The sequence below is a fragment of the Phyllobates terribilis genome, unplaced genomic scaffold (assembly GCF_046119375.1).
Source record: "Phyllobates terribilis strain yellow unplaced genomic scaffold, ASM4611937v1 Scaffold_1__5_contigs__length_1240528914, whole genome shotgun sequence".
NCBI lineage: Eukaryota > Metazoa > Chordata > Amphibia > Anura > Dendrobatidae > Phyllobates > Phyllobates terribilis.
In genome coordinates this window covers 342,916,602-342,988,690 of record NW_027362761.1, presented here as the reverse complement: position 1 = coordinate 342,988,690, position 72,089 = coordinate 342,916,602, and the positions used below count along the sequence as shown (strand labels likewise).

Below are 72,089 nucleotides of genomic sequence, written 5' to 3'. Positions count from 1 at the left end.
GCCACAAGTACTTGTCCACGTGTCCGTTGTCAGGTGGACTCTCCCAGTAACTGAGTTGTTGAGGGCACGGCAGATGTTTTGGGACACGTGCTTGTGTAGTTCGGGGATGGCACACCGGGCAAAATAGTGTCGGCTGGGGACTGAGTACCGAGGGACGGCCACCGCCATAAGGTTGCAGAAGGATTCCGTCTCCACCAGCCTAAAAGGCAGCATTTCCAACGCAAGCAGTCGTGAAATGTGCGAATTTAGCATTGTGGCCTGTGGGGAGTTGGCTGCGAATTTCCGCTTTCGTTCAAAAGTCTGGGATATGGACAATTGAACGCTGAGGTGGGACGTGGACGTGGACGTTGATGCTGTTTCTTGAGAAACTGCCATAACAAGTGAAGACTGAGAGGAGGGGGCATCTTTGCATGCAGTATGGACAGGGCATTGCCTTGCACACACAACAGGGGGTTCTATTGCATGCACAACAGAGGAAGAAGCAGTGTTGACACCCGCTGACACTGGTCATGGACCCTGGGGTTCGCCCCACAAAGTCGGGTGCTTTGCTGCCATTTGCCTGATCATGCTGGTGGTGGTCAGGCTGGTAGTTTTGTCACCCCTGCTGATACTGGCATGGCAGGTGGTACAAATGGCCTTTTTGGGGTTATCAGCAGAGTTTTTAAAAAAATTCCAGACTCTGGAAGACCTACAGGTTGTACTGGCAACGTCCCTCGTGTTGGTGTTAAGTGGAACTGTTGCCTGCCTTCTGTGTGCGACCACCACACTGCTTCTTCCTGCCTGTTGGGGTACTCTGCCTCCCTCACCCTGTGTGCTGCTGGCCTCGCTCTGCATGTCCTCCTGCCACGTTGGTTCAGTTACTAGACCATCCACCACCTCCTCCTCTTCCACTTGCGCACCACGATCCTCCTCCTTACTTTGTGGCAATTCTGTCTCGTCATCGTCCACCTCTTATGACAAATTGCCAGCGTCGACTTCCTGTGGCCGTGGCTGTTCAAATATTTGGGCATTGCTACATGGGATCTCCTCTTCCACCACTTCAAGCGGAGCAGGCGAGGGGCACAAATCTGGAAATGGACCAGTGAACAGCTCTTCAGAGTGTCCAAGTGTGGGATCAGTTGCTGTCTGACGACACACGGCATGGTGGGGGGAAGGAGCATCAGGGTGAGGAGGAGCATGCTTTCGAGACTCACGGCTACTAAGATATGACCGTGTGGAAGACAGACCGGAGGTGGTGGTGCCCTGGTAACTGGAAGTATTATCTGCTATCCAATTAATAACCTGTTCACACTGATCAGTTCTCAATACTGGTGTTGTTCTGTGCTTCCCTAATAATTCGGTCAAGAAGTGGGAGCGAGAAGATGTGTCTGTTGGTTGTGGCACATTTTCACCTTGGCCACGGCCCCGTCCTCTGCACGCACCATCACCAGAACGTCCAGTTCCACGTCCCATGCCACGCGCCTTGCCCATTGTAAAGGAAGTAAAATAGCTTACACTCGCACTATCAATGGAAAAAGGGTAATAAAAAGTAGATTAGAACCGTGGAAGAGGAAAACCACAGTTCTATTTTTCTGGACTACACCCGACTCTTTTAAACAATCTGAACAATCAGGGAGAAACTATTACTGTTTTTCTTTCTGGAAAAAATACCAAAAGCTGAATAATAGAGATTTTTTACCGTGGAATGGCAAAACCACAGTTATTGTTTACTGGGGTATACCAGACAATTTTAAATAGATATATTTGCGGCTGAACAGTGAGCGACACACTCAAACTGTTTTTTTTAGGTACAAATGGCCCAAAAGTGGATAATACAGAGGTTTGAACTTAGGAACTGCAAAACCACACTTCTATTTCTCTGGCCTACACCAGACTATTTTCAACAAATATATTTGTGTCTGAACAATCAGGGAGACACTATTAATTTTTTTTTTTTTAAGTCAAAAATGCCAAAAGCAGGATAATAGAGATTTTTTACCGTGGAATGGCAAAACCACAGTTATAATTTACTGGTGTAAACCAGACTCTTTTAAACAGATATATTGGTGTCTGAACAATCAGTAGACACTATTACTGTTTTTCTTTACGGAAAAAATACCAAAAGCTGGATAATACAGAGATTTGACCCGTGGAACTGCAAAACCACAGTTCTATTTCTCGGGCCTACACCAGACTATTTTCAACAGATATATTTGTGTCTGAACAATCAGTAGACACTATTACTCTTTTTCTTTATGGCAAAAAATGACAAAAGCTGGATAATACAGAGATTTGACCCGTGGAACTGCAAAACCACAGTTCTATTTCTCGGGCCTACACCAGACTATTTTAAACAGATATATTAGTGTCTGGACAATCAGGAGACACTATTACTGTTTTTCTTTATGGCAAAAAATGCCAAAAGCAGGATAATACAGAGATTTGACCCGTGGAACTGCAAAACCACAGTTCCATTTCTCGGGCCTACACCAGACTATTTTCAACAGATATATTTGTGTCTGAACAATCAGGAGACACTATTACTGTTTTACTTTATGGCAAAAAATGCCAAAAGCAGGATAACAGAGATTTTTCACCATGGAACTGCAAAACCACAGTTATAATTTACTGTTGTATACTAGACTTTTTTAAATAGATATATTTGCGGCTGAACAGTGAGCGACACACTCAAACTGTTTTTTTTTAGGTAAAAATGGCCCAAAAGTGGATAATACAAAGGTTTGAACCGTGGAACTGGAAAACCACACTTCTATTTCTTTGCCCTTCACCAGACTATTTTCAATGGATATATTTGTGTCTGAACAATCAGGAGACACTATTACTGTTTTTCTTTACGGCAAAACATGCCAAAAGCAGGAAAATAGAGATTTTTCACCGTGGAATGGCAAAACCACAGTTATAATTTACTGGTGTATGCCAGACTCTTTTAAACAGATATATTTGTGTCTGAACAATCAGGAGACACTATTACTGTTTTTCTTTATGGCAAAAAATGCCAAAAGCAAGATAATACAGAGATTTGACCAGTGGAACTGCAAAACCACAGTTCTATTTCTCGGGGCTACACCAGACTATTTTCAACAGATATATTTGTGTCTGAACAATCAGGAGACACTATTACTGTTTTTCTTTACGGCAAAAAATGCCAAAAGCAGGAAAATAGAGATTTTTCACCGTGGAACTGCAAAACCACAGTTATGATTTACTGGTGTATACCAGAATCTTTTAAACAGATATATTTGTGTCTGAACAATCAGGACACGCTATTACTGTTTTTCTTTACGGAAAAATATACCAAAAGCTGGATAATAGAGATTTTTTACCGTGGAACTGCAAAACCACAGTTCTATTTCTCGGGACTACACCAGACTATTTTAAACAGATATATTGGTGTCTGAACAATCAGGAGACACTATTACTGTTTTTCTTTACGGAAAAAATACCAAAAGCTGGATAATAGAGATTTTTTACCGTGGGACGGCAAAACCACAATTATAATTTACTGGTGTATACCAGACTCTTTTAAACAGATATATTTGTGTCTGAACAATCAGGAGACACTATTGCTGTTTTTCTTTATGGCAAAAAATGCCCAAAGCAGGATAATACAGAGATTTGACCCGTGGAACTGCAAAACCACGGTTCTATTTCTAGGGCCTATACCAGACTATTTTCAACAGATATATTTGTGTCTGAACAATCAGGAGACACTATTACTGTTTTTCTTTATGGCAAAAAATGCCAAAAGCAGGATAATAGAGATTTTTTGTCGTGGGACGGCAAAACCACAGTTATAATTTACTGGTGTATACCAGACTCTTTTAAACAGATATATTTGTGTCTGAACAATCAGGAGACACTATTACTGTTTTTCTTTACCGAAAAAATACCAAAAGCTGGATAATAGAGATTTTTTACCGTGGAACTGCAAAACCACAGTTCTATTTCTCGGGCCTTCACCAGACTATTTTAAACAGATATATTGGTGTCTGAACAATCAGGAGACACTATTACTGTTTTTCTTTACGGAAAAAATACCAAAAGCTGGATAATAGAGTTTTTTTTTACCATGGGACGGCAAAACCACAGTTATAATTTACTGGTGTATACCAGACTTTTTTTAAATAGATATATTTGTGGCTGAACAGTGAGCGACACACTCAAATTGTTTTTTTTTAGGTAAAAATGGCCCAAAAGTGGATAATACAGAGGTTTGAACAGTGGAACTGCAATACGACACTTCTATTTCTCTGGCCTACACCAGACTATTTTCAACAAATATATTTGTGTCTGAACATGTTTACTTCACAGCAAAACCTTCCAAATGCAAGCACCACACCCCAAATCAACTCCAGGCCTTTTATCTGCTTTTTTTCAGAATGACATAACGAAGGGATTGTCCACACCTGTCCATGAAATAGCCTTGGAGTCAATTGTCCAATTACTTTTGGTCCCTTTAAAAACAGGGTGGCACATGTTAAGGAGCTGAAACTCCTAAACCCTTCATCCAATTTTAATATGGATACCCTCAAATGAAAACTGAAAGTCTGAACTTCAACTGCATCTGAATTGTTTTGTTTAAAATTCATTGTGGTAATGTCTAGAACCAAAATTAGAAAAATGTTGTCTCTGTCCAAATATATATGGACCTAACTGTATTTGCCATATGTATGTTCTAAATTTTAATTTATACCTCAGTTTTTTCTTCTCATGAAAAATGATCCACAATACTGTTCTCAGCTATTTCTGGTAGTCCCGTAGAAAATGGCAGAGCAGTGTTGTGCACGAGTGGTCACCCTCCATTCTAATATGTCTTTTCAGAGACCCATTCTCAGGGTTAGTTGCGACCAAGCTATCGCCAGTCCAGAAAGATGGAAAGATGGATAAAACCCATTAAGAAGTCCAGTTTCTTATGAAAACATTTCAATACAATATTAAACAAGCATCTGATTTGAAGACTGAGGTGTATTTATATAGCCAGGCTTAAAAGGGGACTAGGGATTAATAAATGATAAAACTAATTCAATAACATTGAATTACTGCCTAGTGATAACTTATCCAACAGGACCATCTGCTGACAATGACCTCTCTCAAAAGATTGTTAATTTCCTGTTTCAGTTGTTACAGTATAGTCTAATATTTTCTCATCAAGGCTTCCGTAGTTTCCCATCAGCCTCTGCACTAGCCTTGCCCCCTTCTTCTTCAGCAGCCATTTTAGCCTCATAGATGCTGACTAGTCTTGAGCGAGCACTAAAATGCTCGGGTGCTCGAAGCTCGGGCCGAGCTTGCCGTGATACTCGGGTGCTCGACTCGAGCAACGAACCCAATGTTAGTCTATGGGAGACCCGAGCATTTTTGCGGCGGCACCCCCAGCAGTCTGTAGAAAGCCTAAAAAGTGCCCAAAACGATAGTGACAGTGCTCAAAAGACACGGGGACAGCATTGGCATCGCCCCAGGAAGCATTTCTGACCCCCAGGTCACTGCTGTCAACAACGTGGTCAGAGGTATTAAGCCACTTTTATGGGCTCACAATAAAACTTTAAAAATGAAACTGAAACGGTTTTCCTGTGAAATATGTTAAGGAACTTCCTTTCAGGGTAAAGACTTGTGTATAAGGTAAACTAAATAACCGAAAACAAAAATACTCCTCCACACCTTGGGCTATGTTCACAAGTAGCATTTTTTATGCGTTTTTGCACTTTTGTATTGCTTTCAACCGTGACAAATGCTTTCACCGGGAAAGGTCATTTTAACATTTTACAATCTTATCTGGCCATGTGTTGTGTGACACATGCATACAGTGCTGAAAAGACATGGGGACACCATGGGGAAGACCCCTGGAAGCATCTCTGACACCCAGGTCACTGCCTAAAAGTGTGCCCATCAGAAGTGATCCTTTCCGCATCAGAAGATGCAGACTTGCAACTATCCCCGTGCAAGTCCTTGTCCCAGGGCAGTGTTCAATTGTACCTCCCCCATTCCTTGCAATGCAAGCGCAAGTATGCAGCATGCCACCTACCCACCCCCAAGCTGCAATACCATACTGCTAGCTGCTTGCACTTGAAATGGGGCCTTTTAGTTTGCAGGAGGGCGAAGCTGGCCACTACCTCATGGCTGCTTCGGCAGCGAGGTTTCCATACTCAGTCCCCAGCCGCCAGGGGGTGGCCGGGTGTCCATACTCGGTCCCCAGCCGCCTGGGGGCGGCCGGGTGTCCATAAACGGTCCCCAGCCGCCCCTATTTCTCCTTGGAACATCCCTCCACACACTTTTCTTAGCCCGGCCTGCTTTAGGGCAGCATTGGACGAGCCCACCAGAGAACCAGACTCCTCCGGTAGGCCCAGGCTTCTCCATCAGTGGAGTTGAGAGTGCCAAGATGAGGAGCATGATGATGATGATAGAAGTTAACATCTGCTTTGTTTTCTTGGAATGCAAGCGCATGTATGTAGTAGCGGCTAGGCCTTAGGTGGTCAATGTTTTGGCGCATATCCTACCTCCTACGAGGATTGCTGGATGTTTTCCTGCTACTATCCCAGTTCTATGACTCCCGTTAAAACAAAGCTCCAGGTGATGAATGATGGATGAGGTGGTGGCAAAGGAGAAAGAGCAGGAGGAACAGGGACCATTCACATCAATATCAGGCCAGTCAACCACACATGTCTTGTAGGATATGTTTCTGTATCAAAAGGAGCGGTTCGGCTACACAGTTAAAGGGCATGCAGTGAGTGCAATGCCTACCAAAAATTTCAAGGCACTCCAATGCCCCTTGGAAGTGACATGGAGGTCAGAGGGCCTTAACTAAACCCTTTTTTCCATTTATAGCAATTGAGTCTCCTGTGCACTGTTGGCTTAAGCAGTGAATGGAAGGCTTTCCAAAAATTATGAGGAACTGCAATGCCCCTTGAAACAGACGTGGATTACAGCATACTAAAAACCTTCTACCCATTAATGGGGATTGGGTCTCCCTTAGTGTTTGCCTATGTATTGAAAACCAAAAGCTGACTAAAATTAGGAGGCAATGCAATGCCCGTTGGAAGAATGGTGGAGGTCGCAGTGGAATAAAAAGACAATATCAATGCCCCTTGGAAAAGTGGTGGAGGTCGCTGTAGCTTAACAAGACGGTACTAATGCCCCTTGGAAGAGTGGTGGAGGTCGCAGTAGCTTAACAAGACTGTTTTAATGCCCCTTGGAGAAGTGGTGGAGGTCGCAGTAGCTTAACAAGAAGTTTTTAATGCCCCTTGGAAGAGACGTGGAGGTCGCAGTGGAATTAAAAGACAATATCAATGCCCCTCGAAAATGTGGTGGAGGTCGCAGTAGCTTAACAAGACGGTTTTAATGCCCCTGGGAAAAGTGGTGGAGGTCGCAGCAGCTTAACAAGACGGTTTTAATGCCCCTTGGAAGAATGGTGGAGGTCGCAGTAGCTTAACAAGACGGTTTTAATGCCCCTTGGAAGAATGGTGGAGGTCGCAGTAGCTTAACAAGACGATTTTAATGCCCCTTGGAAGAGACATGGAGGTCGCAGTAGCTTAACAAGACGGTTTTATTGCCCATTGGAAGAGTGGTGAAGGTCACAGTAGCTTAAAAAGATGGTTTAAATGCCCCTTGGAAGAGATGTGGAGGTCACAGTGGAATAAAAAGACAATATCAATGCCCCTTGGAAGAGTTGTGGAGGCTGCAGTAGCTTAACAAGACGGTTTTAATGCCAATTGGAAAAGTGGTGGAGGTCGCAGTAGCTTAACAAGATGGTTTTAATGCCTCTTGGAGAAGTGGTGGAGGTCACAGTAGCTTAAAAAGACGGTTTAAATGCCTCTTGGAAGAGACCTGGAGGTCACAGTGGAATCAAAAGACAATATCAATGCCCCTTGAAAATGTGGTGGAGGTCGCAGTACCTTAACAAGACGGTTTTAATGCCCCTTGGAGAAGTGGTGGAGGTCTCAGTAGCTTAACAAGACGGTTTTAATGCCCCTTGGAAGAGACGTGGAGGTCGCAGTGGAATAAAAAGACTATCAATGCCCCTTGAAAATGTGGTGGAGGTCGCAGTAGCGTAACAAGACAATTTTAATGCCCCTTGGAAAAGTGATGGAGGTCGCAGTAGCTTAACAAGACAGTTTTAATGCCCCTTGGAGAAGTGGTGGAGGTCGCAGTAGCTTAACAAGATGGTTTTAATGCCCCTTGGAAGAGACGTGGAGGTTGCAGTAGCTTAACAAGATGGTTTAAATGCCCCTTGGAAGAGCCATGCAGTACAGCATCTTAAAAACACTATTCCCATTATTGGGGAGTGGGTCTCCCATATTCTTTGCCTTTGCCTTCCAAGCAAAAGCTGCCAAAAATTAGGAGGGAGGAACTTGCAATGCTGGCAAACAAGAGCCATGCAGTACAGCATCGTAAAAACATTATTCCCATTATTGGGGAGTGGATCTCCCATAGTCTTTGCCTATTCCTTCCAAGCAAAAGCTACCAAAAATTAGGAGGGAGATACTTGCAATGCTGGCAAACAAGAGCCATGCAGTACAGCATCTAAAAAACATTATTCCCATTATTGGGGAGTGGGTCTCCCATAGTCTATGCCTATGCCTTCCAAGCAAAAGCTGTCAGAAATTAGAATGGAGAAACTTGCAATGCTGGCAAACAAGCGCCATGCAGTACAGCATCTTAAAAACATTATTCCCATTATTGGGTAGTGGGTCTCCCATAGTCTTTGCCTATGCCTTCCAAGCAAAAGCTGCCAAAAATTAGGAGGGAGATACTTGCAATGCTAGCAAACAAGAGCCATGCAGTACAGCATCTTAAAAACATTATTCCCATTATTGGGGAGTGGGTCTCCCATAGTCTTTGCCTTTTGCCTTCCAAGCAAAAGCTGCCAAAAATTAGTAGGGAGGAACTTGCAATGCTGGTAACACGGACCAAGGTCATCCTGGTGGTATAGTGGTAGTGGAGGCTGAGGATAAGGAGAAGAGCAAAATACAGCCGAAATGAGGAAGCATATACCCATGTGTGGGTGTGAAGCGGTGCATGGGAATACACCTCCCGAAATAACACATTGGATTTGACTTTATGTTACTCTGCTGTCATTTGGTGGTGATGAGAAGTCTGGCCCAATCTAGCCCTTGTTCATTTTGATAAGGGTCAGCTTGTCAGCATTGTCAGTTGACAGGCGAGTGCGCTTATCTGTTATAATTCCCCCAGCGGCACTAAAAACACGCTCCGATAACACGCTAGTGGCAGGGCAGGCCAGGACCTCCAAGGCATACAGAGCGAGTTCATTCCAAGTGTCCAGCTTGGATACCCAATAATTAAAAGGCACAGAGGAATCACGGAGGATGCTGGTACGATCGGCAAGGTACTCCCTCACCATCTTTTGAAACTTTCCACTCCTTGTGAGAGTACCCCGCGCCTCAGGGCCTGTAAGCTGGGCGGGTCCACAGAAAACTGTCCCAGAACGTTGACAGTGTTCCCCTGCCTCTGCTGGATTGGAGTTGCGTCTCTGTCATCTGTACGCCTTGGTTGGGCAACGAACTGTGACCTATGCCGCTAGCGTGTTCAGATGGGAATTTTTTTAACAGTTCTGCAGCAAGGGCCTTCTGGTACTGCCCCAGTTTTGTAGACCTATCCACCTCAGGAATAAGAGAGTGAAAGTTCTCCTTGTAGCGGGGGTCTAAAAGTGTCACCAACCAGTAATGACTTTTACCCAACATTTTTAGAACTCGAGGGTCACGGTTAAGGCAGCGTAACATAAAGTCAGCCATGCGTGCCAGACTGGTAACGGTCAAGACTTCCGTGTCCTCACCAAGATGACGACTGACCATGCTCTCCTCCTCCTCCTCCCCCCTGTCCTCAGGCCACCCACGCTGAACCGATGGTATGACAGCTGTACAGGTTCTACTGTCTACAGCGCATTATACCAGCTCCTGTTCTTCCTCCTCCTCCTCTCCCTCATTGTCCCCCAATGCACATTGGGATGAGATTAGGCTGGGCTGTGTGTAATCGCCCGCTATGGCTTCTTGATCCATCTCATCATACTCTGGCTGAAATTCCTCCTCTTTAATTCTCTGCAGAGAACATTGCAAAAGACAGACAAGTGGGATGCTGACGCTAATGATGGCGTCATCGCCACTCACCATCTTGGTGGACTCCTCAAAGTTTGTGAGGATGGTACATATATCAGACATCCAGGTCCACTCCTGAGGTCTTATGTGTGGAGTCTGACCTGAATATCGACGGCCTTGTTGCAGCTGGTATTCCACAACTGCTCTCTTCTGCTCACAAATCCTTTGCAACATGTGGAGGGTAGAGTTCCATCTTGTGGGGACATCACACACCAGTCGGTGTGCCGGAAGATGCAAACGCTGCTGCAACACAGCAAGGGCGGCGGAAGCAGTAGCCGACTTGCGAAAATGAGCTGACAGGTGGCGTGCTTTGACGAGCAGATCTGGCAACTCGGGGTACGATTTAAGAAACCGCTGAACCACGAGGTTAATCACATGACCCAGGCATGGTACGTGTGTGATCTCGCCTCGCCTCAGAGCCGCCACCAGGTTACGGCCATTGTCACACACAACCATGCCTGGATGTAGGTTCAGCGGTCTCAGCCACAGATCTGCCTGCTCTTTCACAGCTGTCCACAACTCACAAGCAGTGTGAGGTTTATCACCTAAGCTTATGAGTTTCAGCACAGCTTGTTGCCGCTTGGCTGAGGCAGTACTGCAGTGCTTCCAGCTTGTTACTGATGTGGTGATATCTGAGATGGAGGCTGAACATGAGGAGAAGGAGGAGGATGATGCGCAGGAGCTGTACACTGTGGGGGCAACTCTGACTGACATAGGGCCCGCAATCCTCGGTGTGGGGAGGATTTGTTCCGTCCCAAGGACCGACTGGGTCCCGGCTTCCACTATGTTTACCCAGTGTGCCTTCAGGGAGATGTACCGTCCCTGGCCACAAGCACTTGTCCACGTGTCCGTTGTCAGGTGGACTCTCCCGGTAACTGCGTTGTTGAGGGCACGGCAGATGTTTTGGGACACATGCTTGTGTAGTGCGGGGATGGCACACCCGGCAAAATAGTGTCGGCTGGGGACTGAGTACCGAGGGATGGCCACCGCCATAAGGTTGCGTAAGGATTCCATCTCCACCAGCCTAAAAGGCAGCATTTCCAACGCAAGCAGTCGTGAAATGTGCGAATTTAGGACTGTGGCCTGTGGGGCGTTGGCTGCGAATTTGCGCTTTCGTTCAAAGCTCTGGGATATGGACAATTGAACGCTGTGGTGGGACATGGACATGGACGTTGATGCTGTTTCTTGAGAAACTGCCATTACAAGTGAAGACTGAGAGGAGTTGGCATCTTTGCATCCAGTATGGACAGGGGATTGCCTTGCACGCACAACAGGGGGTTCTATTACACGCAAAACAGCGGAAGAAGCAGTGGTGACATGCGCTGACACTGGTCGTGGACCCTGGGGTTCACCCGACAAAGTCAGGTGCTTTGCTGCCATGTGCCTGATCATGCTGGTGGTCGTCAGGCTGGTAGTTTTGTCACCCCTGCTGATGCTGGCATGGCAGGTGGTACAAATGGCCTTTTTGGGGTTATTAGCAGAGTCTTTAAAAAAATTCCAGAATTTGGAAGTCCTACCGGTTGTACTGGCAATGTTGGTGTTACGGGGAACTGTTGCCTGCCTTCTGTGTGCAGCCACCACACTGCTTCTTCCTGCCTGTTGGGGTACTCTGCCTCCCTCACCCTGTGTGCTGCTGGCCTTGCTCTGCGTGTCCTCCTGCCACGTTGGGTCAGTTACTAGACCATCCACCACCTCCTCCTCTTCCACTTGCGCACCACGATCCTCCTCCTCACTACGTGGCAATTGTGTCTCGTCATCGTCCACCTCTTGTGACAAATTGCCAGCATCGACTTCCTGTGACTGTGGCTGTTCAAATATTTGATCATCGCTATATGGGATCTCCTCTTCCACCACTTCAAGCGGAGCAGGGGAGGGGCACAAATATGGAAATGGACCAGTGAACAGCTCTTCAGAGTGTCCAAGTGTGGGATCAGTTGCTGTCTGACGACACTCGGCATGGTGGGAAGAAGGAGCATCAGGGTGAGGAGGTGTATGCGGTCGAGACTCACGGCTACTAAAACTTGACCATGTGGAAGATAGACCGGAGGTGGTGGTGCCCAGGTAACTGGAAATATTATCTGCTATTCAATTAATAACCTGTTCACACTGATCAGTTCGCAATACTGGTGTTGTTCTGTGCTTCCCTAGTAATTCGGTCAAGAAGTGGGAGCGAGAAGATGTGGCTATTGGTTGTGGCACATTTTCACCTTGGCCACGGCCCCATCCTCTACACACACCATCACCAGAACGCACCATCACCAGAACTATGTAACTATGTAACTATGTAACTATGTCCAGTTCCACGTCCCTTGCCACGCGCCTTGCCCATTGTAAATGAAGTAAAATAGCTTACACTCGCACTATCAATGGAAAAAGGGTAACAAAAAGTAGATTAGAACCGTGGAAGAGGAAAACCACAGTTCTATGTCTCTGGCCTACACCAGAATCTTTTAAACAGATATATTTGTGACTGAACTGACAGGGAGACACTATTTTTTTTTTTTTTACGTAAAATAGGCCAAAAGCTGGATAATACAGAGATTTGAACCGTGGAACTGCAAAACCACAGTTCTAATTTACTGGCACATACCAGACTTTTTTTTAATAGATATATTTGGGGCTGAACAGTCAGCGACACACTCAAACTGTATTTTTAAGGAAAAAATACCAAAAGCTGGATAATACAGAGATTTGAACCGTGGAACTGCAAAACCACAGTTATATTTTTCTGGCCTACACCAGACTCTTTTAAACAGATATATTGGTGTCTGACCAGTCAGGGAGACACTATTACAGTTTTTTTTTACGGCAAAAAATGCCAAAAACAGGATAATACAGAGATTTGACCCATGGAACTGCAAAACCACAGTTCTATTTTTCTGGCCTACACCAGACTCTTTTAAACAGATATATTGGTGTCTGAACAGTCACAGACACACTCAATTCTTTTTTTTTTTGGGGGGGGGGGAATACCAAAAGGTTAATAAGACGCGTATTTGGACAGTCTGACTGAGGAAAAAAAAAATCCAGGATTTAGATGAAAAAAATAAAAAATTTTCCTGGCCCCTGAGACTGGGGTGATAAGTCTAGCAATTTGACCAACAGGAGCACACAGGACTGTAATGCAGCATTTGCTGGTATAACCACTGCATCTCCTATACAGCCTGCCTGCCTGATATCTGGGATGGATATTATTCCTGAGAAGGACTGTTTGTTTGATTTGGCAGGCTTTAGAGACCCTACACTAACTATTTCGGAGTATAAATCTCTCCCTAGCTTAGCAGCACTGACCCTATACTGGCTGATCCGGAGCGACTGTGTCCAAGATGGCGGCGCCCGGTTTTAAATACTTGAGGTGACGCTGTGCGGCCAGCCAATCACTGTAATGCCCACAAACAACATGGCTGCGGCATTACAGTGACTGGCTGGCAATCCCTGCATGTTCATTGGCTCTGTAAAGAGCGCCAAATGTGCAGGGCGGAGACCCGAGCTCCCGCCTGAGTTTCCCGGAAATGCTCGGTGCTCGTCGAACATCCCGAGTAGTGAGATGCTCGGGCGAGTACCGAGCAGTGTCGAGCATGCTCGCTCAACACTAATGCTGACATGTTGATCATCTCACTCTGATTTTCAGCCCATCTGGTTGTTTACCTTAACATAGCACAGTCGGTGAGTTATTATGATCCCCCTGTTAGCGCTCACAATATTGTATAATGCAGTTGCTCTGTTCTACATGTTTTCTTATCAAGTAGTCTCTTCTGCCATTATAGCTATTTGCACTATTTGCCGTGTTGTGGTATTATGTGTGTGTGTCCTGTACATATGTAATGCTATGTACTTTAGATATGCTGTATGGTTTGTACAGAGTACTTTCATTTGTTTCTTGTAGTTTTACACTGATCCTATCAATAAAAGTTGTAAAGGACCCCCTGCGTCTACCTCAATTCATCGATAGGAAAGAGTTTAGCTGTTTGTCAACTCGTTCTGCTTAAGCACAGAGTGAGAGTACCAGAACAGTAAAACGACTACTATATAATGGGGTTGAAGCACAGACACTGGCTTCTAACAGAGAGCAGTCAAGCCGCTTACAGATACTATGTCAGATAGAGGATCTGAAGATTATGCAACAAGCTCCTATGTAAGCTCAACAGCGTCATGGAAGTCTGTGAGCAGAACCGCAATTGCCACCGCCAGGGCAAAGGCGGAAGCCGCCAAAGTGAGAGCTGCCTTTGCTGAATAGGAATTGAAATTAAAGAAAGAAAAAGCACATCTAGAAGCCCCCTACATAAAAGGCCTCACCCACTACAAAGGTGCAGGAGTTTTAGGGAAAAAACCCTTAAAGACTAGAATCTTCCTCAGAGAGAACAACATATGCTGCAACAGATGTTGCGCATCTACATCTCACTTAGCTAGAGACTGCAAAGCCAGTATTACTTGTTCGGAGTGTAATAGCACTATACAGCTCTACACCCAGGGCCAGAGCCACAGACTCCCTCACCCATAGACCGACCTACAGAGCACAGCGGGGAGGGGAAAGACAGTGCACCTCCTGAAGTGTCACCCCAGTGCACCCAAGTTTGCGGAGAAGGCCTTAGTAACAAATCCTGCTCAAAGATCGGTCTTGTTGCAGTTTACCCTACAGGCCACAGAGAAAAGGCAGGTAAACTCTATGCTATCCTTGATGATCAAAGTAATTGCTTGCCAGCTCAGCTTTGTTTCACATCTTTAAAATCGAGGAACTCAGCTCCAGAGATGAGCGGTGTTCGACTCGAACTGTTCGCCAATCTCAAATTCGAGCTGTTTTGAGCGGTGTTCCAGCCGTTCGACGAACCCGAACGATTTGCAAAAAATCCGGCTGTTCGAGGTTATGCACCAAAATCATAACTGGATTTTTTCACAGTAATACTGTTAATCAATGTTAATAGACAGTTTCAGTGTAGAGTGGGCGGGGGGAGGGGCAGGGAATGGATCTCTGCAGAAATAATGCCGATCTCCATTTTTTTTTTCTTTCCCGCATTTACAGTGGGGCGGTGCAATCTTTCAGCCTATCAGCAGCGCACACACGCAGCGAAGTACTTTTTTTTCACACAAGCAAGCGCATGTGTCATTGGCTGTGTATGTCACATGTCCTTGCCCTATAAGACCCAGCCATTTTCCCCGTCGCCACCATTTTCTCATTGCTGCAGCTGAGTGTTAGACGGCACCGCTGCTGCTGTGGGTGCTATACTTTGTAACTGTGTGAATTGCAAGCAAATTTGCTCTTAAATAGACAGATAGGTTTAGGGAGTAGGGACTAGTTGTAATTGCAGCCCTTTTGAGGGATAGGTTACAGCAGTTCCTAGCACTTTTTGCCAGGCAGGTTTGTGCCAGTGCTGTGCAAGTGTTTTTCACAGCATTTGGCTAAATCTAGCTAAGCCAATCCTTTTGGGCCTCTAGCAGTGTGTGTTAGTCAGTGGAGTAGCCTATCTGTGTTGCAAGCTACACCACCTGTGTATCTAATACCAATTTTTTACTGCACCTAGCCAAGTAAAACCTTTTGGGCACAGTAGCAGTGTCTGTTACTCATTGGAGTAGCCCATCTGAACCAAGCTACACCACCTTTGTATTTAATAACAATTTTTTACTGCATCTAGCCCAGTAAATACTTTTGGGCCTGTAGCAGTGTCTGTTACTCATTGTAGTAGCCCATCTGTACCAAGCTACACCACCTTTGTATTTAATAACAATTTTTTACTGCATCTAGCCCAGTAAATACTTTTGGGCATAATAGCAGTGTCTGTTACTCATTGGAGTAGCCCATCTGTACGGATATGCAGCGATACTAAATAACCAATGGTGCACAAGCTTATGGCCTCCGTATTGGGCAGAACAAGTGCTGACAAAAAAACAGACACTCCTGGAACTCTTCCCAATAGTGGTAGGAATAGAAATATGGGGGGCGCGCGCCTGGCTAACAAAAATATACGCTTCATAACAAAAAACACCAGCCTAGCGCACTGCATTAATAAGATGGCATCATCGTCTCTCCCAGTGCTAGGCCTACTACGCTGGCTAGCATTCCTGTGCCTAAAACACAATGTATGGGTCCACGCTAGCCACGATGCTGAGGGGTCTAACGCTGCTGCTAACGCTTTATCACAATTCAATTGGCAGATTTTCACAGAGCTCCTCCCCAACGCCCACCCATCGGGCAACAGTTGCCCACCCTCCCTATGGGATCTAGTGGCAAATAGTTGATGCCATTAATCAGAGCGTCAGTTGCCCCGTCGACGCGGCAAGCATACGGTAAGGCATGGGAAGAGTGGACACGACTAGTAGCAGGCAGACGGGTTGACCAATGTGAACAAGCCAGATCACAAGTCACCATAGAATTTCTCCACCAGCTAATGATGAGGGGCATATCAGGGGCGTCAGCGCAGCGGTGTCTGACCGGAGTAGCATTTCACTTCCAACTACTGAATTGGGGAGATGTGACAAAGAGATTCATCATCAGACAATCCATAAAAGGGTGGAAAAGGGGTCAGCCAAGTCAGGAGTGTAGACGTCCCGTCCCGTGTCACTAAAACTGATTTCTCACATCATATCCCTAACACCATTAACATGACACTCACAATTTGAAGCAACACTACTGTCTATTGCATTTGTGATCGCCTTCTTCGGGGCGCTATGCATAAGCGAATTAGTCCCTCAATCCAAAATTACCACCAGTGGAGGCTTATTACACCAGGACGTAGTCATAGCCAATAATGCAATACGTCTACGCATACGCAAATCGAAAACGGTTCCAGCGGGCAGGGGCACTTGGGTACTTCTACAACCCACAAACGGTACACTGAGTCGGGTAACAATAGTAAAAACATATATAACCATCAGATCACATAGTAATTTCTTCCTATCACACATTGATGGAACGTCATTATCAAGATACCAGTTCCAAACTTTATTTAATAAATGCCTAACATCGGCAGGGAGCCACCCCAAAGTTTACGGGACTCACTCATTCCGCATAGGCGCGGCCACGGAAGCAGCAACAGCAGGACTGTCAGAAACGGAAGTTCAGAGGATAGGGAGATGACGATCCACGTGTTTGGCGAGATACATAAGACCGGACTTGTTATCCTAATGTGGTTTGTTTCTTTTACAGGTGACGCTAAGCCAACAGTGTGGGTGATAGGCCACTCGTATATATATTGGGCAGAAAAAAGGGCGAAAGTCCACCCAGGCGGGAGGAAATGAGAGTTTCATAACACATATTTCAACTGGAGAGGTATTAGAGGCCTGCAATGGCCACAGGTACTAATGGAGGTAATCAAGGTAGGGAGAGAGGCAAGAGGTCCGGTCATCTTAGTTATACAGGCCGGGGGAAACGACCTAGGTCATCACAAGAGCGCATAACTAATGGCAGTAATGAAACTAGACACTGAGCGCTTCAGAGAATTTTCACAAAACTAACTATAGTATGGTCAGAGATTGTGCCGATAGTGGTATGGCAAGGTGCGCAAGACATCACGGCCATCGAACGGACAAGGCGGGTAATAAATATTCGGATGGCAAAATTTAGAAGAGACAGAGGCGCTGTAGTGATACGACACTGACAACTGGAAGGAGATAAAGCAGGCCTCATACGGCCCGACGGTGTTCACTTAATGGATATTGGACTGGGCATATTCCTGTCAGGACTCCAGGACGGAGTGGAACAAGCGCTAAGAGAAATGGATGGGGGTCAGAGTCCTGCATACGAGTACGCAGGATCCTCCATGGCCTGGAAATAGAAAGGACATGTTGGAGAGTTACACTTGTTGGCCAACTTGCCGGTGTGGAGACACAGGGCATGCTGCAACAAGCTGAACTATTTTAGAAATAAAATGTCTTTCTAATTGAATGAGTATAAAGAGTTACTAAAGATGTGACCGATCCTCACCCATCCAGTTGTAAGAGTTACATTATTGTATTGTCAAGTAAAGTGGGGCGGTAGGGGGGCTGAGCGTCTGGGTTTGGTTGGGGGTCCCCACAGTCTGCCTAGGCTAGATGCAGTTAGAAATTCTTATTAGATACACAGGCGGTGCAGCTTGCTTCGCAGCTGGGCTACTACGCCCAAAATATTGCCTGGGCTAAATGCCGTTAAAAATTCTTATTAGATACACAGGCGGTGCAGCTTGCTTCACAGCTGGGCTACTACGACCAAAGTATTGCCTAGGCTAGATGCAGTTAAAAATTCTTATTAGATACACAGGCGGTGTAGCTTGCTTCAGCGCTGGGCTACTGCGCTGACTAGCAGACACTGAAGCTTTGGAGCAGACCTCTGAGTAAACAGCTCTTCAGACTCAACCATCTGTGTTACCCCAAGCCATAGTGTATGTAGTTTCTTACGGTTAAAAGGGGGGGGGGCAACCCAACCCACCTGGAATTGACGATGCCAACGTCACGTAAAACACAGCAAGGGGACTCCAAAAAGAGTCTCCATTTTTTTAAAAAATTGTGGCACAGACACCGCTTAAGTGGCATCAATTGCCCCAGAGTTGCTTAAAACGGTTGGTGAAATGATTTTACCAAATCCTCAAGCTTTTAGTCTCCCCAGGATGACACAGGGGTTGAAAAGTCCTTGCGGATCCATGATTTGTTCATCTTTATGAACGTGAGTCTGTCTACATTCTCAGTGGATAGCCGCATGCCCTTATCTGTCAGCACACCACCAGCAGCGCTGAACACACGTTCAGAGAAAACGCTGGCTGCAGGGCATGACAAGATCTCCAAGGCGTGAGTGGTGAGCTCCGGTCATTTTTCCAGATTGGAAGCCCAAAATAAGCAAGGGTCCAGTGACACAGTCATGGCTTCGATGTTCACTTGTAGATACTCCTGTACCATCCTCTCTAGGCGTTGACTATGTGTCAGACTTCTTGTCTCCTGTGGCCTTGCAAAGGATGGTCTAAAAAAGTGGTGAAACGATTCCACAAAATTGCTGTTACCAGCAGATACTGTATTACTGTTATGGTTTGAGTGATGAAGACTCGACAGTCCCACGGCTGGCAAGTTAGAAGAGTGAGATTCACTATGTGCACCACTGGTGTTTTGTGGAAAAGCACATGTAAGATTCTGCAACAGCCTCTGCTGATACTCCTGCATGCGTGAATCCCTTTCTATGGCAGGAATTATTTCGGCAAATTTACTTTTGTATCGGGGATCTAAGAGTGTGCCAACCCAGTAGTCTGGATTACTTCGAATTCTGACAATCCGAGGGTCATGTTGCAGGTAGTGCAGCAAGAAGGCACTCATGTGTCTTGTGCATCCAGGAGGACCAAGTCCTTGTTGTGTTGGTAGTGAGGTAAGAATCATGCTTCCTTCCTCTGCCCTCTCCCCCCAACCTCGCACAACAGAAATGTGATCATTGTCTCCCTCATCTGATGAGTCTTCCATGCCCATCGCCAGTTCGTCTTCCACTTCTTCCTCGGCTCCTGCACCTTCCTCAACAGTTTGGCTGCTACCATGCGCCCTGGTTAATCCCTCTCCCCCACCCTCCCATGCCTGCCGCCTTGGTGCTGCCGACCGTCTGGACCTTGGAGATGTTATCCCTTCATTATACGACTCCTCCTCTACTTCCTCCACCTCCTCTTTTCCCACCACCTGACTCAGAATTCTGTTTAACGTGTGCTCCAGCATGTAAATCACCAGAAAAGTCATGCTGATAATGGCATCGTCAGCACTAAACATCGTCGTCGCCATTTCAAAACTGTGCAGAAGGGTGCATAGGTCCCTGATCTGAGAACACTCCTGCAACGTGATTTGCCCCACTTCTGGATCTCGTTGGCCCAGGCTATACGTCAGAACGTATTGCACCAGGGCTTGTCGGTGCTGCCACAGTCGCTGCAACATGTGCAAAGTTGAATTCCACCGTGTCGCCACATCGCATTTCAGCCGGTGAACTGGCAGGCCCAACGACTTCTGTAAAGATGTAAGTCGTTGAGCTGCGGGATGCAAATGGCGGAAGTGAGCACACAGCGACCATGCCCTCTGCAGAAGGCCATCTAGTCCGGGATAGTGGGCTAAAAATTGCTGGACATCCAGGTTCAACACGTGAGCCATACAAGGCACGTGTGTGACATTGATCTGGCGAAGGGCCGCACCCAGGTTTGCAGCATTGTCGCACAAGGCCTTCCCTGGTTGCAGGTTCAGTGGAGACAACCATTCATGAAACTGGGTCTCCAGAGCTGACCATAACTCCTCAGCTCTGTGACTCACATTTCCCAGACATTTCAAAGTAAACACCACCTGATGCCATTGAGCCCTGCTGCCAGCATAGTAAGGAGGTGTGCAGGATTCCTTCTGTGCAGTTAGAAAGCAGGTGGCATTACCAGACAGGCTTTGGGTGCAGGTGGAGGACCGAGAGGAGGTTGAGGAGGCAGAAGCAGTGGAGGAACTTTGAGATAAAGAGGATTGACGCACAACTCGTGGGGACGGCAAGACTTGGACAGCAGCCCCTTGTCACCATAGTTATCCAGTGCCCAGTCAGCGACATGTAACGTCCCTGTCCATGCCTACTCGTCCAAGTGTCTGTGGTGAAATGCACCCAGTCACACAGAGTTTCTCAATGAAGTAGTGATGTTGTATGCGACATGCTGGTGTAGCGCAGGCACACGTTTCTTTGAGAAGTAGTGCCGACTGGGCATCTGGTACTGGGGCACTGCGACGGACATAAGGTCTCGAAAATCCTCTGTGTACACCAGGCGGAAAGGCAGCATTTCTGTAGCCAAGAGCTTGCAGATGGTGAAATTCAACCTCTTAGCTTTGTTATGGCTAGGAGGAAATATTCTTTTACTTGTCCACATCTGAGGGACCGAGGGCTGGCTGTTGTGCTTAGACGGGGTTGAGTAGGGTGTCCCCGGCAAATTGCCGGTCTGTGAGGAAGATGCAGGCGGAAAAGTTAGGTTGCCTTGATCCAAAGGTGGTGCTCTCGATGTCGGAGAGAGCTCAACACCAGCTGGTGTTTCCACTTCCAAATGAAATGATGACCTGCCAATCACACTGGCTGTTGCGGGTAAAGAGGTGGCAGATCTGCATCCAAAAACATGTGTGACTGCTGTCCCCCCAGTCACAGAGGATGAAGAGGCCGCGGATGCACAAGATGGGCCAGACGGTGGTTGGCCCGGCCCGCTAGGCCACATTTTTATCACAGTGAGCTTCCCACTGCAACTTATGCTTCATATCCATGTGGCGGTTCATGCATGAAGTACTCAAACTATGGATTTTTTGGCCTCTACTTAGCTTTTGGTGACAAATATTACAGATAACATGAGTTGGGTCATCCTTATCGATCTGAAAAAATGCCCAGGCTATGCAAGGCTTAGAGCCCATGCGACCTGAAGAGCCACCACGACTTGTGATCAGAGGCAGAGTTGTGGTTGAGGATGCAGATGTTGACGTGCTTCCAGTACTCCGTCTCTGTCCAGGAAGGCGCAACCTAACCTAGTCGTCAAAAGCATTCTCCTCCACCTCCTCTGCTGACCTCATCGACTGGCTGACTGTGGGTTAACAGTAAGTGGGATCTCCAACCTTGTCATCATCACCGTGTGTGTTCTCACACCCGTCGTCCTCAGAGCCAACCTCTTCCTGCCCTGACCGAAAAGTCAAGTTGTCGCTCCAATTAGGTATCTGAGTCTCATCATCGTCTTTATTATTGTCTCCACCAACAGGAGTTACAGTTTGGGAACAAGGGTCTACATTATGCTCAGAACCTTCTTCATCTGGTCCTGGATCTGACTCATAAAGATTCTGGGCACCAGTGCAGATCATTTCCTTGTCTGGATTAATAGAAGCTCTGGAGCAGACCTCCATTTCCCAAGCTATAGTATGAGTAAACAGCTGTGCAGACTCAACCATCTGTGTTACCCCATACTCAGACGGGCAGCTGGAGACTTGGAAGCTGTGAGGAAGCAAGTGCGATTGGGGTGACACCTCTGAGGACTGGAGTATTTGTGATGTTGAAGTTGAGGTGGAGGAGAGCCCACTTGAAGGAGAACTTGATATCCGTTGAAGCACCTGCTGTTTTTGTGCCCCATCTGGAATTTGTAGCGATGGGCGGGGCGTGTTCGTAAGAAAGGGATCGTATCACATTGTCCACGAAAAGAAGTAGACATCTTAGTTTGGCTGGAAGATGGTCTTTCTTCTGCAGATGTTACTCCCCCCCACCGCGGGGGAGCTCGACCCACCAGCGGACAGGCACCAGTATTGGGAGAGGGGGGCTGGCCGTCAGTGTCCACCACGGCTCTGGCACAAACCCGGAGACACGGAAGGTCGCACGGGCAGGAACGGACTGGCCGTGTCAGCTTCGCACTCCAGCGTAGTCCCTCTGCCCGCTCGCGCCCGTAACCTCAAAGGGATGCGCAAGCGGCTTTTCTTCCCAGGGCTGTTCCCCACCCAGCAGGAATGTGGGGGAGCTCAGGTCGGCCTTCCACTGTACTCCCTTACCTCCCTCGCCCCCTTTCCTTCTTCCGTTCTACATCTAACCCCTCGGCTCTGTGGTGTCCGCTCTCCCTCCAGCTCTCTCCTTCTCACAGGTGGATTACCACCTGTATTCACACTGTGGCGAATCCTTTGGGCCCAGGCATAAGAAGTTGTCGAGATAATGGATAATATGTACCCCCTTAGAAACGTCCATTACAACCCATTCGAGGAAGCAACTAAATGCCTCAAATAGTGAGCAGGATCTGGACCACCCCATGGGCAAACAGCGATCTATATAGTTTGCTCTTTCCCAGAAGCAGCCCAATAGGTGGACACTATTCGGAGGCACAGGTAGTAAGTAACCGGAACGTCGCATCAATGTCTGCTTTGGCCATTAGGGTCACCCTTCCCAACTTCTTGATCCGCCTGATTGCCTTGTCAAAGGATGTACAGTATATACTACTGTACTTGGTTCTGAGTCGATGTTGTCATTTACTGACCTGCCCCTTGGATATGACAAATGGTGGATTAGTCCGAATGTATTGGGTTCCGTTTTTGGCACAACTCATAACGGGGATACCACTACGTCTTGTAAGGAAAGTGTTCTGAATGGAACCGCCATTCTACCTAAAGATATTTCTTTTTTTAATTTTCTTGTCACGACGTCTGGGTGTTGGTAGGCTGATTTTAGATTTTTACTCCAGCCTTTCTTGATTTTAGAAGGGCATGACATGCCTATATCTGTGTCTCCCCCTCCTTTTACTCCTCCACCTCTTTTCTTTTCACATGACTATATGTATTTGTCACTTTTCCATGTGTTAGTTGTGTCTTCTGAGCAGTTTGTCAGCTTTTGGACACCTTTGAAGGTGTTTTCTATGTGTTTCTATGTGTTTTTGTTTGCCTGCCATTGGTTTTAATGGTGTTCGACGGTGTTCGACGAACAGTTCGATGAACAGTTCGGCGAACACACCGGTGTTCGACGAACTGAACTGAACCCGAACACTACGGGGGTGGCTCAACTCTACTCAGCTCATCCTAATCACTTAAAACATGCACAGGAATGAGTGAAGAATCTGGGAAAAGAACCACAGGTTATCAAATCGAATCCCTGGACGGGCAGACATCCTTACCCCTTCTTACAATAATTGAGTATAATTCCATCTCGAACAATAGAGAAGAAATCCCCTCACCAGAACCAGCTCTACATCATCCTCACTTGAGAAGCATAGCACATCTCATTCCCGCACTCAATCCTCAATCCAAGTTGGTCCTTTTGCTGGGGAGAGACATCATCAGAGTCCACAAGGTGAGGAAGCAGATAAACGGTCCTCATGACTCACCCTACGCTCAAAAACTAAACCTGGGATGGGTCATCATAGGGGACGTTTGCCTAGGAAACATTAACAAGCCAAACAACATCAACTCTCTTTACACGAACATGTTAGGGTAGGAAAAAAGATGGACGCCCACTCTCTGTCGCATCAATTCATTGTGACAGAGAAGCTCGCCAACTCGGCACACTTGAATGACAGGGAAGACAGATACGCCACGGATTACTTGTACAACGGAGACAAAGATCACCTAGGGTGTGCTGTCTTCAAAATGACTAAAGAGGATTATAAATTAGCCCATTCCATCGAAGATGAGACCTTCCTGGAGATAATGGATCAAGGATTTCACAACGATGAAAACAACTGGGTGGCTCTCTAACAACAGAGAACCCACACTAAAGAGCCTTGCCTTCCTAAATAACAGCTTCTTAAGGAAGCCAGAAATGAAAGAACACTTCTTTTCTTTCATGGGTAAATGCTCTCATTGGTGTTCTCATCAGATTCTGGAAAGAAACAGTTGCAATCACTGCACGCATACAACAAATGTTTCACTGTTTTTACGTCGATGAAGAACATAGAGACTTTCTACGGTTCTTCTGATTCAGAGATGACAAACCTACCAAAGATATTGTAGTATACCGTATGAAGGTGCATGTTTTTGGCCATGTTTATCCCATCCCCCGCTATAGCAATCTATGGGCCTAAGCGGTCCGTACGAGAAAGTGAAAAACACTTGAAGACGTCAGATAGTTCATTGAAAGAGACTTCTATGTAGTTGATGGTCTAAAGTCTCTTCCATCACCATAGGATGCAATCAGCCTACTCAAGAGGACTCAGAGTGCACTTGCTTGTTCTAATCTCAGACTGCATAACATAGCAGAACAGACACTACCTGGCTCAACGGGCCTGCATTCCTGTATCAACCAGTATCCACTACCCATGAGACTCTCACTACCTTTATGGCCAAAGCAGTGGCCATTATAAATGCTAGACCACTGATTCCCATATCCAATGATCCTGAAGACCCATCTCTGCTTACTCCTTCAACTCTTCTCACCCAGAAATTTAATGTAAGCACGGAGACTCCTGGGGAGTTTACTACTAAAGACTTGTACAAATCCTAGTGGAAGAAAGTCCAAATGCTAGCAGACCTTTCCTGGACCAAGTGGAGAAAACAATATCTTTCTATATTACAGACAAGAGACAAATGGCAAGCTAGTAGGCCCAAAATGAAACCTGGGAATGTTGTCCTAGTGAAGAACACTCAGTCTAAAAGGTACGAGTGGCCTCTAGGATTGGTAACCAAAGTATTTCCAAGCCTAGATGGACAGGTCCGGAAGGTGGAGATCAAGATCCCCAAGCAAAGCGGAAAGCTGTTTCTTAGACCTGTTTCTGAACTTATTCTATTGCTCTCTAGTTGAAGTTTATTTGGCATCCCCCTGGATACCAGACGGGGAGTGTTATGCCTTTATAGAAATACATATAACCAGTTTTACTATGCTTTTGTATTAACATTGAATTACTATCTAGTGATAACTTATCCAACAGCGCCATCTGTTGACAATGCTCTCTCACTACAGCCTGTTTATTTCCTTTTTCAGTTGTTACTGTGCAAGCCAATTTTTCTCATTAAGGCTTCCGTAGTTTCCCATCAGCCTCTGCACTAGCCTTGCCCCTTTCTTCTTCAGCAGCCATTTTAGCCTAATGGATGCTGACATGCTGATCATCTCTCTTTGATTTTCAGCTGTTTATCTTAACATAGCACGGTCGGTGAGTTATTATGTATTCCTTGTTAGCGCTCACCATATTGTATAATGCAGTTGCTCTTTTTTACATGTTTTCTTATCGAGTACTCTCTTCTGCCATTATAGCTTTTTGCACTATTCGCCATGTTGTGTTATTATGTGTATGTTTTCTGTACCATACGTAATGCTATGTACCTCAGTTATGCTGTATACCTTGTACTGCATACTTTCATTTTTCTAGTAGTTTTACACTGATCCTATCAATAAAAGTTGTAAGGGACCCCCTGTGTCTACCTCAATGCATCGATTGGAAAGAGTTTTTAGCTGTCTGTCAACTCGTTCTTAAGCACAGAATAAGGGTGCCAGAACAAGGAAGTATGATGGAAATTGTATGGAGGAGTACAGGGAAGTGGAACTGTTCAAAAGATGTTAGAATTATGATGAGAACATTAGGCCATGTTCATGTGGAGAGTATTAGATTTTCACAAGTGGAGTTTTGATTTTTCATGCAGAGTATTTGATTTTCACACGTGGAGTTTTTGATTTTTACATGTAGAGTATTTGAATTTCATAGAGGACTCCTCATAAAAGTCTGCAAAAAAAGAAATATGTATGAATATTGTATTGTATAACCCCATCTACAATGAATAAAGTATTGCAACATGTAATAACCGTAAAAAAAATATGCACAATATTTTAACACATGCATATACTGAAGATTTAATGCAGATTTTAAGATGAGTTTTTGTATTAAAATTCCAGCATCCAGACTAGACTGTGGAGGGGATATGAGTTAGATTCCTGTGAATCCAGATTAACCATTATCCCATTATTTTTGCCTGTAAGAATAATAGGGAAGACCCATGATAGATGTGTCATTATGTATATTATTACATTCTATTGAAACCCAAGAGAGGAAAGTGCTCAGATGATAGAGAATTGTCATATCTGGGCGTAATTCTAGGTTGAGTTCTTAAAAATCTCATCATATTTTTCTATGCTAAGAAATGAAGTTGGCACTTATACCATTACATGATCTATAAGAATTGCTGTTCCAAGGTCAATGACTTCATCATGCTCAATATGTTAACCAGTTAATGCGTCAAGCTGAATATTGATGAATCCTTCTCGCCAACAAGAAAATGTAAAATTCTAGATTTGCTTAATCTCTTTCTGTTATATAAATATGGGACATGGGCACAGATATCTTCAGTATAAAGCCTCAGTCCGATGGAATTATTTTCACTTAGGTGAAAAAAGCCGACCGACTTTCATCAGTGTTTGGTCAGTGTTTTCCTGTTGACAACCAATGTTTTCTCATATGATATAAAAAAATTGCAGCACTTCTCCTACCATTATAATGTTAAAAACTAACAGATTGCACACAGATGACACCCATGTGCAGTCGGTAATTTTCACTGACCCATAAATTTGTATGGTTGATTTTAATAAGTGGCTCAGATCAAAACTGGACATTTCCTAATTTTTGAACAGCCCAATAAAATATAAGCAGTAAGGTTGCGCGCCCACTATGCATTTTTCAAGTGTTTTTGCCGCGGAATTTCCGCAGCGAAAACGCTTAAAAAACGCTTGGTAACACATGCCCCATGGTCCCCAATGATAATCCGCATGTGCTGTGCATGACGCGCCCCCTGGGACATATTCCTTTTTGAGGGGAATACCCGGCACCGGATCAGATGGGGGGTTGTAGTCTCCGAGCGGCTGTGACCCGGTCCCGTGCCCAGGGCGTCAAGCTCAGTGTGATGTGGCAGTTCTACAGATGTTACTAAAGTTCTTTTGTGTCGACTACGCCACCCGTTGTGATGCGGTCACTGTGGCCGCCGCTGCAGCAGGGTCCGCTGAGGCTGATGGTGGGTGCGCAGCTTGGTGGGATAACCCCCAACGGGAGGGGTATAGCCTCAGAGGGGACAGGCGCAGAGGATGGGGGTTGTGGTGGTGTAGTGCAGACGGCAGTGAAGACAAAGTCGGGTTGTGCAGTTAAGGGTGTTTACTTACTGCAGATGTTGTACTGGTCACTCCAGCTGCTAGTGACCACCCGAGCCGTGCTGCGTCCACCAGGTCCTGGATCCAGCCAACCCCCAAACAAGTCCGGAGCGTGGCCCTGAGCTCTCCCTCTGTCCTTTCTTCAGCCGTCCCCACCAGTGATCCACCTAGGTCCAGCTCCCTCGGGCCTTCTGTTGGGACACCCTTGGCCGTGGGTTCCCTGACCCTTCATGTGGTGTGCCTTCGGGGTGAATGTGGTGGGTGACCGTGACAGACACTGCCCACGGTCTCCGGTCTCTGGCTGGGGATTGTTTTTACCCCCACCAGCTTGGGTTCCGGTACCCTGATGCTGACTCCTCACCCGGTGCTCTGATTTGGGTTCTTGGGTCCCTTCTCTTCTGTGCTCTGGGTCTTTCTCTTTTCTCCTCTCTCACTCTGGGTCTTGGTCTTTCTTCTCTCCTCTCCTAACTTGTTTTCTGCAGCTGATCCTCTCTGCATCTGATCCTCTGCATCTGACCCTGATTCTAGTTGGTGCCCACCTTATATATCCCTCTATGTGTGAGCTCAGGTGACCAGCACCCAATGAGCTCCTAACTTTACCCAGGCTGCTCCCCCTATCTGCCCCTACACTACATGGGATGTTCCACCCCCCTCCCACTCCAGCCAGGAACAGACTCGGTCGTACCTGCACATTTCTAAGTGGGAGTACCGTCGGCCTGTTCCTCGGAAATGGGATGTGTGTAGTGCATGCAGCCTACCGAGCTCAGTTCCACTCTCCATCCTTGCCCGGGAGTGGAATATCACACCTCTGGGTTGAGGTGCAATACCCCTGTAGCAGCCGAATCCTCAGGGTGCTACATTCCCCCCTGGTAAATCACAGCACGTCCTCGGGCTGTAAGACATAAATAACACCAAAACATACAAAATTTTTCATATAAACATATAAAACATATAAAAAACATTATATAAATAACATATCTTAGCAGATAAAACTTTCTCGTCGTCTCCTGTTTCAGGTTCCTCCTCCAGACACTGTGCACCGTGTGTCCGGGAAAAGTGCGACAGTCTCTTAGAAAATCTGGTTTTCTATAAAACCGGTAGGGGGCGCTTTAGGACGCGCAACTATTTACAGGGGAAGTTGGCCGCTCTCAGTCCTCGGCCAGGTAGAGGGAAGAGAATGGCTGCTCACAGTCCTCAGCCTGTAGGATGAAGGGGTTAACGGGTAAACAGTTCACTGGTCCCAACGGGGACTATTTTAGCAGCAACAGTTTCAGTTTCTTTATACCCCCATTGGGCAACTTATTTACAGCACCTGCTCTGCCGCACTCAACGGCGTCTTCCTCCTGCTCTTTGAACTTCAGACCCGTCCGGGTCCTCTGGCTCCTCCTCCTCGTACCGCAACTCCTCCTCCGTCAAGCGGTGTACGTGGAGGGCGTAAGGTCCTTTGGCACACTTATGCCGGGTAAAGGTGACCTCATCTCCGATGTAGAGGTCACGACCTCTGTGCCCCTCCGGCAGATGGGACTCCACGTCTCTGCGCGTGACAAAGACGTCGCCGTGGGTGTTGTTGTCTCGAATGAAGCCCCACCCATGCTGCTGGTTGAACTTGATTACAGTCCCGGTGGTACGGGGACTGTGCGCTGCACGGGGGTCCCTCCTGGTCCGGCTCTTTTGCTCGGCGCTCCTTATTTGGGCCTGTTGTTCCCGGACCTGCCTCTCTCTCCGCTCCCTCGCAAACTCCTCGAGCTGTTGGCGGCAGCACTCCGCTCGCTCTGCTGCAGCGGCCCTAGTTTCCTGAGTGAACCCCATTAGATCTTCTCCGGTGGGGTCCCACTCAAACTGCGCTTCCGCTAGCGGGGGCGAGATCCGTGCCACGGGCTTCGGAGCCGGAATCAGGGGTTCATCCAGGGGTCTTAGTCTCTGCTGCCGTTCCAGCTCATGGTATCCTTCGGGCCAGATGAAGGGCCGCCCGTCCGGCCATGTGAGCTGGCTGAACAAGTCCTCCCCCAGGTGTGGCACCCTTGGTATTGCGGGCGCGGGCGCGGTGGTGGTGGCGCCCGGGTTGCCCAGGCCTTGCGGCCAGGCCTGGGGCACCTGGAAGGTGAAGGGCACCGTTAGGACGGCGGCGCCCTGGGCTACCTGGCCTTGCGGCCAGGCCGGAGGCTCCGCGGAGGTAGGGGGCGCTGTTGGTGATGCCGCGCCCGGGGGTACTAGGCCTTGCGACCAGGCTGGTGGTATTTCCTGCTTTGTCACGCTCCGGATCGAGGCGCGTGACGTCACAGGGGTCGCTGCGGCGGCTTCCGGTCGGGGCCTAGTCCATAGCGGTGATGTGGCGGCTACGGGCACAGCAGGGGGACTTTCGGGCTCTGCGACGGGGAGCTGGGGCAGGTGAGCGGTGTCACGGCTTGGGGTATAGGCGTCCCCTTTACCTGCCTCCATGCGTTCGGCTCCCTTCTCGGCGCCGTCTCCGGCCTTGGGTCCTCCCGCGCCATCCTCAGAGGCGGTCTGCTTCCTCTTCCAGGGTAGCGTGCTCCGTTGACTGGTCTCTGCTTGCTGGGCCATCTCCCGGCTCCACTCCGCCAGTATCTCGCGCTGTACCCGGGCCATCCTCCGTGCGAGGCCCTCCAGGGCAGTTTGTGCACACTCCCGGTCTCGGGGGAGCTGCGCTAATATCTCCGCTAGACCTAGCGGGGTTGTAGACTCTAGCAGGCTCCTGACCATCGGGTCGGTGCTGCTCTGCTCTCCTTCCGGCAGGCTCCTGGCCAGCGGGCCGGTGCTGCTCTGCCCTCCTTCCTCGGTCTCTAGCAGACTCCTGGCCAGCGGGCCGGTGCTGTTCTGCTTTCTCTCCATATCCGGGTAAGCTCTCGTTAGACCTCTTGCCTCCGGGTGCGCTCGCTCCAGACTGCTCCAAGCGACACCCATCTTTTCTCTTCTCTTTCGTCTCCTCCCACTTCGAGGGCGGTCCCGGGGCAACTCGGTGACTGTCAGCTCCAGGGGTAGTTCTTTCACGCTGACAGACACCTCCAGCATCACAGTCTCTGTTGGTGGGGGCGGTTTCCACTTTTGGCGCCATTTTCTGTCCTGGCCCACGATGGGAGGTGGCCTCCTGCCCTCCTTTGGCACGCCCATAATGGCGTCCGCTGCTCTTCCAAGGCGGGAAATCTGCGGTTTTGGCGGGAAGCGTCGCCCAGTGGCGGGAAACTCTGCAGATGGCGGGAACAAGCTGGAAATGGCGGACAATCGGCGGGAAACGACTGGTGATGGAGTCCGATGGCGTGGACCCTCCGGAACCGGCGGGAGACTTCTTTCTGAGGTAAACTTGCACTTTTCTTCAGGCACGCAGTACCCGGGTGTTGCGGGCACGTAATCCTGCCGACTACGCCAAAGTTGACGCGCCCCCTGGGACATATTCCTTTTTGAGGGGAATACCCGGCACCGGATCAGATGGGGGGTTGTAGTCTCCGAGCGGCTGTGACCCGGTCCCGTGCCCAGGGCGTCAAGCTCAGTGTGATGTGGCAGTTCTACAGATGTTACTAAAGTTCTTTTGTGTCGACTACGCCACCCGTTGTGATGCGGTCACTGTGGCCGCCGCTGCAGCAGGGTCCGCTGAGGCTGATGGTGGGTGCGCAGCTTGGTGGGATAACCCCCAACGGGAGGGGTATAGCCTCAGAGGGGACAGGCGCAGAGGATGGGGGTTGTGGTGGTGTAGTGCAGACGGCAGTGAAGACAAAGTCGGGTTGTGCAGTTAAGGGTGTTTACTTACTGCAGATGTTGTACTGGTCACTCCAGCTGCTAGTGACCACCCGAGCCGTGCTGCGTCCACCAGGTCCTGGATCCAGCCAACCCCCAAACAAGTCCGGAGCGTGGCCCTGAGCTCTCCCTCTGTCCTTTCTTCAGCCGTCCCCACCAGTGATCCACCTAGGTCCAGCTCCCTCGGGCCTTCTGTTGGGACACCCTTGGCCCTGGGTTCCCTGACCCTTCATGTGGTGTGCCTTCGGGGTGAATGTGGTGGGTGACCGTGACAGACACTGCCCACGGTCTCCGGTCTCTGGCTGGGGATTGTTTTTACCCCCACCAGCTTGGGTTCCGGTACCCTGATGCTGACTCCTCACCCGGTGCTCTGATTTGGGTTCTTGGGTCCCTTCTCTTCTGTGCTCTGGGTCTTTCTCTTTTCTCCTCTCTCACTCTGGGTCTTGGTCTTTCTTCTCTCCTCTCCTAACTTGTTTTCTGCAGCTGATCCTCTCTGCATCTGATCCTCTGCATCTGACCCTGATTCTAGTTGGTGCCCACCTTATATATCCCTCTATGTGTGAGCTCAGGTGACCAGCACCCAATGAGCTCCTAACTTTACCCAGGCTGCTCCCCCTATCTGCCCCTACACTACATGGGATGTTCCACCCCCCTCCCACTCCAGCCAGGAACAGACTCGGTCGTACCTGCACATTTCTAAGTGGGAGTACCGTCGGCCTGTTCCTCGGAAATGGGATGTGTGTAGTGCATGCAGCCTACCGAGCTCAGTTCCACTCTCCATCCTTGCCCGGGAGTGGAATATCACACCTCTGGGTTGAGGTGCAATACCCCTGTAGCAGCCGAATCCTCAGGGTGCTACATGCACATGCTGCGTAAATTTCCGCTGCGGATTATCATTGTGGAAAAATAGGAAGCATGTCCATTAATTTTGCGGAAACGCGGCGTAATTGCCGCCATTCACTTGCATTGAATCGCATAATATCCGCATGACTACATGTGCACATGCGGATATTAAGCGATTCAATGTGAGGATGGTACCCGGGTCTGGAGAACGAGACTCTCCTCCAGACCCGAGTACCATAGTGCCTGTTAAAAAAAGAATTTAAAATAAAATTATACTCACCTTCTTATGGCCCGCGGTCTTCTCTCCGCTGCGTCCTTCCATGACGTCATTTAGTCATGTGACAGGTCACGCGATCGCTAATGTTGGCAGTCGAGTGACCTGTCACATGACTAAATGACATCATAGAAGGTCCTTTTACACCACAGCGGGCCATCGGGAAGCCAGGACGTACCGGAGAGAAGATCGCGGGTCATCAGAAGGTGAGTATAGTGTTTATTTTTTTAATTTTTTACCATTTTTATTATTTTTTTTAACTATTAACTTGGTCACACTATATAAATCCATGCCAGTTGCATGGATTTATATAGTGTGACCAAGTTGTCAAGCACTTTTCCAAGTGATGCTAAAATAGCTTGGAAAAGAGCTTGGTATAATGGTATAAGAAAATGCAGGCAAAAACGCTTGCCAAACGCTTCTACCTGGCAGGAAAACGCATGTAAAATCCGCATGCGTTTTTCCTACCAGGGAGATGCAGAAAAAATCAGCAGCGTTTCTGCATCGTGGGCACTTAGCCTAATTGTTCTATTCATAAAAAAACATGGATAGTACATGTATGTCAAACACGGACATCTGAATGAGGCCTTAGTGTCTGAATGCTTCTAGATCTATATAGGCAAAATATATTAATTGCTTAAAGTATTTCACTAAAATGTTTTTTTTTAGGCTTTGAAGGAAACATTATATAATAATGTAATACTGTAAATATATGCTACACTATATAACTATTTTTTCACTAACTTAAACTAACTTGTCATGAATTTTGTATTATGTATCTTAAAAGCCTAGTCACTACTTATGAACAAGCCGTGAGGCAGGGTATTCAAGAGGTCTGGGATCAGACGATAAGAGAGCTCATGGTAAACTAAGGGGAATTGTGACAGGCTGAAGTTGTGCTGGTGTTATCCAAAGGGGTTAACACAGCCACAGGAGTCAGGGAGTGGTTAGCACAGCTCCAGGGGGGTTCTGGGAAAGTTGTTATTGTCTGGGAGCAGCAGGGAGGATCTGTTGTGTGCTTGCAGAGTCTCAGGGAAACTAAAGCCCCCGTCTCACATAGCGAGATCGCTAGCAAGATCGCTGCTGTGTCACGGTTTTGGTGACGCAACAGCGACCTCACCAGCGATGTCGCTATGTGTGACACTTTGCAACGATCAGGCCCCTGCTGTGAGGTCGCTGATCGCTGCAAAGTGTCCTGGACCATTTGTTGGTTGTTGCTCTCCCGCTGGTCAGCACACATCGCTGTGTGTGACCAGCGGGAGCAGCGATCAGGCTGGTAACTATGGTAAACATCGAGATACTAGGGGCACACACGCACTTAGTAACCCGCTGTTTATCATGGTTACGAGCCTGCTAAAGTGAGCGGTAACCTCCCGCTCACTGTAGCAGAGTGGTAACCATGATAAACAACGGGTTACTAGGAGCGCGTGTGCCCCTATTAACCCGATGTTTACCATAGTTACCAGCCTGCTCCTGCTTCAGCAGGCTCGTAACCAGGAGCAGGACATCGTGGAAAGATTCTTTCCACGATGTCGCTGCTCCCCTGATCGTTGATGAGCTTGCCTGTTTGACAGCTCACCAGCGACCACATAGAAACGCAGCAACGATCCCTGACAGGTCGTATCGTTGTTGGGATCGTTGCAGCGTCGCTAAGTGTGATGGGGCCTTAAGGCAAGTGAGACTGTCAAGAGAAAAGTGTAAAGAGAAGTTGTTGCTGGAATCAGAGAACCAGTACTGACAGCTAAGAGTCAGATCTGTGCATTAAGATAAGAGAGTGAGAGAATTACTGCACAGAACTCATCACCCTCACTGCAGGATAAAGGAATAGAGATATGCTGTGTAAACACTGTGCCTCTGTAAAGAGAACTGATTATTGAAGAAACAATCATAATTGTACTGGAAGCATTGTACAGGGAGCAATGATTCTATATGCTGTACTTAAGCTTGAATAAAACTCCTGTGATTAACTACAGTCTGTGACCCAGTCATCGCTGTATGTGCCTGTAGGCTGATATACCTCATGACTGTGGAAGCTCTGAGTAATTGTCGCTCTAAGTAACATTCCCCCAGGATTTCAAAGAATTCATGTTAATTTGTATTGCCTCTATATACCTAGTGGCGTGCATGCAACAGAAAGACAAAGGTGTAGTGTCAGAATTCCAGGAAGGTTGCAGATCTAGACAAAGGGACTATGCAAATAGATGGTCAGAGGCAAGGTCTAAGATCAAGCAGCAATGGATCAGAAACAGAGCACAGAAATACAAAGCATAAAAACACCATGGAGCTAAGGCTATGACTGGCTGAAATCAGATACAGACAACCAGCTTAATATCAAGGTAATAACCCAGGATGGGAGACACCTGGAGAAAACCCAGCTTACCCCGGCCCTGATTGGACAGCTGGACTGTGACTCACAACGCTGAGAGCTCAGCACGCCTCAGTCCCAAGTTGGACAGCTGAGCCGTCAATCACAATAACAACAGCTCAGCACGTCCCTGCCCTAGATTGGACGGCTGAACTGTCACTGTATCAAAGGCACAATGAGTGGTGGAATTGTGACAATTAGCATATTTTCAGAAATTATACTGCTGCTATGATATGCTGAGGCATGTAGATAATGTTGTAAATGTGTTTGTGTTTAAAACAGCAGAAAATTAACAGCACTCACTATGCAAATTGCTTACTTGAAGTAACCTGTGCAGTGGAGGATGACCGAAAAGACATGTTGTCTCTTCTCTTATCATGCCCTTATCTTCCTACCAGGCTTCTGAGGTTGCCATTAGGCAAGCCAAAATCACAAACAGCCATGCCATCAAAATGGTAAGCATTGGGGAATTTGGCACATGTGCAAAGTGAAGAGGAAGCTGGTAAGGATACATCTGTTTTTACTGTGCAAAGTATACAAATGAATGCTACATGTACAGAAATACATTTCAATTAATAGTGATGTCAAAAGTCTGTGAAAATGTAATCAAGGATATTTGGAACTGATAGGAGAAGGGACAACAAAACTCATTAGCCCTCCACCCTACAGCAGCACCCAGAGGACTCACCCTGTAGTAAATAATATTCAAGCAGCGCATATACAACCACAATTCCAAAATAGTTGTGACGCTGGTTAGAATGGAAAGACAATAAAAATGCATTGATTTGGAATTCTTTTATGGCCATATTTTATTCAAAACAGAACATAGAACACAGATCATAAGGTTGAAAGTTAGACAGTTTTTATTTCATTTGAAAAAAAAGCTAATTTAGAAATACTCTGATCCGCAGGCACAATCAAGGTATTGTAAACCAGCATTTAACCGCTATCCTTTGAACCAATACTCAAATCTAGTAATCCACTTCCTTCTCCTTTTCTCACAAGGGAATGACTGTTGCCCCATTTCGCACTGTGAGGGTATGTGCACATGATGCATTTGAAGCAGAAATTTCCTGAGCATTTTGCCTCTCCCTGGCAGAAAAAAACGCATGCGGATTTACATGCATTTTTGATGCGTTTTTACATGCTTTTTATATGTGTTTTTTTTAAGCTGTTTTGAGCATCAATGAATGATTGGATTACCATAGACCTGGGGTGAGTATATTGGTTCATTTAAATGATTAAAGAATCGGTCTGTTGTATTTCAAAAAAAAGTGTTTAAACTGTGTCTATGTGTTTCTTTATTTTGTTTGGTCATGAAAAGGTCTGATTGACACCTTGACATCACCAAACAAAAGAGCTGGGTGTCATCTAGTCCCATTCACCCAATCTTCATTAGCATTTCTATTCATATAATTTATGCGACTGCTGTGAGCTGTTTTTTTTGGTCTGGGAAGGTGCCATTAGGCAAACATTTCCCTGGCCATAATTAACATCTCACAGCTGGGTTGTTAGCTGCTATGCCCCCCATCAGCACTCAGCAGCGCTTTGCCGCACTTTTGTTGTCAGTAAATATGAATCCACCCCATGTAATGACACTTCAATCGGTCAAAATCTGCAGCGGAGACTAGCGTGTCCGCTACAGAAATTGATACGCTGCGGGTGAGTTTGGGTATGTGGCCATAGTCAGGAGCCGCTGCAGGTTTGACTCTGCATTTTTATACAACATCAAACCCGCAGCGTCCAGATGTTACAGCATAGTGGATGGGATCTCTAGAAATCCCATATCTACTATGCGTGCATCAGAGGCTGCGGATCACCCGTGGACACTGACATGCGGTGCATCTTTCAGGACTGCAGCATGTCAATTTCTCTTGCGGAGTCGCTAGTCTCCACAACAGAAATTTGACCACTAGAAAGTATTGAATGTGGTAATTCGCATAGTTCATTGAACACATGGATTTACGTGCTTTCAATAGAATGCAACTGAATGATGAACACAGAGCTTAAATTAAAAAAAAAATAACCAGCAGAGGGAAAGCTGACTGCTGGGGGCTGATATTAGTAGCCGCAGAAGGTGTCATTAGCCAACAATGTTCCATGGCTATTAATATCAGCCCACAGCTGTTTTTTAGCCTTTACTGGCTAGATTACAGGTGGACCCCAGAAAAAAATTCATGTGGGGTTCCCCTATAAAATCTAACAAGCAAAGGCTAAACTAGACAGCTGCGGGCTGATATTAATAGCCAGAGAAGGGGCCATGGATACTAGCCCTCCTCCACGGCTATTAATATCACCCCTCAGCAGTCCCAGAAATGGCACATCCATAAGATGCGCCAAATCTGGAACTTAGCCTTGCTGTTCCACACTGCCCTGTAGCGGTGGCAGGAGGTAATGGGGTTGGAGTTCACGTCAGCCTTGTATTGGTTAGAAATAAGATGCCCCCATTAGTAACCGTGTGGTAAAATGGTCGCCGCGTTTTCAATAAAAGACACGGCCAGAATAAAGTATTTTAATGAAATAAAACACACACACGGTTCTACAATTTTTTTTGTTACATGCCTCCACAAAGCCCTCGATCTCCTGAAAAAACCCGTAAAAAAACAAACAACAATATTCCTCACCTGTCTGCCATCAACGACGCAGTCCATGTATTGCCAAGGTCCCACGACGATCTGTGTCACTTCTACAGCTGTGACACCAGTGATTTCTAATGTCACAGCTGTAGAAGTGACACAGATCGTAAAATCACCCCCTGTCAGTATACAGTGCTGCAGGAGGTCACTGGAATTCATCAGCTGAAAATTGTGAATGTCCACACGGTCAGCTGATCGGTCTACAATTTTTAGACGCAGTCGTTTACAGATTGGTGAACCTCTGACCACTTTTGCTCTGAGAGACCCTGCCTCTATGATATGCTCTTTTTATTAAGTCATGTGACTTAGTTGAAAATTGACCTTCCAGCTGTTTTTCATTAGTACTGTTTACTTTTACAGCATTTTGTCACAACTTTTTTGAGATCTGTTGCTTCCTTCAATTTCATAATGAGTTAATTTTGTAAAAGGAAATGGAAAAATTACTATGGTTCACCTTCTGAGCTGTCTATGTTGTGTTGTGAATAAAATATGGCTATAAGAGATTTCCAAATCATTGCATTCTTGTTTTCTTTACATTTTACATAGCATTTAAACTTTTTAGGGCTTGGGGTTGTTTTATATTTTGATTTTATGTTTAATTGTTATGCTACTCATTTAAAGGGGGCAATAGTGTTATGACTGAAAACCTGCTGACAGATTCCTTTTAACAAAAATGGTTGTTAAAGAATATTCATAAGAGTTTCTACCCTGGTTTAGCCATATGTTTAGTTGCTGATCATGTCATCTGAAATAGCATGCTGAATCTGCCTGGTTGGAGCTCTGACTGCAGCTCCAGCATTTAGCCTGATTAAGACATAAGCCGACCCTCCAGGCACATTCGTTTGAAAGTAAAATGTAACTTAAAAAAAAGAATAAAAAAGTGAAATATATAATTTAACTTTCCTCAAGGTATTATATCATAAACCAATTATTACCAAACATATAGAAGGATTGCAAACCCAAATCATCATCTCATATTTTTTGTACTGCCATCTAGGGCAAAAATCCAAGCAAAGAAGCAACGAATTCTAAATCTAAAAATTGCTCAGACAAGATAAGTTTATATTGTGCAATGAAGTTGTAGTGAGCTGGCCGGCTCTGGCTGTTCTGTGATAATTGATATAGAGCCTGTTACAGAAGTGATTACACAGGATGATGTTGCCACCTTGTGGCCAGAGGTTGCACCTGAGCAGGGTGCGATGACAGAGAAAAAGACTGAGCCTCCTGTGTCCCGCCCTACAGAGTCACGTGACCAAAGTGGGAAGCAGGAAAAAGCGCGCGAAGGGTCTGCTGTGGTCTGTGAAAAGAGCCAGGACGGTGTGCAGGCCCTCGTGTGTGGCGCAGGAGAGACTCTCAACGTGATTTCTTCTAGAGAGGCCGAAGTACCCCTTCCTTTCTTTCCGCGAATTCTGCTGTTCCTGTTTTTTTTTTCCGGCTGGGACGCCCTCCTGCAAAGACAGACAGGCCTGCGACGGGGGACACATCCTTCTGGAGTAAAGGACTGGTAACGTGTGAGTAGGGACAGTGAGGGGCAGCTTATCAGTACACGTTATTACTGTGCATATTTACTGTTGTCATTTATTGTTTTTCTTTGCTGTGTTAAAAATGTATACGAGTAAAGATACGGTTATCAAGATAGAGTCTGTGTGTGGGGATCTTGCTGGGCCAGATCATAGATACCAATGCGCGGCCTTGCCCGCGGTCACTTCATCTGGCGTAGTCGGCAGGATCTGTGACCAACAGGATTCCCACCCAGGCCATGTGTACAGTCAGAAAGCCCCGCCGGTATCTATTGTGAATCAGGTCAGGAAATTTGGCGGACGAAACTACCCTGTACCAGAGTGGGCGGAACAAGTCCGGATACTGGGGGAAATGTATAATATTGACCCTAAGACCTTGGCAGAAATGGCGGTACTGACGCTAGAGGGGGAGGCATGGACGACAGTCAGACTGGAGACGGTCAGGGGCCAGCGTACAGTAGATTATTTGGTGCGGGTGCTGGAGAACACCTATGGGCCGACCACATACCAGGGAACACTGCGACACATGTTCTTTAGATGGACGCAGCTTGAATGGGAGGATATTCCCCAATATGCGAACGCCCTTCAGGTACTCCTTGAACAAACCTGTGGAAAAGGGGAGCAACTAGCTGGTATGGCTTCTCGTGACCTGGTACTGAGAGACCAATTTGTAATAGGACTGAGAGACCAGTATCTTAACCGCACGTTACAGGACTTGATCCGGATGATGCCGGCTCTTACTTTTGCTGAAGTCAAACAGGAAGCCATAGAACGTTCAAGGGGACCCGTCATGGATGTGGGGATTCAAGGTGCTGCGTGCAGATCCATATCTGACATTAAAAATCTGAACAGTGACACGGAAGACCTGAAACAGATGGTAGCAGACTTACAGAAACAGATATTACAGTTAACATTAGACCGACAGGGAGACCAGCGAAGACAGCCTAGTCGTCCCGTGGGACAGTGTTGGTCATGCGGTGATCCTCGCCATAGGGCAAATCGTTGTGCTCAACACTTCCCTCCGCAAAAATCTCCGTCGCACCAACGAACAAACCCTCAGTCACCCCAGCAAAGGGAATTTCGATCAGACCAGCGAATGGAACCCCAGCCATATCCACAAGCAGAGCTACCACGCCGGGCCTCACCACAATGGCCGCCGTTAAACTAGACACCCCTGCAGCTGAGGCTCGCGCAGCAGGGGAGGCCAAGGAGAGGGGTGTGGAAAAACAGAGCCGATGGCAGAATGCTCTTGTCGCGAATAGCCCGACACTTAAAGTTGTCCTGGAAGGAATTGCCGTACAGGGACTGATGGACACCGGGTCACAAGTGACCACGATCTCTGAACAGTTATACGAAAATTACCTCAAACCAAGAACTGCTCGTGACCCAGACACCGCCATTAAGATTATTGCGGCTAATAATCTACCCATTCCAGTGACCGGAGTTGCTTGGATGGACACAAAGGCCTGCGGACAGGACTTAGGGAAACGAGGGATCGTCATCGTCAAGGAAGGTTTCGGCTCCGAAACCCCAGTAATAGTTGGAATGAACATCTTGAAAGACCTAGATCTTATGCTGTTGACAAGAAAAGGACCCAAATACTGGCAGAAAGTCACCAAACATAAGCCGACTCGTCTGGCGTTCCAGCGCGTAATCCGGACCGTTGGACTTCAACAGATGGCAGAGGAACAACTACCCCTAGCTGCCATTACGGTGCCACGCCGTACCCGGATTACTTTGCCCGCTGAAAAAGAGACAGTCATTTCCTTACCCCTTAACACCCACCGACAACTTGAGGGGGTTGAAGTGTTGATCGAGCCGAGGACCCCAAGTGGGGGTAAGCTAAACCCACTAGTTGCTCACACTCTAGCCGTCGTGAGGAACGGGAGAGTCCCTGTCAGGTTAAACAACACCGCAGACATAGGCCTAGCCCTTGAAGCCAGCACTCAACTTGCCCGGGTATATGCTCTACCCACGGAAGTGAATCCCATTGGACCCCTAGAATTCACCCCGTCTACAGAAGGCAACTCGACGGTAACCGTCTCAGCCATAAACGCTCAAGTAGACGATGAAGACATTGGGCAAAAACTACGGGAAAAAGTGCAGCTAGACACGTCTCAGTACACCAAACAAGAAGTGTCTCAAGTGGAGGAACTCCTGCGGGAACACCAAGACTCCTTTGCAAAGCATGACACAGACTTTGGGTGTACCACCAGTATCCAGCACGAGATACCCACGGGCGATACCCCCCCTATCCGCGAGAGGTACCGGCAGATACCACCTCAGCAATACCAGGAGGTGAAAAGCCTGTTAGAATCTATGCTACACGCCGGAGTGGTACGTGAAAGCCAGAGCCCGTGGGCTGCACCCGTGGTGATAGTCAAAAAGAAAGATGGTTCCCTAAGGTTTTGCGTGGCCTACCGTAGGCTGAACGCTTGCACTATCCGGGACTCATATCCACTTCCCCGGATCGAAGAGTCACTGACCGCCCTGAAGAAGGCCAAATATTTTTCGTCCCTAGACCTGGCCAGTGGATATTGGCAGGTTCCAATGAGTGAGAAGGACAGGGAAAAGACCGCCTTCATCCTTCCCATGGGCCTGTATGAGTTTGACCGGATGCCGTTCGGCTTGAATAACGCACCGGGGACCTTTCAGAGACTAATGGAACACTGTCTGGGGGACTTCAACTTTGAGTTTACGCTGATATACCTTGACGACATCGTGGTATACTCCGCCACCTTTGAAGATCATCTTCACAAGCTTGGCCAAGTGTTCCAGCGCTTGAGGTGACACGGCTTGAAGTTGAAGCCCAGCAAGTGCCGTCTATTCCAGCAGGAAATCGACTACTTGGGTCACCGGATCTCGGCCGAAGGCGTCCAGCCCTCTCCGGAGAAGATAGCAGCCGTTCAAGAGTGGCCGCAGCCAACTACCGTCAAAGAAGTCCGGGCTTTTCTGGGGCTAGCAGGCTACTACCGTCGGTTTGTCAAGTACTTTGCTCGGCTTGCTGAACCACTGCATGAGGTTCTCCGAGGGACCGCGAACAGTCCCAGAGGACGACGCATCAGTTGGGGGCCTGACTGAGAAAAATCCTTTCAGGCACTTAAGGCTGCTCTAACATCACCCCCTGTTCTGGCAAATGCAGACTACACATTACCGTTTCAGTTGCACACCGACGCCAGCCTTCAAGGTCTAGGGGCGGTCCTCTCTCAAGTTCAAGATAATAAAGAACGCGTGATAGCCTATGCCAGTAGGTCTCTCCGTGACACCGAAAAGAATCCCGTCAACTAGAGCTCCTTCCGCTTGGAACTCTTGGCTCTGACTTGGGCTATGACGGAGAAATTTGCTGGCTATCTGACAGGAGCGGAGGTGCTGGTCATGACGGACAGCAATCCTCTTGCCCACCTAGAGAATGCCAAACTAGGGGCAATGGAACAGCGCTGGATGGCCAGGCTCTCTAGATTCCAGTACAAAATTAAATACAGAGCGGGGAATGAGAATCAGAATGCGGACAGCCTGTCTAGAGTGACATCATCCCCGCCAGTGGGGGACTGGGATGAAGAGTTGGAGGAAGATGAGATGCCTGACTTTGCCCAACTCGCAAAGCAAATAGAAGATAGCCGCCAGTATGCTGTAGGAGGGACTGAAGCCATAGTGGGATCTCCCCTGTCCCAGCAAGAATGGGCCAAGCTTCAAGATCGAGATCCCGAGCACGTCTTACTGAAACAGTATGTGAATAAACAAGAGAAACCGCCCTCCGAAGTGAGAGCCCGACTATCGACCGGAGCCTTGGCTCTGCTTGCCCAGTGGGATCGGCTGATCGTGAAAGATGGAGTCCTGTGTCGCAGGGCCCTTTTATCCCATATGCTGGAGGAGTGTTTGCAGATTGTCGTCCCGGTGCAGTTGGCCCATGAGATGGTGGGCGAAGCTAACAGGAGGAACGGCCACTTCGGCATAGACAAGACCCTCCGGTGGACCCAGCAGTTCATTTTTTGTCCGGGGCTCCGTAAGTTGGTTGAAAACATCTGTCAAGCATGCCGTACCTGTGAATTCCACAAGTCCGCGGAGCAGCGTGCCCCCGTCCAGACTATTAAGACGTCGAGGCCCCTCGAGCTGTTGATGGTGGACTATCTGTTGATCGGAACGGCGAATAGTGGCTACCAGTACTGTCTGGTGATGGTGGACCACTTCACGAAATTCACCGTCGCTGTTGCTACCAAGGATCAGACTGCTGAATCAGCTGCACAGGCCATCTGTCAGCAATTCGTTCGGGTCTACGGGTGTCCGGAGCGGCTACACTCTGATCAGGGGGCTTGTTTCGAAGGGCGAGTCATTGAAGAACTCCAACGGATGTATGGAATCAAGAAGTCCTGGACCACCTCTTACCATCCACAAGGGAATGGCGCGTGTGAACGCTTTAACCGGACCCTCTTACAACTGATCCGGACACTGGCTGAAGACAAAAAGCCCGACTGGCCTCGATTCCTCCCAGAACTGCTGTGGGCCTATAATAATCAAGTCCATTCCGTCACCGGATACACCCCATACACCCTTCTCTTTGGCCGTCCAGGCAAAGACATCCATGAGTTGCAACTGTCTAGCTCCGAAGAAGATACCTGTGGTACCTATCCTTCCTGGCTACAAACACACCACCAGAGAATGGAGACTGTCTACCGGCTAGTAGGCCGACAAATTCAGGATCAAGTGCACGCTGACCCACTTCCGGTACAAGAAGACCCACTGAATGTAGGTCAACTGGTCCTATTCCGTATAAAGAAACCGCAAGGGAAACTCCGGCCCAAGTGGGAGACCGAAGTCTATCGAGTAATTGAACAGCCGTACCCCGGTGGCCCCATCTATCGAGTGCAGGGCGAAGACAGCGGCAGCATCCGAACTTTGCACCGTAATATGTTGCGCCCCTGCCGTTCCCAGCCTGACTCCCCTACTGTGATACCTAGAGAGATGGATATCACTAATACTGTCGGAGACACTGACCCCGGGGATGTAGAGACTGAATGCATGCCTACCCCTGTCCGTCCGACTGACGCACTTGAACCGATTACCTCCTCTACTGACATGTCGACTGGGAAAGAGAGTGGGGTGACTGATAGGAGAGAGGGGATCCAACCCGTTAGGCGGACAACGAGGACCACTGCAGGGGTACCTCCAGGACAGTCCTACAGAGACCAATATGTGTGGCCCTCTTCCCAGCCGCTCCCTGTCACATCCACAGCCATCGCCGCCCTGGAGCCAGTCGTTGGCAGGGACTGCCAACCTTTGAGTGGGGGGGGCGTGTAGTGAGCTGGCCGGCTCTGGCTGTTCTGTGATAATTGATATAGAGCCTGTTACAGAAGTGATTACACAGGATGATGTTGCCACCTTGTGGCCAGAGGTTGCACCTGCGCAGGGTGTGATGACAGAGAAAAAGACTGAGCCTCCTGTATCCCGCCCTAGAGAGTCACGTGACCAAAGTGGGAAGCAGGAAAAAGCGCGCGAAGAGTCTGTTGTGGTCTGTGAAAAGAGCCAGGACGGTGTGCAGGCCCTCATGTGTGGCGCAGGAGAGACTCTCAACGTGATTTCTTCTATCTGACACCATATCCTCGGAGCCTTCCCCAGCTTCTGCACTGCTGAAGGATTCAGCTGTTATACTCCCTGCTACTGGAGTGTGGACTACATAAGGGGACCCACCAGAGCTTCTATCCGGATCAGAGAGACTGTAAGTGGGACCTCTGGCGAGAGGCCGAACTACCCCTTCCTTTCTTTCCGCGAATTCTGCTGTTCCTGTTTTTTTTTTCCGGCTGGGACCCCCTCCTGCAAAGACAGACAGGCCTGCGACGGGGGACACATCCTTCTGGAGTAAAGGACTGGTAACGTGTGAGTAGGGACAGTGAGGGTCAGCTTATCAGTACACGTTATTACTGTGCATATTTACTGTTGTCATTTATTGTTTTTCTTTGCTGTGTTAAAAATGTATACGAGTAAAGATACGGTTATCAAGATAGAGTCTGTGTGTGGGGATCTTGCTGGGCCAGATCATAGATACCAATGCGCGGCCTTGCCCGCGGTCACTTCAAAGTCATTAAATTTTATTGAGTAATCAAAACACCCAAAAAACCACAAATCATACTACACGAATTATACATATGTATACATAAACACAGAACAGTTTAAAAAGCAACAAGGTGTATGCAGCATAAGATATACTGTAAATAGTATGCAGGACACAGGTGAGGAACATCAGGTCAGTGATCTTAATCAAAAGTACATAGCACTGAGCCACTTCAATAGATTCAAAAAGCACAGCAGTAAAATTAAGTCACTATAAAGTGCGAATGCAAATTTAGATTTTTTTTTTTCCTTCTAAATTTGCATTTGCACTTTACAGTAACATAATTTTACTGCTGTGCTTTTTGAATCTATTGAAGTGGCTCAGTGCTATGTACTTTTGATTAAGATCACTGACCTGATGTTCCTCACCTGTGTTGAAATTTGTAATCGTTATTCAGAGTATTTTTTCATAGCTAACATTCACAGTAATTTGTGATACTATTTTCTAACTCTGGCTCCTTAAACCAACTGTACTGCAGACAGATGTAGCCCGAGCATCCTAATAATCACACTGGCCTTTGAGAGCATATCAAATTTATGACCACTGCAATATTTTAGCAAAGGCACTTTTTTGAAGGAGGAATGGTCTGCAAAGCAATTAGAATGAAAAAGATCTCCGGCTGCCTTTGGCCCAGTAGGACTTTAATCTGTCAGCTTGGTGAATTTATGCTGCTGCAGAAGGCTGTGTACAGGTCTGGGACAGGCATTTTCTACTTCCATTTTCTTATACTATTTGTAAGCAATTTGTGCTAATCTAAGACTACAAATGTCTTCACATAGTAAAAAGCTGTCACCCGCTCAAAAGAGCACCAGAAAATAAATTACAATGTTTATCAGAGCTCCCTAACAGCAATTTAACACACCAAAATAAGATTTGCTAAATGTAAGAAACAGTGTTTGTTCGCTTTTTTATTTTTTATCTTTTTAATACTTGGTAAGGCTTTTGCGCAGGAGATTTTTGGAATATTGTGTATTCTATGTACTGGGTGTATTGAATCACCGGTAGAATGAAAAAAAGATGTAAATAGGTGTCATTAGTTAAAATCTGCCATCCTGGCAGCAGCCCAGAACCGTCTAATGATGACCTTTATGATTGAGGTCAGAGACATGGCCTGTTATTAATTATGAGCAAAGCAGAAGGAGAAGCTGGAGAGAAAATGAAATGCAAATACAGTAATCTATTGAGTAAATGATGCACAATATCTACCTGTCTCCATATGTGCCGCACTAAGCGTCCTGAAGATTGAAAAAAAACTTAGGCAAATGCAACCTTCAATGAACTTTTCTATAGTTCTTTATTGACTTACCTCTAACATATTACAGGGGGTTAAAAAGGAAAAACATAACCAGTTGATACTGTAGAAACTGCATGTTCTTCAAACAGAGCGATTTTACATTTTTGTCATTTTTTTCCTACCCTTCTTCGAAGAGCAATCAGTCATTTATTTTTCAGTCCTTATAGCCGTACACATGCTTATTTTTTTTTACAAAACGAGTTGTAGTTTTGAATGGCACTATTCATTTTACAATTAAGTGAAAATGTCAAGTGCATTATGTGAAAAAAAAATGCAGTATAAAAAACCCACAAATCTGCCATTGTTTTGGGGATTTTTTTTACTGCTTCCATTGTACTGTAAAGCTAACAGGGCAAAATAATAAACAATAAATTCCCCAGGTCAGTATGATTACATTGATACCAAACATGCATAGTTTGTTTTTATTTTAGAGCTATTTAAGTGAAGAAAAACAAATGTACAAATTCAGAGAAACAAAATTTGCTTGTGTCATCATATTCCAAGACCTGTGACTTTTTGATTTTTCCATCAATCTGCAGCACTATTTGAATGGCCCTATTTATTTTACTGGTGGCTGGACCTTACACGACAAGCACTTTTTACCATTGTGTTACCCCTTTTTACTCATAGATTGTTAGCTTGTGAGCATAGCCCTCAATCCTCTTAGTAGGTGTTGAATTGTGTGTTATGTGTCGTTATTTTCTGTACATGTCCCCTTTAAATTGTAAAGTGCTGCGGAATATGTTGGCGCTATAGAATTAAAAATTATTATCAATTGAGCGGTGTGATGACTTGTTTTTTTATTGAGATCTGGGGTTTTATATTGATAATACTTTAGTGTTGATAAAACGTTTTCATTGCTTCTAATTGCATTTGTTTTGCGGTTACCAAAAAAAACTTCATTCCTGGTATTGTTTTATTTTCTTTTTATGATATTTACTGATCGGGTTAATTCGTTTTATACAGGATGGCCAATGGAAAAGTAGCTCACCTCCAATACCACTGCCATGCTCTTTGGAAGAGGCCGTAGCCCCCTGCTCTGTCTGGTGATGTGGTGTCGCCCATGTGCAGCGTTCCTGCTTTATTTTGCCTTCCTGTTCAGTTCTTCTGTGCACATTGTGTCAGAAAGATGGTGTTCTCCCTGGAACAGCGAATAGCGATTATGGAAGTCTATATGCAAAGTAGATCAATTAAGGAAATGCAAGAAGCCTTTGCCGACAAGTACCCAGGAACAAAAACACCAGCTAAATGGGTTGTGCCACCAGAAAGAATACTTTTAACCAAGCAGAAAAGGTGCAAATAAATGGGTTTGTAATTTACATTTATTAAAAAGTATTCTTCATTCAATAAATACAAAGCTTTTATCTTCTGAATTATGCTCTCTGGTGCCCCCTGGCATTATTCCTTTCCGTCCTCATAGTGAGCAATCAGCTGGTCGACTTTGCGCAGTTCCTGTCATGATAAGAGATCCAACTCCCCCCTGCTCCCCACCCCCAGTGTGCACAACGTAATCTCCCTCATACAAGTCTGACAGCGCAGGGAGCAGATTGCTGTGGGAGTGAGTCTCCTAACCCCCCCCCGGGTGAGATCATCTGCAATTCCCACACATACACACAGCTCTGAGAAACAGAACAGGGTCTGTGCAATTATTTTGTATATGTGCAATCACTGATAACACTTTATATAATTATTAGTGATGAGCGAGCACTAAAATGCTCGGGTACTCATTTCTCGGGTCGAGCAAATTGGAATGCTTGAGTGCTCGATCCGAGTAACGAGCCCAATGTAAGTCTATGGGAAACTCAAGCATTTTTCCGACGGCTGCCCCCGGCGGTCTGCAGAGGGCCTAAAAATTGCCAAAATCGATCGGAACAGTGCTCGAATGACATGGGAACAGCATGGGGAAGACCCCTGGAAGTATCTCTGACTCCCAGGTCAATGCTGTCAACAATGTTGTCAGAGGTATTACGCCACTTTTATGGACTCACAATAAAACATACAAAAAACAAAACCAAAATGTATTTTCCTGGGAAATATGTTAAGGAACATCCTCTCCAGGGTAATTACTTGTATATAAGTCAAAATAAATAACCAAAAATAAAAATGCTCCTCCACACCTTGGGATATGTTTACACGTAGCGTTTTTGATGCGTTTTTGCACTTTTGCATTGCTTTCAACCAAGACAAATGTATTCACCGGGAAATGTCTTTTTAACATTTTACAACCTTATCTGGCCATGTGGTGTGTAACATGGGAACTGCATGGGGAAGACCTCTGGAAGCATCTGACTCCCTGGGCATACAGACATCTTGGCAACCTGACAAATCTTATACTCCATTTAAAATGGTCAAAGTGTGTGTCAAGGGATGGGGATGTGGACTTTATGGCGATGGTGCACGCAAAGGCTGTGGACAAGATGAAACTGTGTCTGCTAAGGGAGCACAACAAACACCTACGTCAAGTCGAACTACCTTCCTGTCCCAATTTCTAGAGGGCCGCGTAACACCACTATTGAAGCCAAAGCAGTGTGAAAAGGTTGTTGGTTGGATAGCAGATAAAAGTTTCCAGTTTGCCGCCACCACTACCACCCTGTGTTCCACATGGTCCAGTCTCAGTAGATGTGAGTCTGGATCACATTATTATTATTACTTTATCACTATTTATTCCACGGCGCTTTACATGTGAAAAAGGGGTTTACATCATAATAACAATTACAATAATCTTGAACAAAAATTTGACAGCGACTGGTACAGGAGTGGAGAGGACCCTGACCGCGAGGCCTCAGTCTTCAAGGCATGGGTGAGGATACAGTAGGTGAGGATAGAGCAGGTTTTGCAGCGGTATGGTGGAGTGAGGGTTACTGCAGGTTGTACGCATGTCGCAAGAGGTGGATCATCAGGTGCTTTTGAAGGTTTCAACAGTAGGCAAGAGTCAGAAATGGTGGAGTAGAGAGTTCTAGAGAAGGGGAGATGCACGGGAGAAATCTTGTATGCGATTGTAGGAAGAGGAGATAAGAGGGGAGTAGAGAAGGAGATCTTGTGAGGATCGGAAGTTGCATGCAGGAAAGTACCAGGAGACTAGGTCACAGATGTATGGAGGAGACAGGTTTTGGATAGCTTTGCATTCCAAGGTTAGGGTTTTGAACTGGAGTCTCTGTGTAATTCGGAGCCAGTGAAGGGATTGACAGAGAGGAGAGGCCAGGGAATAGCGAGGGGACAGGCGGATTAGTCGGGCAACAGAGTTTAGGATAGATTGGAGGAATGCGAGAGTGTTAGAAGGGAGGCCACAGAGCTGGAGGTTGCAGTCGCCGAGAAGGGAGATGATGAGTGCGTGCACTAATATTTTTGTAGATTCGTGGTTGAGGAATGTGCGGATCTGGGAGATTTTTTTTACTTGGAGTCGGCATCTTCCTCACCCTGAGCCTCCTTCCTCCCACCATTCCAAGTGCCATGAGATAACTGATCCCACACTTGGACACTCCAAAGAGCTGTTTTGTTCATCTTTCCATTTATAGATTCTGGCCTCTCACTCGGTCCGCACGGAAGTGGAAAGAGCTTGGATATGTGGTTTGAAGGAGAGATTAGAGTCTAGGGTTACCCCAAGAGCTGTTCACTTTTCCATCGATAGATTCGGGCCTCTCGATGGGCCAGCTTTGAGCAGAGCAACAGAAGATCGCATGTAGCGATTTGAGCAGCCATGGTCAACCGAAGGTGATGGTGGGAAAGTGCAATTACTGTCGCAAGAGCTGGATAATGATGAGACACAATGGATAGAAATTCAGGAGGAGGACCAGGGCGCGGAAGTGGAAGACGAAGCGGTGGATGATGAAGTCACTGACCCAACCTGGCAAGGGGGCATGAAGAGCAAGGACAGCAGCACACAGGGGGAGGGAGGCGTAGCATCACAACAGGCAGGAACAGCAGTCTGGTGGCCACAGACACAAGGCAGGCAACTGCTCCCTGGAACACCAAGTTGCCAGTACAACTGTTAGGTCTTCCTGAGTCTGGTTCTTTTTTAAAGACTGTTTAAATAACCCCAAAAAGGCCATTTGCAACATCTGCCTGGCCAGCATCAGCAAGAGTACCAAATCTACCAGCCTGACCACCATCAGCATGCTCAGGCACATGACAGCTAAGCACCTGACTAGCTGGGCCAAACACCAAGGTCCAGAAACAGTGTCCATTGCCTCTTCCGCTGTTGTGCGTGCACACCAATCTCCTGTCTATGGTGCATGCAAAAATGCCTCCTGCCCTGTACCTGTCATTGCAGACTTGCAACCATCACCGTCCATGTCCTTGTCCCTTTGCAGCGTTCAGTTGTCCCTACCACAGTCCTTGGAATGCAAGTGCAAGTATGCAGCCAGCCACCCACCCACCCACAGGTAACAATACTAAACTGCCACATTTCTGGACTGCTTGCACTTGAAATGTTGCCTTTTAGGCTCGTGGATGCGAAAGCTTTTCTTTTCTACAACCTCATGGCGGCGGCAGCTGGCTGTCCATACTCGGTACCGAACCACCACTATTTCTCCCGGTATCGTCTCCCCCTTCCACAAGCGCGAGTCCCAGAACATTACCAGTGCACTTAAGTGGGAACAACCGCCTAACCACAAACACGTGGACAAGTGAATGTGGCCAGGGATGGTACATCTTACGGACGCATGTCACTGGGCTAATATTGTGCTCGGTCTCCTAAACAAATTATTCATAATGGTTGGATCATCCATCTCCTTAGCTTTGTGTTACTTGGAATGCAAGCGCAAGTATGTAGCCAACCACCCACAGGCCGCAATACTAAACTGCCACATTTAAGGACTGCTTGCTTGCATTTGATATGTTGCCTTTTAGGCTCGTGGAGGTGGAAGCTTTTCACAACCTCATGCCGGCGGAGGCCGGTGTTCATACTTGGTCCCCAGATACCACTATTTCTCCCGGTATCGTCTCCGCCTTCCACAAGCACGTGTCCCAGAACATTACCCGTGCCCTCCCCAGTGCACCTACTGGGAAGGACCGACTAACCACAAACACGTGGACAAGTGAATGTGGGCAGGGATGGTTCATCTCACTGATGCGTTCCACTGGGTTAATATTGTGGAAAGCGGTAACCAGTGGGACCCTGGGACGGAACACATCCTCCCGACGCAGAGGATTGCGGGCCCTGGGTCAATCTACAGCTCCTGCTCCACCTCTTCCTCCTCCTTTTCAGCCTCCATCTCCATCACTTGATTCATTTTTTCAGGACATACAGTACAGACCAAAAGTTTGGACACACCTTCTCATTTAAAGATTTTTCCGTATTTTCATGACTATGAAAATTGTACATTCACACTGAAGGCATCAAAACTATGAATTAACACATGTGGAATTATATACTTAACAAAAAAGAGTGAAACAACTGAAAATATGTCTTATATTCTAGGTTCTTCAAAGTTGCCACTTTTTGCTTTGATGACTGCGTTGCACACTCTTGGCATTCTCTTGATGAGCTTCAAGAGGTAGTCACTGGAAATGGTTTTCACTTCACAGGTGTGCCCTCTCAGGTTTAATAAGTCGGATTTCTTGCCTTATAAATGGGGTTGGGACCATCAGTTGTGTTGTGCAGAAGTCTGGTGGATACACAGCTAATAGTCCTACTGAATAGACTGTTAGAATTTGTATTATGGCAAGTAAAAAGCAGTTAAGTAAAGAAAAAAGAGTGGCCATCATTACTTTAAGAAATGAAGGTCAGTCAGTCCGAAAAATTGGGAAACTTTGAAAGTATCCCCAAGTGCAGTTGCAAAAACCATCAAGCGCTACAAAGAAACTTGCTCACATGAGGACCGCCCCAGGAAAGGAAGACCAAGAGTCACCTCTGCTTTTGAGGATAAGTTTATCTGATTCACCAGCCTCAGAAATCGCAGGTTAACAGCAGCTCAGATTAGAGACAGGGTCAATACCACACAGAGTTCTAGCAGCAGACACATCTCTACAATAACTGTTAAGGGGAGACTTTGTGCAGCAGGCCTTCATGGTAAAATAGCTGCTAGGAAACCACTGCTAAGGACAGGCAACAAGCAGAAGAGACTTGTTTGGGCTAAAGAACACAAGGAATGGACATTAGACCAGTGGAAATCTGTGCTTTGGTTGGATGAGTCCAAATTTGAGATCTTTGGTTCCAACCACCGTGTCTTTGTGAGACGCAGAAAAGGTGAACGGATGGACTCTACATGCCTGGCTCCCACCATGAAGCATGGAGGAGGAGGTGTGATGGTGTGGGGGTGCTTTGCTGGTGACTCTGTTGGGAATTTACTCAAAATTGAAGGCATACTGAACCAGCATGGCTACCACAGCATCTTGCAGCGGCATGCTATTCCATCCGGTTTGCGTTAAGTTGGACCATCATTTATTTTTCAACAGGACAATGACCTCAAACACACCTCCAGGCTGTGTAAGGGCTATTTGACCAAGAAGGAGAGTGATGGAATGCTACGCCAGATGATCTGGCCTCCACAGTCACCAGACCTGAACCATATCGAGATGGTTTGGGGTGAGCTGGACCGCAGAGTGAAGGCAAAAGGGCCAACAAGTGCTAAGCCTCTCTGGGAACTCCTTCAGGATTGTTGGAAGACCATTTCCGGTGACTACCTCTTGAAGCTCATCAAGAGAATGCCAAGAGTGTACAAAGCAGTCATCAAAGCAAAAGGTGACTACTTTGAATAACCTAGAATATAAGACATATTTTCAGTTGTTTCACACTTTTTTGTTAAGTATATAATTCCACATGTGTTAGTTCATAGTTTTGATGCCTTCAGTGTGAATGTACAATTTTCATAGTCATGAAAATACAGAAAAATCTTTAAATGAGAAGGTGTGTCCAAACTTTTGGTCTGTACTGTATTCCAGATTATTTACTTAAACTTCGTGTGTGCCAATAACAATAAGCAGGACTGTATGCTTAGTTGACAAACCGCCTGCCATTGCAGAGTTGTTGAAATCTGTATCAGAGAACCTGGTGGTGGCTCTGAAGCTAGGCAAGCTCGCATATGTACCATGCCTGGCCCATGTGCTCATCTTAGTGGTTCTGCAGTTTCTCAAAATCTACATGGATCTGCCAGACCTGCTTGAGAAAGTACGCCACATGTGTACCCATTTCAGAAAGTCAGCTACAGCTTCTGCCGCCCTGGCAAGGCTTCATCAGCGTTTGCAGCTTCCAGCTCACCGAATGGTGTGCGATGTGACAACGCATTGGAAATCAACGTTGCAGATGTTTGGAATGATTTTGAACAGCAGAGAGCAGTTGTTGAGTACCAGCTTCAACATGTCCGTCAACATTCAGGTCAGCCTCCACACATAAGAGCTGATGAGTGGGCATGGATGTCTGACATCTGTGCCCTCCTCCAAAACTTTGAGGATTCCACCAAGATGGTGAGCGGCGATGACGTCATAATTAGCGTCACCATCCCGCTTCTCTGTCTACCGAAACGCTCGCTGCTCACAATTAAAGAGGAGGCATTGCAGGTGGAGCAAGGAACTATGCAGGGTGATGCTACCCAGCCCAGCCTCATCTCATCTCAACGCGGATTGGGTGATAATGAGGAGGAGGAAGAGAACATAGACAGTAGTATTGAGCCACCCCCGTAGTGTTCGAGTTCGGTTCGGTTCGTCGAACACCCGTGTGTTCGCCGAACTGTTCGTCGAACTGTTCGTCGAACACCTTCGAACACCGTTAAAACCAATGGCAGGCAAACAAAAACACATAGAAACACATAGAAAACACCTTCAAAGGTGTCCAAAAGCTGACAAACTGCTCAGAAGACACAACTAACACATGGAAAAGTGACAAGTACATATAGTCATGAGAAAAGAAAAGAGGTGGAGGAGTAAAAGGAGGGGGAGACACAGATATAGGCATGTCATGCCCTTCTAAAATCCAAAAAGTGAGAAGCCGACACGTTCAGTCCGCTCCTGCCCGTGCCACCTCCGTGTTGCCGGGTTTGTGCCAGAGCCGCGGTGAACCCTGACGGCCAGCCCCCCTCTCCCAATACTGGTGCCTGTCCGCTGGTGGGTCGAGCGAGCCCCCCTGTGGTGGAGGCAGCTCTAAGCTTTTTAATTTAAATTGTCTCTCTAATTTGAATGAATACACTTTAAATCCATTTACAAGGATCTATTGGAGGGCAAGTCTCATGCCAGCAGCCGCGTAATTCCAGCTCCAGTAGCGTCCACTAAAGCTGCTGTAGTTAAAAAGCTTTTATAAGGATCGAGCTCGGCTGTCCACCGCAAGGCATCCTACTGCCAGTCCCAGCCCCTATGCCTTGGGGTGCCTCCTGATGCTCTTCACTGAGTATCCCGTGGTCCCGAAGCATTTCCTTTGAAAAAATTAAGTGTCCAAACTACAGGTGGTGTAGCTTGCTTAACAGCCGGGATAATCCGCTGACTAGCAGACACTGCTACTAGGCACAAAGTATTTCCTGGGCTAGATGCAGTTAAAAATTTGTAATTAGATACTCTCGTTGGATGCTGAGAAAGCATTCCATAGAGTCTCCTGGCACGCCATATATGATTCTCTTAAAAAGCTTGGGGTAGGGGTCTAGGGGACCCTTTTATAGCCAAAATCACGGCCCTGTATCGCAATACGTCACCTAGGCTGAAGATAAATGGAACTGTAGCACCCTGAGGGCTCGGTTGCTACAGAGGTATTGCATCTCACCCAGAGGTGTGATATCTCACTCTCAGGTAAGGATGGAGTGTGGATCAGGACCCGACACCTGCATGCATTACACCACATTGCCGTGGGGCAGGGCGACCAATATGCCCCTGAGATGGGCACGACAGTCCCTGTCCCTGGCTGGAGTGGGGAGAGGGAACACTGAGGAAGGGGAACCCTGTAGTACAGGAGCAGGGAGGAAGCAGTTCCTGGGTGCATTGAGAAGGGAGTATAAAAGGTGGGCACCATCTTAGTTCAGTGCAGAGAAGTCTGAGCAGAAGTGGCAGGGAGCAGGGACTCTGCATGAGCTCTGCCCCGGAGGCGGGCCTAGTAACAGAGGCCCAGGCCTGGAAGAGGGAGAAGGAAGGAAGAGGAGCGGAGAAGGCTCCAGGAACGAGGAACGAAGGGATCCCAGGGGTGCGAACGGGCGAGTCGCCACCGCACGCCCGAATCCACCTGCATGGAGGGGTCAGGCCAAAGGGGGAGACCGGTCCCCGAAACTAGTGGAGGCAGGAAACGACCCTCAGCTAGAAACCGGAGGCTGTGACATTTTATGTGGCGCAGCCCCTCGCTACACCCGCTAGGAGGGCAGCACATAGGGTCAGGGAAACTGGCGCCAAGTTTACCAAGAGGAGGCCCGAGGCAGCCGGACAGAAGGGTTAGTAAGAAAGGCCAGACAAAGGACCCACAACGGGGGTCCTGTGAAGCGCTCCAAAGTTATCTGGGAGTTGTCTGAGCCCCTCACCTGGTGAGCACAGTACGACGTGGGCAGCCGTTACCTGCAGACGTTGTCTGGATAATAAGAACTGTGAGTAAAGGCCCTGGCATAGTCGGACATTTAAACATCAAAACCACATAAATAGTTCCGCCACTGGTTTGACCACCCTGAGCCACGGAACCGGGTCGCCGCCACGAAGACTACAACCACCAGCATCCACCAAAAAGGGTCCGGCTCCGGGTGTCCCAAGGCCCAGGGGGTGCATCAGAACATTTTCATCACCTTTCACAATCACCAATGGGACAAGGCAGGGATGTCCTCTGTCCCCTCTCTTATACATCCTAGTGACGGAGCACCTGCTCTCATCAATTCGCCATAACCCCAATATTAGGTGGATTGAGGTGGGAGGCACCGAGTACAAGTGCTCTCTATTTGCTGATGATGTCCTAGTATATATCACTCAATCACATATATCCATCCATGCTGTTATGGCTGAAATAGATCACTTTGTTACATGGTCAAATTTTAAAATCAATGCAGCGAAGTCTGAGGCCCTCGATGTCTCCCTCCCCAAATCCATATAGGATTCCATCCAGTCCAACTTTCCCTTTGCCTGGCCCTCACAGGGTATCAAATACTTAGGAATTCCTATTCATAGAGACCTCTCCCATCTATGTTATCTTAATTTTGGGCCCTTTATTGAACAACTCCATACAGACCACGGTTGGCAAGTTAGAACTGTAAGATTCACTACGTGAACCACTGGTGTTTTGTGGAAAAGCACATGTACACTGTGTTCCAAATTATTATGCAAAAAGTGTTTAGGAGTGATAAGGGAAGAATTTGTTTGTTTGTCAGCAGAAACGGCTCCAGTGGGCCAAACATTACATGAAGACTGATTTCAAAACTGTTTTGTTCACGGATGAGTGCCGTGCAGCGCTCGATGGTCCAGATGGATGGAGTGGAGGATGGCTGGTTGATGGACACCCCACGCAAACACGGCTACAGCGCCAACAAGGAGGAGGTGGAGTAATGTTTTGTGCTGGAATCATGGGAGAGAGATTGTCGGCCCCTTTAGGATCCCTGAAGGCGCTAAAGATGAACTCCATAATGTTTGTGGATTTTCTCAAACTGCACTTCCTGCCATGGTTCAAGAAGAAGAACCATGTATTTCACACCAAGATCATTTTTTTGCATGATAATGCACCATCTCATGCTGCACATAAAACATCTGCATCTCTGGCTGATATGGGCATAAAAGGGGACAAACTTATGGTGTGACCCCCATGCTCCCCTGACCTCTACCCCATTCAGAACCTCTGGAGCATCATCAAAAGGAGTGTCTATGATGGCGGGAGGCAGTTCACATCTAAGCAACAGCTCTGGGAGGGTATTCTGTCCTCATGCAAAACAATTGAAGCAGAAACCATCCAAAACCTGACAAATTCAATGGACGAGAGAGTTCAGAAGCTCCTTTCGAACAAGGGGTCCTATGTGAAAATGTAACATCACCTAGAATAAAGTTTTGAGTTGAAAACTGTTTGATTTCAGTTTCTAATAACCTGCTCATGCTTATATTTTCAAAAATGACCATTTTTTTGGTCTTTATTAAAATGAAAAGGTTGATCGAAAAGTTTGGGGGATCTAAGAGTGTGGCAACCCAGTAGTCATGATTACTTCGAATTCTGACAATATGAGGGTCATGTTGCAGGTAGTGCAGCAAGAAGGCACTTATGTGTCTTGCGCATCTCGGAGCCCCAAAATTATTTTCCGGGCTAGATGCAGCTACAAATTATTATTAATTTTAAATCTGGTGGAGCTTAGTATAGATGGGCTAATAGGATCAGTGCTGCACACTGCTACAAAGCCCAAATTATTTTCCAGTCAAGATACAGATAAACATGATTAGTAATTTGAAAGCTTAAAACGGTTGGTAGGGTGATTTTAACCAATCATCAAGCTTTTACTCTCCCCAGGATGACACAGGGGTAGAAAAGTCGTTTCGGATCCATGATTTGTTCATCTTTATGAACGTGAGTCTGTCTACATTATCAGTGGAGAGCCGCGTGCGCTTATCTGTCAGCACACCACCAGCAGCGCTGAACACACGTTCAGACAGAACGCTGGCTGCGGGGCATGACAAGATCTCCAAGGCGTAAGTGGCTAGCTCCGGCCATTTATCCAGATTGGAAGCCCAAAAAGAGCAAGGGTCCAGTGACACAGTCATGGCTTCAATGTTTACTTGGAGATACTCCTGTACCATCGTCTCTAGGCGTTGACTATGTGTCAGACTTCTTGTCTCCTGTGGCCTTGCAAAGGATGGGCTAAAAAAGTGGTGAAATGATTCCGCAAAATTGATGTTACCAGCAGATACTGTGGTTCTGTTACGGTTTGGGTGCTGAACACTTGACGGTCCCACGGTTGGCAAGTTGGAACTGTGAGATTCACTACGTGCACCACTGGTGTTTTGTGGAAAAGCACATGTAAGATTCTGCAACAGTCTCTGCTGATACTCCTGCATCCGTGCATCCCTTTCTATGGCAGGAATAATTTCTGCAAATTTACTTTTGTACCGGGGATCTAACAGTGTGGCAACCCAGTAGTCAGGATTATTTCTAATTCTCACAATTCGAGGGTCATGTTGCAGGTAGTGCAGCAAGAAGGCACTCATGTGTGTTGCGCATCCAGGAGCACCAAGTCCCTGTTGTGTTGGTGGCGAGGTAACAATCATGCTTCCTTCCTCTGTCCTCTCCCCCCAACCTCGCACAACAGAAATGTGATCAAGGTCTCCCTCATCTGATGAGTCTTCCATCAGTTCGTCCTCCACTTCTTCCTGGGCTCCTGCACCTTCCTCACTAGTTTGGCTGCTACCATGCGCCCTGGTAAAACCATCTCCCCCACCCTCACATGCCTGCCGCCTTGGTGCTGCCGACCGTCTGGACCTTGCAGATGTTAGCCCTTCCGCATACAACTCCTCCTCCTCTACTTCCTCCACCTCCTCTTGTGCCACCACCTGACTCCGAATTCTGTTTAACATGTGCTCCAGAATGTAAATCACCGGAATAGTCATGCTGATAATGGCATCGTCAGCACTTAACATCTTCGTCGCCATTTCAAAACTGTGCAGAAGGGTGCATAGGTCCCTGATCTGAGACCACTCCTCCAGCGTGATTTGCCCCACCTCCGGATCTCGTTGGCCCAGGCTATACATCAGAACGTATTGCACCAGGGCTTGTCGGTGCTGCCACAGTCGCTGCAACATGTGCAGAGTTGAATTCCACCGGGTAGGCACATCGCATTTTAGCCGGTGAAGTGGCAGGCCAAACGACTTCTGTAGAGATGTAAGTCGCTGAGCTGCGGCATGCAAACGGCGGAAGTGAGCACACAGCGACCGTGCCCTCTGCAGAAGGCCATCTAGTCTGGGATAGTGGGCTAAAAATTGCTGGACAACCAGGTTCAACACGTGAGCCATACAAGGCACGTGTGTGACATTGCCCCGGCGAAGGGCCGCACCCAGGTTTGCAGCATTGTCGCACACGGCCTTCCCTGGTTTCAGGTCCAGTGGAGACAACCATTCATGAAATTGGTTCTCCAGAGCTGACCACAACTCCTCAGCTGTGTGACTCACATTTCCCAGACATTTCAAAGTAAAAACCACCTGATGACGTTGAGCCCTACTGCCAGCATAGTAAGGAGGTGTGCAGGATCCCTTCTGCGCAGTTAGAAAGCTTGTGGCATGACCAGACAGGCTTTGGGTGCAGGTGGAAGACCGAGAGGAGGTTGAGGAGGCAGAAGCAGTGGAGGAACTTTGACATAAAGAGGATTGACGCACAACTCGTGGGGACGGCAAGACTTGGACAGCAGCCCCTTGTCCTGCTGTCACCATAGTTACCCAGTGCCCAGTCAGCGACATGTAACGCCCCTGTCCATGCCTACTCGTCCAAGTGTCTGTGGTGAAATGCACCCTGTCACACACAGAGTTTCTCAAAGAAGCGGTGATGTTGTGTGCGACATGCTGGTGGAGCGCAGGCACACCTTTCTTTGAGAAGTAGTGCCGACTGGGCATCTGGTACTGGGGCACTGCGACGGACATAAGGTCTCGAAAATCCTCTGTGTCCACTAGGCAGAAAGGCAGCATTTCTGTAGCCAAGAGCTTGCAGATGGTGAAATTCAACCTCTTAGCTTTCTCATGGCTAGGAGGAAATGGTCTTTTACTTGTCCACATCTGAGGGACCGAGGGCTGGCTATTGTGCTTAGACGGGGTTGATAAGGGTGTCCCCGGCAAACTGCCGGTCTGTGAGGAAGATGCAGGCGAACATGTTAGGTTGCCACCTCCAAAGAAAATGATGACCTGCCAATCACACTGGCTGTTGCGGGTAAAGAGGTGGCAGGTCTGCGCCCCAAAACAGGTGTGACTGCTGTCCCCCCAGTCACAGAGGATGAAGAGGCCGCTGATGCACAAGATATGGCAGACGGGGGTTGGCCCGGCCGGCTAGGCCGCATTGTAGCACACTGAGCTTCCCACTGCAACGTATGCTTCATGTCCATGTGCCGGTTCATGCATGAAGTACTCAAACTATGTATTTTTTAGCCTCTACTTAGCTTTTGCTGACAAATGTTACAGATAACACGAGTTGGGTCATCTTTATCTATCTGAAAAAATGCCCAGGCTATGCAAGGCTTAGCACCCATGCGACCTGAAGAGCCACCATGACTTGTGGTGAGAGGCAGAGTTGTGTTTGAGGATGCAGTTGTTGACGTGCTTCCAGTACTACGTCTCTGTCCAGGAACCTGACCTCGTCGTCACTAGCATCTTCCTCCACCTCCTCTGCTGACCTCATCTTTTGGCTGACTGTGGGTTGACAGTAAGTGGGATCTCCAACCTCATCATCATCACCCTGTGCGTTATCACACCCGTCGTCCTCAGAGCCAACCTGTTCCTGCCCTGACAAAAAACTAAAGTTGTCGCTCCAATCAGGTATTTGAGTCTCATCATCGTCTTCCTCATTGTCTCCACCAACAGGAGTTACAGTTTGGGAATGAGGGTCTACATTATGGTCAGAACCTTCTGGTCCGGATCCGACTCATAAAGATTCTGGGCATCAGTGCAGATCATTTCCTCGTCTGGATTCACAGAAGCGCTGGAGTCGACCTCTGATTCCCAGGCTATAGTATGAGTAAACAGCTCTGCAGACTCAACCATCTGTTCTACCTCATACTCAGACGGGCAGCTGGAGATTTGGGAGCTGTGAGGAAGCAAGTGCGATTTTGGTGACACCTTTGAGGACTGGAGTATTTGTGATGTTGAAGTTGATTTGGAGGAGAGCCCACTTAAAGGAGCACTTGATATCCGTTGAAGCACCTGCTGTTTTTGTGCCTCATCTGGAATTTGTAGCGATTGGCGTGGCCGTAAGAAAGGGATCTTATCACATTGTCCGCTAAAAGAAGTAGACATTTTAGTTTGGCTGGAAGATGGTCTTTCTTCTGCAGATGTTACTGTTGCTTTAACACCTACCCCACGGACACAACCTTTTTTCCCCTTCCCAACATGCCTATTCCCCTTTCCACCAGCAGCAGGCCTTTTTCCACTCATTTTGGTGGTTAACTAATTCACAACTCTGGAGTTGTTTGCACAAAAAAACAATGGATGGGAACCGAGCAGAGCTGAGTGGCCAAACTGTGGTATTAGGCCAAAACTATTGGCTGGGTTAGATACAGAAAAAAATTATATTCAATTTGCAACCTGATGGAGGTCTGTATAGATGGATTAATAGAACAAGTCCCACACACAGCTAGAAGCCCAATATTTTTTCAGAGGTAGATGCAGAAAAAAATATATTCAGTTTGCAACCTGATGGAGGTCAGTATAGATGGACTAATACAACAAGTCCCACACACAGCTAGAAGCCCAATATTTTTTCAGAGGTAGATGCAGAAAAAAATTATTTTTAATTTGCAACCTGATGGAGGTCAGTATAGATGGACTAATAGAGAAAGTCCCACACACTGCTAGAAGGCCAAATATTTTTTCAGAGCTAGATGCAGACAAAAAATTATTTTCAGTTTGCAACCTGATGGAGGTCAGTATAGATGGACTAATAGAACAAGTCCCACACACAGCTAGAAGCCCAAATATTTTTTCAGAGGTAGATGCAGAAAAAAATTATAATCAGTTTGCAACCTGATGGAGGTCTGTATAGATGGATTAATAGAACAAGTCCCACACACAGCTAGAAGCCCAATATTTTATCAGAGGTAGATGCAGAAAAAAAATATATTCAGTTTGCAACCTGATGGAGGTCAGTATAGATGGACTAATAGAGAAAGTCCCACACACTGCTAGAAGGCCAAATATTTTTTCAGAGCTAGATGCAGACAAAAAATTATTTTTAATTTGCAACCTGATGGAGGTCAGTATAGATGGACTAATAGAGAAAGTCCCACACACTGCTAGAAGGCCAAATATTTTTTCAGAGCTGGATGCAGATAAAAATTATTTTTAATTTGCAACCTGATGGAGGTCAGTATAGATGGACTAATAGAGAAAGTCCCACACACTGCTAGAAGGCCAAATATTTTTTCAGAGCTAGATGCAGACAAAAAATTATATTCAGTTTGCAACCTGATGGAGGTCAGTATAGATGGACTAATAGAACAAGTCCCACACACAGCTAGAAGCCCAAATATTTTTTCAGAGGTAGATGCAGATAAAAATTATTTTTAATTTGCAACCTGATGGAGGTCAGTATAGATGGACTAATAGAACAAGTCCCACACACAGCTAGAAGCCCAAATATTTTTTCAGAGGTAGATGCAGATAAAATTATTTTTAATTTGCAACCTGATGGAGGTCAGTATAGATGGACTAATAGAACTAGTCCCACACACAGCTAGAAGCCCAAATATTTTTTCAGAGGTAGATGAAGAAAAAAATTATATTCAGTTTGCAACCTGATGGAGGTCTGTATAGATGGATTAATAGAACAAGTCCCACACACAGCTAGAAGCCCAATATTTTTTCAGAGGTAGATGCAGAAAAAAAATATATTCAGTTTGCAACCTGATGGAGGTCAGTATAGATGGACTAATAGAGAAAGTTCCACACACTGCTAGAAGGCCAAATAATTTTTCAGAGCTAGATGCAGAAAAAAATTATATTCAGTTTTCAACCTGATGGAGGTCAGTATAGATGGACTAATAGAACAAGTCCCACACACTGCTAGAAGCCCAAATATTTTTTCAGAGCTAGATGCAGAAAAAAATTATATTCAATTTGCAACCTGATGGAGGTCAGTGTAGATGGACTAATAGAATGATGCTATGCCCAAAAGATTTTACTTCACTAGGTGCAGTAAAAAAATTGGTATTCTATACACAGGTGGTATATCTTGCAACACAGATAGGCTACTCCACTGACTAACACACTCTGCAATAGGCCAAAAAGGATTAGCTTTGCTAGATTCAGCCAAATGCTGTGAAAAAACTTGCACAGCACTGGCACAGACCTGCCTGGCAAAAACTGATAGGAACTGATGTAACCTAGTCCTGAAAAGGACTGCAATTACAATTAGTCTTTACTCGCACAATCTATCTATTTAAGAGCACAGACCTGCCTGATAAAAGTCGTAGGAAATGCTGTAACCTAGTCCTTAAAAGGACTGCAATCACAACTATTCCCTACTCCCAAGCTATCTGTAGATTTGTGCGAAAATTGACTTGTAATTAACAAGGTATAGCGCACACAGCAACAGCGGTGCCGTCTAACACGCAGCTGCAGCAGTGAGAAAATGGTGGCAACGGGGAAAATGGCTTGGTCTTATAGGGCAAGGACATGTGACATACACAGCCAATGACACGTGCCCTTGCTTGTGTGAAAAAAGCACTTCGCTCCGTGTGTGCGCTGCTGATAGGCTGACAGATTGCACCTCCCCACTGTAAATGCGGGAAAGAGAAAAAAAAATGGAGATCTTCATTATTCCTGCAGAGATCCATCCCCTGCCCCTCCCCCCACCCCGCTGTACACTCAAACTGCGTATTAACATTAATTTTCATCATTACTGAGAAAAAATCCAGTTATGATTTTGGTGCACGAACAGTTATCGAACATAACCTCGAACAGCCGAATTTTTCTCAAATCGTTCGTGTTCGCCGAACGGCTCGAACACCGCCCAAAACAGCTCGAATTTGAGATTGGTGAACAGTTCGAGTAGAACAACGCTCATCTCTAATAGACAGTCATACTCTTGGTGAGAACAGGGAAGTCTTGGCTGTTGGCAGTTTGGTACACAAGGCCGACTTTATGTTCCCCTGCCTTTGCCATGAGCATTGTGTTGTGTTTATTTTGGGCATTACAGAAAACTGGCACGGCACGAAAAAATTCTTGGAGACGGAGGTGGGAGGTTCTGATTAAGGAGGATGTCTGTCTTAGATGAGTTGCAGAACGGAGGGCACAGGAGGGGTGATACACAGAAATGAGGGAAGAGATATTGGCCGGTGCAGAACTGTGGACAGCTTGGTGGGTGAGAGAGATGAGTTTTTATTATATTCTGTAGTGCACAGGGTAGAGGTAAAGATGGAGTGCTGCCCGGGACCCAAACACCTGCATCCAACACTACACTACTCCAGACCAGCAGGACGGGCAAGATGCGCTGCTCCTCTGCTCATCCCTGTCCCTGGCTGGAGTGGGGGGAACCAAGAGAGGGGGAACCATGTAGTTGGTGTGGGTGGAGGAAGGAGATCAGGGGAGCACTTTGGCAAGTGTATAAAAAGGGATGGAACCATCTAGAAGGGTTCCAGTCAGAGGAGGACAGTGAGTGGGAGCAGGAGCTTTGCTCAGGCAGAGCGGGCCTAGTGAGAGAGGCCCAGGAGGTGAGACTGACTGAAGAGATGAGAGGAGCAGGAAGGAAGGCTCCAGAAGGAAAGAGGGGATCCTAGGGGTACGGGAAGTGCTGGAGGCCACCCGTACGCCTGAATCTACCAGAATGTGGAGGGATCAGGCCGCAGAGGGGACCGGCCCCTAACTAGTGAGAATTGCAACGTTCAACTAGGTAACCGGAGGGTGCAGCTTTTCAGCTGCTTCAGCCAACAGCCACGTCTAACTCACCTAAAAGGTGGCCAAAGAGGACCCAGGGGACAGAGAAAACGTCGCCCGACAAGGTCCACGGTCACTGGCTTGGGACACTGGGTGTGAGGTGCAGGGAGACGGCCAGAAGGAACACACAGAATGGGGTCCCGTTACGTACTCTGGAGGTACCTGAGGGTTTGCTGAACCCCTCCCTGAGTAAGCACAGGACGACATGGGCGGTTATAATCCGGAAAGTGTAACCTGAGGAACTTCACAACTGTGAGAAAACCCTGAAGACTGCACCCCACTGTCTCTGTGAATTACTGCTGTGCCATCATCCCCCTGCACCATACTGCACAGCAACATCTACCTCATACAACATCTACACTGCCCTGGAGCTAAGCTCTACCTGTGGAGAGCTAAACCAACTCTGCTGCATTAACAACAGGTCCAGAGGACCTGCTCCGCAGCGGCGGCTCCCTTTAGCCACATACCACAGGTGGCTTCAGGAACATTAAAAGAAATTTAAATCCCCTTTATTAAACCATTTCCCTTTTCATTGACTGCCCTGGGTCACGGAGCGGGTCACTGCCACTGTGACATCCCCAGCCCCAACGACCGGCCCGGCTACCGAGTACCCCACCGCCCAGGGGGCAAGTCACATTCAGAAGAGATTGGAGAGGAGACAGTTTGTTTAGAGGGAGACCGATTAGAAGAGAGTTGCACTAGTGAATAAGAGCGACAGTAAGAGTTTTTGCAGCATCAAAGGTGAGAAAAGGTCAACTTCTGGAGAAGTTTTTAATGTGCAGGTGACATGAGCGAGTAAGTAATTTTTCACATTGAATAAAGGAAAGTTGTGTGTCAAATATGACTCCAAGATAGCACGCATGCCGAGTGGGAGTTATGATGGCAGCACCTAAAGGAAATTGCAAAGTCAGGTATAGGTAGGTTAGTAGAGGGAGGAAACTGAAGGAGTTCATTTTTGGAGATATTAAGTTCAGGCTCTTGTTGAAGAATTATAACAAAAAAAAATTCCCATCTGACAACGCTGGCCGCAGAGGTCACAGTCAGACAGTTCATTGGACAACCAAGGAGTACAAGCGAGGAAGACACAAACCAGATGTGGCAGAGGCAGGAGAACGCTGTCAAAGGTCTGGGACAGTTTTTTTAGGCCCTCCCAGCGCCCAGGCCCTGATACAGGGGGTACTCTGACAAAGAGGGAAAAGTTTTGGAATATGCAAGCTGAACACATGGCATGAACTGTCTTTCTATGCCTTGGAGGTCCTGGCTGCTAGCGTTTTGTCAGAGATAGTTTTTAATGCCGTCGGGGGCATTATAACTGATGAAACTGATAGGCGCATCCGCCTGTCAACAGAAAATGCTGACAGGCTGACTCTTATAACAATGAACAAGGGCTGAATTGGGCCAGACTTCTCAACACCACCAGATAATAGCATCAAACAAACTCAAATCCAGTGGTTATTTTTTTGGGGGTGTATTCCTATGCACCCCTTCACACTCAGACATGGGTATACCCTTCAGGAATTGTTCTATTTTATGTCGCCCTCCTCCTTCTCCTCATCCTCCACCACCATATCACCAGGGAGACCATGATGCAACACCCACATAATTTTTTAAGGGTGTTTCTGATTAGAGACAAGCAAATATTTCAATATTCGTTTCGTATTACAATTGCCGTTTTTGCAATATTCGCCAATGTAATTGTCGAATATTCCCCGAACATTGCCAAATGTCATTGGATTCAATGGGTGCCAAAACCAAACGTATACACAACACCTTCAAATGGGACCCAAAGATGCCAAAGGGGCAGTCACCAGGAAAGTGCCATCAATTGACCCAGAGTACTAGTATAATTATTATTATTTATTATTACAGCGCCATTTATTCCATTGCGCTTCACAAGTGAAAAGAGGTCACTGACTGGTACAAGAGCAGAGAGGACCCTGCCCATGAGGGCGCACAAACAGTCTATAAGGGATGGGTGAGGATACAGTAGGTGAGGGTACAGCTCGTCGTGCAGCGGTATGGTGGAACGAGGGTTACTGCAGGTTGTAGGCTTGTCGGAAGAGGTGGGTATTCAGCTTCCTTTTAAAGATTTCAACAGTAGACAAGAGTCTGATATGTTGGGGTACAGAGTTCAAGAGTAGAAGGGATGCACGGGAAAAATTTTGTATGCGATTATGGGAAGAGGAGAGAAGACGGGAGTAGAGAAGGAGATCTTGTGAGAATTTGAGGCTGCATGCAGGTGTGTACCAGGAGACTAGGTCACACATATATGGAGCAGACAGGTTGTGGATGGCTTTGCATGTCATGGTTACCGTTTTGAACTGAAGTCTCTGGCCAATGGGGAGCCAGTGAAGGGATCATAGATTGCAATCTTATAGATTGCTGGAGCCAGTCCACAGTAAAAAAGCAGCCATAGAGTGTCCAGGAACCTTCCCACAGACTTTTCTTAGCCAGGGATTAGAGATGAGCGTTGTTCTACTCGAACTGTTCGCCAATCTCAAATTCGAGCTGTTTTGGGCGGTGTTCGAGCCGTTCGGCGAACACGAACAATTTGAGAAAAATTCGGCTGTTCGAGGTTATGTTCGATAACTGTTCGTGCACCAAAATCATAACTGGATTTTTTCTCAGTAATGATGAAAATTAATGTTAATACGCAGTTTGAGTGTACAGCGGGGTGGGGTGAGGGGCAGGGGATGGATCTCTGCAGGAACAATGAAGATCTCCATTTTTTTTTTCTCTTTCCCGCATTTACAGTGGGGAGGTGCAATCTGTCAGCCTATCAGCAGCGCACACACGGAGCGAAGTGCTTTTTTTCACACAAGCAAGGGCATGTGTCATTGGCAGTGTATGTCACATGTCCTTGCCCTATAAGACCAAGCCATTTTCCCCGTCGCCACCATTTTCTCACTGCTGCAGCTGCGTGTTAGACGGCACCGCTGTTGCTGTGTGCGCTATACCTTGTTAATTTCAAGCCAATTTTCGCACAAATCTACAGATAGCTTGGGAGTAGGGAATAGTTGTGATTGCAGTCCTTTTAAGGACTAGGTTACAGCATTTCCTACGACTTTTATCAGGCAGGTCTGTGCTCTTAAATAGATAGATTGTGGGAGTAAAGACTAATAGTAATTGGAGTCCTTTTCAGGACTAGGTTACATCAGTTCCTATCAGTTTTTGCCAGGCAGGTCTGTGCCAGTGCTGTGCAAGTTTTTTTCACAGCATTTGGCTGAATCTAGCAAAGCTAATCCTTTTTGGCCTATTGCAGAGTGTGTTAGTCAGTGGAGTAGCCTATCTGTGTTGCAAGATATACCACCTGTGTATAGAATACCAATTTTTTTACTGCACCTAGTGAAGTAAAATCTTTTGGGCATAGCATCATTCTATTAGTCCATCTATACTGACCTCCATCAGGTTGCAAATTGAATATAATTTTTTTCTGCATCTAGCTCTGAAAAAATATTGGGCTTCAAGCTGTGTGTGGGACTTGTTGTATTAGTCCATCTATACTGACCTCCATCAGGTTGCAAACTGCATATATTTTTTTCTTCATCTACCTCTGAAAAAATATTGGGCTTCTAGCTGTGTGTGGGACTTGTTCTATTAATCCATCTATACAGACCTCCATCAGGTTGCAAACTGAATATATTTTTTTCTGCATCTACCTCTGAAAAAATATTGGGCTTCTAGCTGTGTGTGGGACTTGTTGTATTAGTCCATCTATACAGACCTCCATCAGGTTGCAAACTGAATATATTTTTTTCTGCATCTACCTCTGAAAAAATATTGGGCTTCTAGCTGTGTGTGGGACTTGTTGTATTAGTCCATCTATACTGACCTCCATCAGGTTGCAAACTGAATATATTTTTTTCTGCATCTACCTCTGAAAAAATATTGGGCTTCTAGCTGTGTGTGGGACTTGTTCTATTAATCCATCTATACAGACCTCCATCAGGTTGCAAACTGAATATATTTTTTCTGCATCTACCTCTGAAAAAATATTGGGCTTCTAGCTGTGTGTGGGACTTGTTGTATTAGTCCATCTATACTGACCTCCATCAGGTTGCAAACTGAATATATTTTTTTCTGCATCTACCTCTGAAAAAATATTGGGCTTCTAGCTGTGTGTGGGACTTGTTCTATTAATCCATCTATACAGACCTCCATCAGGTTGCAAACTGAATATATTTTTTTCTGCATCTACCTCTGAAAAAATATTGGGCTTCTAGCTGTGTGTGGGACTTGTTGTATTAGTCCATCTATACTGACCTCCATCAGGTTGCAAACTGAATATATTTTTTTCTGCATCTACCTCTGAAAAAATATTGGGCTTCTAGCTGTGTGTGGGACTTGTTGTATTAGTCCATCTATACAGACCTCCATCAGGTTGCAAACTGAATATATTTTTTTCTGCATCTACCTCTGAAAAAATATTGGGCTTCTAGCTGTGTGTGGGACTTGTTGTATTAGTCCATCTATACTGACCTCCATCAGGTTGCAAACTGAATATATTTTTTTCTGCATCTACCTCTGAAAAAATATTGGGCTTCTAGCTGTGTGTGGGACTTGTTCTATTAATCCATCTATACAGACCTCCATCAGGTTGCAAACTGAATATATTTTTTCTGCATCTACCTCTGAAAAAATATTGGGCTTCTAGCTGTGTGTGGGACTTGTTGTATTAGTCCATCTATACTGACCTCCATCAGGTTGCAAACTGAATATATTTTTTTCTGCATCTACCTCTGAAAAAATATTGGGCTTCTAGCTGTGTGTGGGACTTGTTCTATTAATCCATCTATACAGACCTCCATCAGGTTGCAAACTGAATATATTTTTTTCTGCATCTACCTCTGAAAAAATATTGGGCTTCTAGCTGTGTGTGGGACTTGTTGTATTAGTCCATCTATACTGACCTCCATCAGGTTGCAAACTGAATATATTTTTTTCTGCATCTACCTCTGAAAAAATATTGGGCTTCTAGCTGTGTGTGGGACTTGTTGTATTAGTCCATCTATACAGACCTCCATCAGGTTGCAAACTGAATATATTTTTTTCTGCATCTACCTCTGAAAAAATATTGGGCTTCTAGCTGTGTGTGGGACTTGTTGTATTAGTCCATCTATACTGACCTCCATCAGGTTGCAAACTGAATATATTTTTTTCTGCATCTACCTCTGAAAAAATATTGGGCTTCTAGCTGTGTGTGGGACTTGTTCTATTAATCCATCTATACAGACCTCCATCAGGTTGCAAACTGAATATATTTTTTTCTGCATCTACCTCTGAAAAAATATTGGGCTTCTAGCTGTGTGTGGGACTTGTTGTATTAGTCCATCTATACTGACCTCCATCAGGTTGCAAACTGAATATATTTTTTTCTGCATTTACCTCTGAAAAAATATTGGGCTTCTAGCTGTGTGTGGGACTTGTTCTATTAATCCATCTATACAGACCTCCATCAGGTTGCAAACTGAATATATTTTTTTCTGCATCTACCGCTGAAAAAATATTGGGCTTCTAGCTGTGTGTGGGACTTGTTGTATTAGTCCATCTATACTGACCTCCATCAGGTTGCAAACTGAATATATTTTTTTCTGCATCTACCTCTGAAAAAATATTGGGCTTCTAGCTGTGTGTGGGACTTGTTCTATTAATCCATCTATACAGACCTCCATCAGGTTGCAAACTGAATATATTTTTTTCTGCATCTACCTCTGAAAAAATATTTGGCCTTCTAGCAGTGTGTGGGACTTTCTCTATTAGTCCATCTATACTGACCTCCATCAGGTTGCAAATTAAAAATAATTTTTATCTGCATCTAGCTCTGAAAAAAATATTTGGCCTTCTAGCAGTGTGTGGGACTTTCTCTATTAGTCCATCTATACTGACCTCCATCAGGTTGCAAATTAAAAATAATTTTTATCTGCATCTAGCTCTGAAAAAATATTTGGCCTTCTAGCAGTGTGTGGGACTTTCTCTACTAGTCCATCTATACTGACCTCCATCAGGTTGCAAATTGAATATAATTTTTTTCTGCATCTAACCCAGCCAATAGTTTTGGCCTAATACCACAGTTTGGCCACTCAGCTCTGCTCGGTTCCCATCCATTGTTTTTTTGTGCAAACAACTCCAGAGTTGTTAATTAGTTAACCACCAAAATGAGTGGAAAAAGGCCTGCTGCTGGTGGAAAGGGGAATAGGCGTGTTGGGAAGGGGAAAAAAGGTTGTGTCCGTGGGGTAGGTGTTAAAGCAACAGTAACATCTGCAGAAGAAAGACCATCTTCCAGCCAAACTAAAATGTCTACTTCTTTTAGCGGACAATGTGATAAGATCCCTTTCTTACGGCCACGCCAATCGCTACAAATTCCAGATGAGGCACAAAAACAGCAGGTGCTTCAACGGATATCAAGTGCTCCTTTAAGTGGGCTCTCCTCCACATCAACTTCAACATCACAAATACTCCAGTCCTCAAAGGTGTCACCCCAATCGCACTTGCTTCCTCACAGCTCCCAAATCTCCAGCTGCCCGTCTGAGTATGAGGTAGAACAGATGGTTGAGTCTGCAGAGCTGTTTACTCATACTATAGCCTGGGAATCAGAGGTCGACTCCAGCGCTTCTGTGAATCCAGACGAGGAAATGATCTACACTGATGCCCAGAATCTTTATGAGTCGGATCCGGACCAGACGCAGAAGGTTCTGACCATAATGTAGACCCTCATTCCCAAACTGTAACTCCTGTTGGTGGAGACAATGAGGAAGACGATGATAAGACTCAAATACCTGATTGGAGCGACAACTTTAGTTTTTTGTCAGGGCAGGAACAGGTTGGCTCTGAGGACGACGGGTGTGATAACGCGCAGGGTGATGATGATGAGGTTGGAGATCCCACTTACTGTCAACCCACAGTCAGCCAAAAGATGAGGTCAACAAAGGGGTCGGAGGAATATGCTAGTGACGACGAGGTCAGGTTGCGCCTTCCTGGACAGAGACGTAGTACTGGAAGCAGGTCAACAACTGCATCCTCAAACACAACTCTGCCTCTCACCACAAGTCGTGGTGGCTCTTCAGGTCGCATGGGTGCTAAGCCTTGCATAGCCTGGGCATTTTTTCAGATCGATAAAGATGACCCAACTCGTGTTATCTGTAACATTTGTCAGCAAAAGCTAAGTAGAGGCCAAAAAATACATAGTTTGAG

At 46.6% G+C, this 72,089-nt stretch overlaps 1 long non-coding RNA gene across 1 annotated transcript; it reads left to right on the top strand.

The window, feature by feature from the left end:
• The first annotated feature begins 25,534 nt into the window (after positions 1–25,534).
• Positions 25,535–47,756, top strand: LOC141167192 (uncharacterized). The gene is made up of 3 exons (XR_012251410.1): positions 25,535–25,639; positions 35,249–35,352; positions 47,373–47,756. It is a non-coding gene; the product is annotated as an uncharacterized lncRNA (long non-coding RNA).
• Positions 47,757–72,089: the final 24,333 nt, after the last annotated feature.